This window comes from Cyclospora cayetanensis, unplaced genomic scaffold (assembly GCF_002999335.1).
Source record: "Cyclospora cayetanensis isolate NF1_C8 unplaced genomic scaffold, CcayRef3 CcayRef3_contig_2, whole genome shotgun sequence".
NCBI lineage: Eukaryota > Apicomplexa > Conoidasida > Eucoccidiorida > Eimeriidae > Cyclospora > Cyclospora cayetanensis.
The window spans coordinates 295874-361278 of record NW_020312147.1 but is presented as its reverse complement, the minus strand read 5'-3'; the positions used below and the strand labels follow the sequence as shown (position 1 = coordinate 361278).

The window sequence follows — 65405 nt, the reverse complement described above, 5'->3', positions numbered from 1 at the left end:
CCTGGATCATTTGGCCCAATTTTATTAAAATAGAAGCAAATGCGGTGTTGGAGGGTTGTTTAGGGCTGAATTCGAGAGCGAATTTGCTCTATTTTGTCAAGCAGAACTTGGATTATGAATAGGGCTTGGTTGTCAAAGCGCCGAAATTCATAGGTTCTATGTCCCGATCTAAGCTCTCCTCAGGCGAAGCCGCACGGGCTGCGCGTACTTGCTCCTGAAACCTCAATAGTTCTTCACTTCAGAGAGCCCCACCGGTCGATTGCTTGATTGCTCTTTTTTGCAGCCCACCATGATATCATAAGTCATGACATTTTTAGGAGACGAGTAGTAAACCATGATTTAACAGCTCTTTGTCTACATAATGACTTATGCAAGCCAAAGTGTCATTTCTCAAGGTTCTGACCGAATTACGGCGTCCCATGCTTAAGCAGGCTCAGTCCTCTCAAGGCGTGGAAGGGCCTTTCTAAGGCATCACTCGATGCCTTGATTCAGCATTCTGGCGTGGTTTGGGATTGATGGCCTCCATATAGAAATCTTGGTGGTAATGCATGAAGAGGCTTTGGTCCTAGCTGGCCACCCGGGGCACATCAACTTGCTTACCCCAGTCTACTCTGGCACTGGCTATTCACCCAGTTCGCACTGCTGGCTTGAGGAAAGCGCGAGTAGGCGATATCGAGATTGCCCAAAACAGCCGATTGCGCGGGGACAGCGTTTTCAGCGGCTCTTTGTACAACTGCACCGGCGTTGGGCACCTAGAAGGGCTACCGTCCGACACTGTACTCCGCAGTTGTCCTCAGCTAGCTACCTGGCTCGCGCTACTCACATGCCATGACGATAGAGGCAGGTGGCCACTCACACTGGTGTCCCCCAGTTGCGGAATTCGTAGCTTCTACCTGCGGCTACGCAATACTCCGTTCTCTTCTACGGCAGTCTATCAGAGGCTGTTTTCGTGCATTGCACTGCCACGTGACACGAAAACATTCACTCTGGCCACCATGCGAAGCTACCAGGAGAATAAGTGCACGGCTTTAAGCCATGCATCCGCAATAGACTGATCTATATATTCAGATAGATGAACAACCCTTGTTGCCCCGAGACCCCGATCCACCAATGATGGATTTATTTGTAGATGATGCAACTAGAACCGTTTTAGTCCAGAAGGGCCACTGTCGGCCTTAGTTCGCTCTCAGCATAGCGGGGTGCCTGGCTCTCTGTACGGCCCAATTAGCTACGCCTCACCACGTCTGTTGAGTCTATCGCAACAGTAGTGCACAAACTATCAAACCCACTTGGAATATAAACAACCATAAGAATCATACTGAGCTGTTATGACACACCAGTCACCCAGTCCAGATACATCCCTGCCTAGAAGACTAATCCCTGACCCCCAATGGACCTTGTAGGGGCCCAACACACTCCCCGGGAGACACGTTCTGCAAAAGCACCTCGGAACCTCTAGGCTCCTTGACAGAAAGAACTGCCAAAATCTTATATTCGCCACTTGAAGGCGAGGCTCTCCAGTGAGCCACTTTCCACCGGGTAATCCTCGCTATCGGCGCCCTTAGGGGCGCCTCGATGGCCCTCAGCTCCTTTTTTGACGCACAGCCTCACTAGCTAGAGTTGCACCCAGTCCCATATCGGAGCAGAATAAAGAATAGTCCTTTCGCTAGCGAGCCTGACTAATTTTTCGAGTTGTGCCACTCCTTAATCAGAGCTGAATAGAAGACATCTCCATTCGCTAGCGCGAATTCGATTACTGGGATGACGCCGTTGTTCTTGCAGCAGCAGCAACAACTGGTGGCGTCGGTGCTACTGCTGTAGGGATCGAAGGCAGCAGCAAACCAACCTTCCTGCAGCTCCGGCGCCTCTGGAATGATAAACGTTTCCTCTGTAGGGGCCTCGTCCTCAAAACTTGAAGTGTTCCCGCTGCTATCGTGGCTTTGTGGCAGATCGGGAGGGGGCGTTGAAGGAACCTCCTCTTCTTCTCCAGGGGGCGTCCAGTCCACCGGCACTTTATTCGTTCGGTATTCCTCCACCGCAGCAAGAAAGCCCTTAACTATGGCTGATGCTACGCCCATCGGGTCGGCATTCCCTAGGAACGCTCCTCCAGACACTAAAGGCATCCGCAGTTGCTGCAGGGGTAGGCCTTCAGGGATTTGCACTTCCTTCGTATTGTAGAGAATAATGAGCCGCAGCAAATTGCGAGAGAGAACAAATACTGCACAGGAAAACACACACATGGTGCAACGACGCCCTGCGAACAGCGCAGGTAATACCGTGGACGGCCGCACCCCGAGCAAAAACTGTTGCTACACCCGGGTGCAGGAAGGCCCCTCCTGCAGAAACGACGCCTCTACAAAAAACCGTAACATCAGCCTCCACACCACCAACAGCGGCGCCGGTACGCACAAGTGTGGTAGAAGTCCTTCTCAGAGTACTCCCACGCTTTGGGACCGACGACGTATGCCATGGCGACGTTCTTGTCGTCTCGAGGTCTCAGCTCATCTCTAAGGAAGTCTAGGAAAACGTATGCATCGCCTTTCTTCAGCTTGAGTGCTGCTGCCTCCTTTGTTGATGGCGTCATCGCGTAGATGGCCTTAAAGGGTGTCCTCCAAAGGCCTTCTTTCCCCGCAGGGCCGTCGCACCGCAAGGCAGCAACTTTAAAAGGGGATCCTCTCGCAATTTCCATAGCGGCGTTGTGGACTCTTTCCATTCTAGTGCCCCAATCCACGGCGAGATCTCTTCGGGGGTCCCATCGAGAGTGCTGGCGAGATGCGGCCTCGCCTTCACGATCGGCCGCTGCTTTCGCATCAGAGGGGCCTTGTAGTTCGTCTATTTTCGACTGGACCCAGTCATTGATGGCAGTGCTGAAAGCTTGATTGATTGTGCCGCCGCCTACGTACAGTTTGGGATTCCCTGCGTTTACAGAAACGAGGTTCCGTTGAGAGTTGCTATCAAACACGGGCGTGAAGCGCTGGCCACAAGGAGAATGGGGGGCCTTCCGTGATCGAGGCTCCTTCGATTCTCTCTCATGAGCTTCCCGGCAACAGTTACACCTGGTAGTGCCCGACGAGCCACCAGACGCAAACGAAGTGCGCTGGCGGTGCGAAAGTGGGTGCTCGTGTTGCAGTTTTCCTTCGGCAGCAGAGGCGACACGAAGTCTCTTATTCCTTTCAAAAGGGCCCTCCGCTTCAGTTCCTATATCGCCTGCTTCGCTATCGTGTGGCTGCTCCTGCAGCTGCTCTTCACGCTGCTGCAAGCAGCATGCGGGGATAGTGTTCTCCGGGGGTGCGGGGGCTCCCTCGCTCACGTGCAGCAGAAACTGGATGTCACTAAGCAGCATACATCTGCGGTTGTGCATAGTACAACAACATCGAGCATCCACCTGTTTCGAGGTCTCTTTTTGCATCCCGGAAGCTCCTACCGAAGCTACCACACTTGCAATAACAGCACCATATAGCAGATTAACCATGGTAGAAAACAGGTAGAGCCCTTTAAAAAAACCTTTTCGACTCTGGGGGCCCGCGAACAGTTCACGCTTGGTTTAAGGGACCCCTGTAGCCAATGAACTCGGGTTGAATTTGACAATCACTGAGAAGAGTGACCGCAAGCCAACACGGCGTCGTTCTGTATTTTATCCAGAAAAAGACAGTCAAGACACGTGTGTACGAAAACATATTGCAGATTGGCGGCTAAAACTGGGGAGAACGTTTGTCTTTGGCCTTCTGTAGGATACGCTTGTGTGGGGCTGGCCGCTACTGGGTGGTACCGGTGTTCTAGCGTTTAGCAGACTGTATTGCACCACTGTCTAAAAATTCTTCGTATGACTTATGAGAAAAGGACTCTCTAGTTGGCAGAGAGCTGGGGCGTGTTGCCAGCGTGTTCCTAACAGCCACCCTCTTAACCGCATCTCAGGTGTCTGTCTGTGTACCAATCCTCGCTTCCCTTTTGCATGACTCCATTAGAAAAGTAGGCAGCACACGGAGACGACGAAAATAACTTGTAGCGCGACAATTCATATTCCCGGGACGCCACTGAATCTCTGCTCCTTCTGGTGCTTTGACCACCAAAACTGGCCTGCGGCTATGCATAAGCCCTAACCTCCAAACCGCAAGCCGCAAGCCACTACTGCTAAGCCCTTCCCCGTATATTTCGTTGCAACAGGGCCACCAAGGCAGCAGTGCAATAGGGCGCTCTACCCGCCCGCCTGATACAAACACATCATCTTCAGGAGCAACAAGCACAGCTACCTCGCTGCATCTACATCGTCTGCAACACCAGCAACACCAGCAAAATGGAGGTTGACGGCAGTGATTCTGTGCCCTCCTGGGCCTCTTCTTTGCTGGAGACCCCAAGGCAGCCCTTCGAAGCTGAGCTACAAGAGGAACGGCAGCGAAACAGCAATGGCGCCGTGGCTCTGGATCATATTCAGAGTCTGCACGCGCGCAAGTCAGTCCAGAAGATCACGGTTTGGGGTTTGCCATGTATATTATGGAATATAAGGACCTGAGATGCAGCTTGTGAAGGAGAAGTGGCAGGCAGACGAGCTATTTTGTATCTATGTTGATTTTACACATCACCACGCTGAGGTGAGGCGCTCCGAAAAGTCCTTTCCTTTTGACACTGCTGTTATTGCTTGCCTTCAGGCTCTACCATGAGCTGACGGATGCGTTTGCCGCATATTTGAATACGGATGCGTCTTGCGATTCCTCTGCCGCCGTGGTCGATCGGGAGGGTGCCCCTTCAGAAGGCGGCCAGCAGGGGCCGCAGTCCCCTCAGGCGCAGCTGCAGTTTCTATGGAGTGTTGTAGCAGGGGTCCAAAAGCACTTGGATTCCATCCGGCTCCTCAAAATATGCAGCGGAGTTCTGGAAAATATTCGTGCGCTGTTGATTTCTTCACGGGTTGTTTCTCGTCTTCTTGCTGGCCGCTGCTTGAGTTCCTCGCAGCGCGACTGCCTGCTGTTGGCTGTTGGTTTCTTCACGTGTAGCTGCTCCTGCTACTGTTAGGGAGTTGTCGGTGGCATGCCTGCCTGCAGTTTTGTGTGTGGCTGGCTCCAAAATCTTGAGTGGTTTGAAGCTTCAGTCGTGGTGTGCTAGAGCCTTTTTGCGGCGTCCGATCCATTTGTTGTTTTCGCAGCTCCGCGAACAGCGCTGCTCTTCTTGGATCGGCTGGAGAAGGAGGCGGAAGAGACTAGGCTTGGGGGGGGCCCATCGGGGGCAACGAGAGCTCCAGGGTTTGGCCTGATGGGCGGAACAGGTAGCGCTTTAGCCTCCGGAAATCCTGCTCCGCGAGCCTTTTTGCTGTCGCTGCGAGCTTTCCACTTGGCGTTGGCTGGGGAGCTGACGGAGGCGGAGGAGCTCCTTGAAGATACCAAGAAAGAAATGGAAAAAGTGCTGGGACTAGACCCTGCCGTAAGGGCGGCTGCGCACAGGGCTAGGGCCGAGCTCGCACGGGTAAGAGGCGATACGGAATGCTTTCTGCGCTTGTAGCAGCTCCGAGACTCTTAGCGTCTTTTTGCTGGTTTCCTGGACATGTACAACTCACTCACGCGAGGATATCGGGGGCTTTTCCAGGTGTACATGCACCTGAAAAAGCTTCAGCACACCTAAGTGTGGGAAGGCCAGGGCTTGGGCTTCGTGCCCCACGCACGAGAGTTTTATATTAGGGTTTGGCTAATATCCGTGGCTGTCTGCAGGCACGGAACAAACCGGGGGATGTTTACAGGGAGACCCTATTCTTTCTTGCATACACCTCTGCTGGTAAGCTTCCAGAATGTAGAATTCAGGGCCATGGGAATGTATAGCTGCCTATGCAGACAAAGACGCAGCAAGGAGGGATATCAAGATTTGCACGCGTTCGAATAGATGTGGCCTTGGGTGTATACACAACTCTCCCTTTGTGGATCGTATATGCTCTTGCTTTATACCTGCTCAGGGTCCTTGAAGGAAGAGCTTAGGATAAAGCTTGCTATGGACATGTGTATCGCGGCCCTCATCTCCCCTGAAGTGAATGATTATGGAGAGCTAGTGAGCGCTTGGGCCAAGCTTACATTCAGTCAAGCTTAAACCTGTAGAAGCGCCCTGTGCATCTATCCTTTTAGGTCTTCCGAAGTCTTCATTAAGGCAGATTGAGCTGCTCGGGGGTGTTGCGCAAAGGGGAGCTTACGAACAGAAGTATTGCATTTCATAGCAGCGCTGCCTTCGTAGAGGGCTCTTGGGTCCAGCATGGGTGGTGTTGCCCGGCTGTCACCTTGCTTATTCAATGTTTCGCCATGTCCAACCCCGTTACCTTGCGTGCATACCAATAACCTTTGCCTCTGTTGCTACTGTGCTGCCACAGCTCCAGCAAGGCTTAGTCCGCTCTGCTCTGAACGACGGGGGCGAGAGGCAATGGCTTTACGATCTCTTAGAGGCTTTCAGTAGGGGATCTCTTGATCTCTTTGACGCAACCATGAAGAAACACAAGGACATGGTCTTGCAATCCGTCAGTTTTACCTTCCATTTCTTTCTCTTGCATGAAACATTCACCATTCTTACGGTTTTTATGCTTTCCTCTGCTTTTTTTCTTAGAGGGTGGCCGTATCCCCTGTACTTTTGGTCTTTCCGGCCATCGGTATCTGCGCTACCCCCTACACCCCTCATTCCTGTGCGCTCTTTCGTGTTGTTGTCTGTCATCAGCCCAGTGCGTTGCCGTGTTCGCACTTTGTGATTTTGCATCCGTGCAAAACAAAGATTGTGCTGCCTGTCTCACCACCGCATCTCACTACCGCAATGCGTCCTTGATTCTGGGCGTTTTCTGTCTCCAGGAGCTAGGCTCGCACTTAAAGGTGCTGGAGAAAAAGGCGGCAACGGCTGCGCTGCTTAGACTGGCATTTGCTAGTAGTGCTGCAGGCGCGGCGTTGCAGCAGGAAATTCAGGGGTCTCCTCTATCATCGGGGGACGGCAGCAGCAATGGCCAATCTGTGGGTGTATCTCTAGGATCACAGGCATCAAGGGCCCTCTCTTTCGCTGCAATCGCCACCGCATGCAGGATCGAACAAGAGGACGTAGAGAGGCTGGTCATGTCTTCCATGGCTCAGAAGCTTCTCAAAGGAAGCATCAACCAAATAAGCAAAACAGTTCATTTGCACTGGGTCAGGCCCGCACTGCTCACGGATGATACGAGGTGGGCAAGCGAAAAGTGGTCTCGATGAAAACGAGACAGGCTGCTTATAGCAGACACTTATGGGCGCATCGCAGGAAGGGGCTGATGTACTAGGTTACAGATTCCCAGGCACCGTGTATAGTCCGCATGCTTGCACGTCTCTAGAATATTGCTCTTTTTGCTTTGGAGGTTTCCAAGTCTTCTTCAGTGGGTACACATTCAGAAAGTATTTCTTGTGGTCCTCTCCTTGATCGAATTTCCCGGCACTTTCTTATCTTGCCGTTGTGCGTTGCGTCTGTTCCCGTGCGTAGTTTACGGGTGTTGCAGGACCGTCTTTGCCGCTGGGCCTCTGCTGCAGAGGAGCTGCACAGGACGCTACAAGTCCAAACAGCTGAACTCCTAGGTGCCTGATGCATGAAGGAAATCAGTCCTTTTTCCGCATGGATGGACTTGCATTGGTCGAGTATGGGTGAAATCGCTGCCGAAGCCTCGACTGTACACGAGGACTGAGCGTGAACTGCAGAGACTGCTTTCTACAGCCGCATATTACAATGCGGTATTTCGATGACCTTTTCAATAAAATCCCTACTGAACATGCTTCGTTGTGTTCTTTCAACTAGCTAAAGACTGCGGCTAGACGCTAAGGCAGAGAAGACGAGAATCGCAATGCGCAGTCAGATGTGGACAAAGAATGTAAAACACAGAAATTACAGAGGTCGGAGTCATTTAAGGGCAATGAGTTTTTGGCATCCCAGATGAGACGCGGTGGCGTAGATGGTATCCTCTAGTATTCCAATAAGCTAATCTAGTATCATTTGTTAGTGCCATCCCCTTCGCTATGAGCCCGACAATTGCCCTTCATTTTATCGCGCCCTGTCAGCCTCCCTCTCACAGATACTTGAAAGGAAGCAAGCAGGAGTGAGTGGATTTGGCATAACGAGTAATCGGCAAAGTAAACCACCGACACGGAAAAGAGATTAAACCTAACCTAACCCATTTCAATGACATAATGTTGAAATATCTTGTAAACTGGCAGCTTCCAAGAGGGCTACAAAAAGAGGGTAGGTTCAGAGTAGGTGACCGTAACAGACGCGCCCTTAACATAGAGCCAACTATTTTTCTTGGCGGTGCTCCCCATATATGTGAACCTCAGTCCACTTCTGCATCCCTCCACTTCTGCCCGTCCCCAACCCCTTTCCCTCCCCCTCCCTCCCGCACGCATCAAGACATATGTTTATGCAAAAGTAAAAGTGTCTATACGTGGACATGCAATACACTTAGCTTTTGGCGGTTTCATCACCCGTCTTCTAAAAACTGGGAATCGGTGGGATGGGAGCAACAAAGGCAAGAAGAAATCGGGTACAGAAAGTGCTCTTTACCCGGGAAATGCTTTGCATCCTCGTTTAAGTTTGCTAGCTCGAGCAAATCACAACTAAATGCAAAAGTATAGTTTAAAATGAAATGTAGCCAAGTGTGGTGTGCAGGAGGAGTAGACGGCCTCCTGAGAACCGATGAACAGATGCCCTCTCCAGTGTCCCCTCTGTTTGCTTATTATCATATCCGTTCCTGCCACAGACCTCATTTGCCACCCCAAAAATGAATAGACATGAAAAAATCAAACTGAAGAGGGCCCGCTCTGTGCGGTTGGCAATGGCACGCCTCCCAATTCGGTTCGTGATTTCCCGAATACCATTTCCAGCCATTGAAGCACACAAAAACAGAAACACATGAGTAATACGCATTCCTATTTCGCTACCGCTAGCAATCCATAATATCTTCCTAGGAGGGTGCAAAAGTATGGAGGAAAATTCGCGAGCACTACTATTCTTCCTTATTGAGGACTGGGAAAGAGTAACATAAGTGTCATCTCCCCAAGACCGGAGGAACAATGTTCGTCGCTGGATTAGCCATTTGTGCATTTTTCTAGGAATAGTAGTGTTTCAATCAATAATCAGAGTTTGCGGTCTACGGCTGCCACTGGAGCACAGGGCTTAGCAGGGTATTTCTACAGCGGTGGGTCTGACGAGGATTTCCGGGAGGCTCTGCAGTGAACCAACGACAGCTTGTGGCTCTCGTCCCTCAGCGATTGCTGCGGCGCTTTTCAGCATCAGCAGCCCACTAGATATCGTGTCCTGACTGAGGAGAAGGCACGAAGGGCGCATTGAAACACAAGGAAGCAGATGTGACACGTGTGGGCAATAAGTGCACAATACTGAGAGAGTAGGTCCGAAAGCAAATGATAAAACACATAGCTAATAAAGGGTTTTTAAAGTAAAAAAGCATGCGAGATATGGATGCAAGGGTAGAAGCCAGAAAAGACCGTTATCCCAGATCGGGGAAATCGATCAGAACATGAAGACGTGGAAACAAAGTCAATGTAAGGAGGGTCATGGGGTTTTGATTCGTTCGCTATCATCTCGTGGTCCTTAGCTCCCTATCAAGGCAAATCTAGGCTGAAGAGAGCAAGCAAACGAAGATGAAGAGGACAGCTTCGAATAGAGCGATCTTATCTCTACCTCCCTTGTTGGCCCTCTAACAGCCCCACGTTATGCACTCTAAGGCCAAACATGAAGAATGTAGAGAAGTTTTACCTCAGGGATTTGGGATACGGAACGATACCGACGAAAAGGAACTGCGAAATAAATCAGAATATATATGCCGACCCGAGGGGTAAGCACAAGACAAGTAAAACTACCAGCTCAAAGAGCCAACTTTACTGGAGACACGGAATTGTGGAGAAACTTACAGCGCTGGCAATGTTCATAGACGCATGCATGCTGGCTTGCAGGAAACCAACAAATTGAGACACTAGCTACCAAGGCAAGATACAAGTTATACAAGGAGACCAACAGCAGCAGACGCACGGCCGCCGCTATTCTGGGCTGCGATTTGCCAGTCCAGTTCAGTTGCGATGATATGCAGTTGCCGCAATATTGGGGAGTGGTACAAGGGATGTTTTCCTGTTGCATCCACTATCAGCAGGATGTAGTGCCTAAAGGGAAAACGAAAAGAAAGACCCAAAGGGCGCACGCGCTAAATGAAAAGCAGAAGATGCAACCAAGAAAAGGATGAACAGGAGAAGCATGGCGGCGCTCGTGGGAGAAAGGCTCTAAGACAAATGGAATTATCAAGGGAAACCAATTCCTTAAGTCTATACAAATACATTAATAAATAGACGGCAAACCAGGGCATTGGTTCCAAAGAGATACACTACTTGAAGTTCGGAAAAAAAGAGAGCGTGTGTCATGTGTTTCACTATCGGTCAATTATTCTGAGTAGAAAGTGCGCACTCGATGTCTGTTGATGTGGTTGGTGCTAAGAGACATTGGAAGGTAACACAACAAGCTTGGCAGCAGCGCAAAGGCGGAGATCCTGTCCTTCCAGCTCCTCAAGAGAGCAACACAATACAGCGCGACAGAACAAAATGCAGTAGTGGGAGAAGCGAGGAGACGGGGAAGCACGGAGGGAGGCAGCACAGTGCAAAATGACAGTAACTGGCACACAAGACGGCATGTAGACAAGATGCGGAAGGATAAATAGAAGGAGATTTGAAGTACACAAGAGAATACATACCAGTTAGAGAGCAAAGAGGCCTAACAAACTAGCCAAAGCCAAAGAAGGCATGGAATTTCCAAGGAAAGATTACCGAAGGTCGGCTGGCCAGGAAATCTCTTTTGCCTTACTCAGCCACACTACCAAATAGAGGGAGCGTCCAAGTAAAAACAAAGTACGGTAAGGGCAAGCGAATATAGGGCTTAGTCGGACGTGGCCTATACCAAAATTCGTTTCTCCTTCAGCATCCTTCAGTGCGCGGATCTACCAGGTAGCGATAAAGCAGTCCGGTGTTCTGAAAAGGCACAACAAGGGAAGGAAATGAAGAGTGCGAAAGAGATCTCGAGAAGTGCCAACGCGCTGCAGATAATAGCACAGCCAGATGGCCATCCGATTTCTCCTCTGCTGTGTGGCCTGTGCCATTAAGGTTTAGACCTTTTAACAGTATTAAGCCAAGTTCTTCTGTACTCCCCAGCCCTTTGAATAATGCATTGCTGCGGCAGCATATGCAACAAAAACAGTCATTCCAATAATCGAATGACGAAAATGATCACACTACTGAAAAGAGACATAGAAGTGAAATTGACGTAAGAAAACACATACACAAAGTAAGGGAACACTGTTTCTGTGTTGATGGCGAAGCACCACGGTCAAATATGAAGTAAACAGATGAACAATCAGGCAGACAAGGGAAAATGAGAGAAAACCACAAAAGGAGAACCCACCCGCAGGGATGTCAAATAATGCTCAACTAAAGACTCGTCCATACTATAATCCAGCCTGAACCACGTGAAATGGGATCTAAAGAAGCACGCAGGTAACAGGGAACAGCAACGAAGGCGTTGTTTGTCAATGAAAATGAGAGAGAAATCTATTGGGCGATAAAGAGAACGGAGGTCAATAGGCCATTGGATAGAGGCACTGAAGAATGGGAAACCGTGAAGCAAGGAAGACGCTTCAACTGGCACCCTTCCATACATTTGATCCATTGCCAATCCCTTGTTTCTGAGAGTTGTTTGGCCTTCAGTGATAACGGCATGCCCAGCCGATTCAAACACACACTCACATTAAATACCGGATGTTGCATTCAATAAAATTTGACCAAGTCAGGCTAGAATGCCAAAATGGGTAGCAGAGAAGCAATTTGAAATGCTAAAGTCTGGCTACCACCCATGGTCTATATGCAAAATCTCAAAGAGAAAATATGGCGGTGCAACAGTTGATTATAAGGCCTTGGGGCTTTGAGATATGCATTGAAGACAACAAGCTACAGCTCAGTGAATGGAAAAAGGGTATGATAACTCTACAATAAAATACAGCGAATGATACAGAAAGGTGCATGAGCTGTCCGTACCAGGTCTAGCCGGCAGCTACAGTCGCCCCAGCAGCAACTGCTTTAGCGTGGGAGACTGCAGCAAGTATACGAGACCTTCGATGGGTAACGAGGCGTGCGAAGACCCTGGATTCGGAGTGCATGAACGCCGAGCAGAGACGAGCGCACGGTGAAGCTCTAGAGCCTGGGAATTCGGAAAGGGAATACCTGATCTACGGGCTTCCAATACATTGAAAAAAAAGGCTAATGATGAAAAATATCGCCGTCGCGCTAACATATACAGCAGGACACCACCGCTCTTGCCTAATCCCTTTACGCGCAATCACTGGCCTTTACAGGACTTTTCGACTGTTAGAGGATGAAGCTGGTGATAAGCCTTCTGCTTTTACATGACGTCGGCGGAATAGAGCTTCTCCTGACCCCAAAAAACAGTCTGAGGAGAGAGAGCGGTAGGCGGTCTCATGCCTCTGTACCTTCCATGGCAAGCTTACTTGGCGTTCTTCCAATGAAGGACGCCCCTGCTCCTTTACTGTATCATTGGAAGATAAGGCCAAGAGCGAAAGTAGCAATGATGACAGAAAAAACACAGCACATGGACGAGAAGTAATAGTGTATGACTTCTGTGGCCGGAGAATCATATTGAACGATAAAGGCAGAAGTAGTGGCATCGGGGAGACCACTAGAAGGAGGAATAAGTCGTTACGGGAGGATGGAAGTACTGATGTCCTTCCTCTTCGTGCTGTCGTAATGCTGGTGCTGCAATGTCGCTTGTTGCTGCCCTGTATGTTCGCGTTGCCGTGAGGTTCATGCATTCGATGTAAGAAAGAAGCATCTTAATCTCCCTAGCTCTATTTGTAGAGCAGGAAGCTCGCAATATGTTCCCCTTTTGCCGCGCCTTACATTCCGCAGTTTCGGTGGTGTCGAAGCTTGATCGAAAGCTTGAAGAAGGCAGAAGCAGAATGCACAGGGGGGGCTGATTCCATGAGAATCAAGTGCCTACAGAGAGGAGAAGGAAGGGAAAACAGGCGACAAAAGGGGGATTTCAGGCACAGTGTCAACATGGAACCGATAGAGGTAGAGAGCCTGGATGGCTAGTCCTTTCCTGGGAGGACGAAGAACAAACGAAAGCCAGAAAGCATAAGCAACAATTTATCAAGGCAACTGTAACTCTTGAAAAGGACAAGTATACATTTGGATATCTGCTGCTGCTTGCGGTAAGGTTCCGCTCGTGTAGGGTGCTGTGACCCGCGTTGGGGTTTTCTCCTATTATTCCCGCGCACCAATATGTCAATGATAATAAATCATTTAACAGAACTCCTTTGTTATGATGCAACTATGGAGGATGATCCAGCCCATGAGTGCACGTTCCCGGAAGCAGCCCGTTCACTTGGAGATGCTTCTTCTCTAAGTTATTGGAAGGGAGTTCTTTTAAATGTCTTCTTTGGTTTGGTAGCTTCAAAGCATACCTACGTAATCATGCGTTTAGCCTCGACCAGGAATGCAGAACAGTTCGATGAGACGTGCTACAAACAGTTTTGCAGAAGCCGACGTATGCACGAAAGCCATACAGTGTATATAGAAGATGCAACGTGTAAGAAAAACTGCTGGGGAAGAATACGTCCTGCGACGCTTCAATGCCTCTGCAACCCACCCGCCTTCGAGAGAGACACGACCTTTATGGAAGAATGCTACCTTAATAGCAGCTACTGTAGCAATGCACAAATTTCCCCTTCTCTACAGCACCAGATGCACTGCACGGGTTCCCGACGCAAATCATAACTACAGGTTTTATTCAATAACCCCTGTACAAAGTAGCACTTGGGCCAAAGGTTCGTCCACGAGGCTCGCTCTCCCTTTGCCCCTCCTCTTCACTCCACCCAAAAGTCGTGCAAGCGACCAGCCCCCACTTATGCGATATCTCTAGGGGTAGGCTACCTAAGAGGCCTTGTGGTAGGGGACTCCGGTGTAAAGTCACCTCATAGAGGCCTTTTGAGGTTCCCCTCAAGTTTCTGCGATATAAGTGTTACCGAGAACGCATTGCAACGCACTATTTAAAATAGGTGACCCGCATACTTCTGCCGAGGACGACGGGCCTTTAGGGTAGGTCGTGACCGTGGGTGTCGATATCCAGTTTCGGAGAAGAGGGGAGCCGCTTGGTCAAGATTTCCACCCCCTCTTCCGTGCAAAGGAGCGTATGCTCGAACTGGGCTGACAGAGAGCCGTCAAGCGTCACTGCCGTCCAATTATCGGGCCAAAGCACATCGGCTGGTTTCCCCAGATTCAACATGGGCTCGATGGTGAAAACGTGACCAGGCTTTAAGATGCCTACCTGCGAGCGCACCACTCCAAGCAGGCAGCGACTCAGAAAAGAGAGAAGAGCAACAGCAGTATCAGCCATAAGCCAACCGCCATGAAGAGAAAGTGGAGGCCGGTGCATCGGAGCACCATTAACAGCAGTCATAAAACGATCCATGAAGCCGCCAGAAACAACATGCGGAACAAGAGGATAAGGTTGAGAAGACGAGGTGAAACGCTTTGAAGCTCTTCCCATCTCATTGCCCGACGCAGCAGGGTCGCGCAAGTAAGACTAATGGCTTTTATAGCGCACCGCCTTGTTGTTTCTGTAATGAGGAATACTGGGAGCAGTGTGGAAGAGTTCCCCAATACCGTGTCCACAATAAGAACGAACGACAGACAGCCTGTGGGCACAACAACACCTAGGGCAAGGCATCCGCTGGCTCCATAAACTGCACAGAGATCAGACTTGGGATTTCGAGCTCAGGCAAAGGGTGTAGTGTTAGGGCTTCCTAGTTTCTCGATAAGGTTTGAGTAACTACCCGTGTTGGTCAGCCACTGAAGAGACAATGCGGCCGATATCACGATACATCATTCCCGGCTTGCACTGTGCACAGTACACAAGCGCCCACGTCCCAAACACACGACCAGCAAAAGGCCTCAATTAAAGCTCGCAAAGCTTACTGAACTCGCACATGAAAAAAGACAGCACAGGACCAATGACAGGGGCCAGAACAACAGCAGTCATTGCATCAGTTGCGCGTTCCACATTGCTGCGGCTCACAGCCTTCACTGCCTCCATTAGGGAAAGGTAGGCGCCCTGCAAGAGCCTTCTGCTGTCCTCTGAAGCGGATGAGGATGAAGAAGGCGGGGAAGCAGCAGCGGACGGAACAGAAGATGTAGAAGAAGCGGGAGAGGAACCAGTGCATATATACGTTTCATTGAGGTCCCCATGCATCCCTTGATAAAAAACCGTGATGTCCACATTGACAACGTCTCCTTCCTGCAAAGGCCTGTATAACAAAGCCAGACCACGCACCCCCAGAGCTATGAAGAGATACAGGCTCACATTAAGGAATTTGATTGCATGACTTCTGGGCCGTGAGCAACGCTCCCGTTCGCCGGCCTGATAGGGGATGTGGCGGTTGTACATACACTTTATCCTACATGGAAATCCCGTGGGAGACTACCTCACCACGGCAAGGACCCCCAAATATAGAATTTTGCTGGATATCTAATCTAAATCTACCTGTGGTCAGGAATTCCGTGGCAGATGACCTCATTGACGCTGATGCAGCAAGATTTAGGAAACCCTTGGTAATTTAGGGGAGAAGGATAGGCGCCTCTAGAGCAAATAAACTCATGGACTGCCTTGTCAATTTCTTCTGCTGTAACCCCTGGTCGGATCAACGAATGCGCCAAGTCCAATGCTTCTCGTCCCAGCAAGCATGAAGCCCTTAACCGCTACAGAGGACCAACAATAGCGCAGAGTCGGACGACATTCAGATTGCAACCTGAAAAGTATCCATTATTTAGGGGAAAAAAGACGAATTTCGGGGTTCGTGAGCAGCTCGCTTCAAATACCTCGATCTCCTCAGGCGTATGAACCCGAATGGCATTGGACCTCATAGCCTGCTCGCCTAAAGGAACCCCAGTGGCGGCATAATCCGGCAACGGCACGCAAGAAGGAACAGTGCGACGCGGCGATATAGGCCACGGACGAAGGGGGCCGGTGAACTTGTAGGAGATGAATGCGCTGCAGAGAGGTCGAGCAGGCACAAACCGAAAGGAAGCCTCGGATTCCCCCCTTTCACCGAGCTCCTTTACGCCAGGTTCAGTCTTTCGAATCCTTACCGTAAGTGTGGGTCCCTTTTCCACGGAATTTGGTCGTGTGGATCGTAATTACTTGGACTGAGATGACTGAGGTTGCCTTCTTTATCCCTCTCTCTTTCAGCGAGCAGCAGCCTCATCACCTCATGAATTCTTTTGTGGCTCGACCAGTTCGCTTTGAAACACTCTTGGGAGCAAAAGACATTAGGCGAAATATTGAGATCTACACATTTTGGGCAGCTCAAAAAACGCGATCCTTCACCAGCAGATACGCCGCAACCCTGACATCTTTGAGCGGCTGCGCATGCCGCTGAACAGACCTCAGTTGAAGAGGCGCCGGAGGCCCCAGAGGAGGAGGAAGAGGCCTCTTGGGTGGAGGGCGATGGCGCAGACTGCATCTTGGTAAGCAGGATACGAATCGAATAAGATTGAGAGGTAAGGTGCCGTCTAGGGGCCCTGACTAAGGCGCCCAGTGGGACCTCTGGGGTCCGTTGGCGCTCGCAGTATTGATGAGCCAAGTCAAGACTGCGTGGAAAGGCGTTCGCTACAGATTTCGTGGCCTTCAGAAATGGGAAACCCGCGCGCGCAAATGCCAGCAGGCGACGATGAAAAAGAAGGCAGAGGGTTGAACCTTTATTATAAGTACAGCTAGAGCTTTTTTTTGCATCATATGAACCCGTAATGAGAATGTGGGAAAGGTTGAATTCAAAGACAGACGTTGAGAAAACGCCTCTTTCCTCTTTAGCAGTCCTGGCATCGCGCGGGTTCCAGGTTGAGGGCCCACGACTCTCAGGGCCCCTCCTCTTCTACCTTGGATATTCTATGCACTTTTCTTCATGGGCTTCTCTTGATATGCATTTTCAATCCTTTTATATTGAATTCGACGCAGAAGAGGCCTTTTTTGCTGCTGCTGCACCAGGCAGATTGTAGTTGGACCACGGCTCCTGCCCCACACTCGTTAACCCCCTTTTCGCTTTCAGCGCTTCTCAGTTTTTTTCTTGTATTAAACCTTGTAAGTACTGCAGAGAGCCTTGACCTTCATAACGCGCGTCGCTTGATGTTTTGCCATTACTTTTACTTTTAACGAAGCATCACGCACAGAATCCAGGCACAGGGGCAACGGGCTGTACCGATCCAGGAAGATCCCTGATTGCGTAGCAGCTTACTTGCAATAAAGAAGAAAACGAGGCAGCAGCAACAAAGAGCGAAGGCGTAAACAGGCAGTGCAAGAAGGCTTTCTTCCTTGCATTTTCCTGGGCCAGCTGGCGCCCTCGCCTTTCTGCACGCTGCGTGCTCACGGGCAATACCGGTGCCGATCCGCTTCGCCCTTCGCACATTTCGTGTGATTCCTGCACGACCACTCGCGCGGGCCAGGCTTTTAATTCCAACCGCGAGAATGGTGGCGACGGAGAGAACCCGCAAACGGCGCGAGCCCTCCGCAAATGCCGTTATGGACGCGCCTGCAGACATGGAGGAGGCCCTCCGAACAACCGCCAAAGGGAACAAGGAGGACGAAAAACGAAAGTCCACTGCAACCAAGTGCATCAAGGCAGACGGAAATCAAGACCCAGAAGAAGGAGGAAATGAGGAATTCGCGCGAGGACAGTTTGACCGCTTTCCTATCTGCAAGGTCACCCTAGATCAACTGAAGACTCTCGGCTTCCAACGCCTTCTCCCCGTGCAATTCCTCTCCTTTCATTTGGTCCATCAAGGTCCGTGTCAGCTCCAAAACATCCGCCTCTGGGCGCCCCTAGCAGTTCGGTACACAGTCTTGAGGTTCCTTGTATCCCACTTGGAAGCCCTGCACGTCTATGGGGAAACACCCTCTACCTCTATCGCCTTCTGTGTGTGCAAGGCTCCTGAGCTGCGCTTTTCTTGCTCTTTGCGGCTTTTTCTGCCGGCTCGCTCCCAAAGCACCCACTCCTAGCCTCTTCGCCAATAATGCGATCGATCACGCCCGCCTCTTAGGCTTTCGGCTGCATGAGGCCGTAACCCCCCTTTTCAATGTTCGCCGTGTTGCGTGTTGCTTTCCTCTACAGGCAAAGACGTTGTATGCAAGGCTCGTACAGGCACTGGCAAGACGTTGGCCTTTGCTCTCCCCCTGATTGAACGCTTCTTTTCTAATTTGGCGAAGGACTCTTTCAAGCCGAAGCCGCCCTTACGGGGGCTTGTCAAGAAGCAGCCCGGAACGCCGGAGCTCAAGGTCCGTCAAGAAAGCGAACTTACACTGACAGAGAGTTTTACTGATATACATTAACAAGTGGAGACTCTAAACTGGCTCCCCAAAACCGTCCAGAGATACAGTCCTCCTGGGGATCCCCTCGCTGGTCTTTTTTCATCGTGTTTTATGCGCCAACCTAAAACCGTAAGCCTGGACGTTAAACGCAACATACTGCGAAAAACTACGTCTGTGCGTTCTGTGTTCAGGTGGTAGCCGTTCTGCCCACCCGCGAGCTGGCGCAACAGGTGCACGCGGATTTCCAGCGCTTAGCGGTTGGGCGTTTTTCTTCGATTTGCATCTTTGGGGGTGCCCCCGAGGGTCCTCAGATAACTTCGATTCGGTCGGGTTGCAACGTGCTGGTGGCCACACCGGGGAGGCTTTTGGACTTCCTTGGCAGAGGCATTCTGACGTTGGAGGGCACGGAGGCGGTTGTCTTGGACGAAGCAGATAAGCTCTTGGAAATGGGATTCAGGGAAGATATTGAGCAGCTACTTAAGCTCTTGGGAGAACAGAAAAAAGGGAAGGACGGCGACAGCAAGCGAGGCACGGCGGTAGACGAGAGCGAAGACGATCGCAAGAAAGGCAGTCACCAATTGTTGCTGTTTACTGCCACCTTTCCCAAGTGGGCTAAGGGTATTGCCGAGGCTTTCATGAGGCACGATCGAGCCTTTGTAGACGGGACTGCCTATCAGCAGCAACAGGAAGGAAAGGAATCTGGCGTGACTAAGCATATGCCCGGAGGTTCGGGTTCAGGATCAGGTCTTATTAGGCACCTGGCCCTGCAGTGTCACTGGAAGGGTCGTGTGGACGCCTTGCCTCTGCTTCTATCCCTTTACTGCCAAGATGAGGCGTCTTCTGCTGGCGCTGGAGAAGGGGCCGGTAACGCGCCGGCAGGGCCGCAGGGGGTGGCGGCACCCGTTTCTTCGTTGTGTGCCATCTTCTGCGAGACAAAGCAGGAAGTCAATGAAGTCGCTCTGAATTCGTGCATCAGCGGTTCTGCTTGTGCGCTGCATGGTGACATTCCACAGCAACAGCGCGAAGCGACGCTGAAATCGTTCAGACAGGGCAAATTTAAATGTCTTGTTGCCACAGATGTCGCCGCCCGAGGCCTCGACATCGCAGGTATTCGTCTGGTGGTACAGATGAGTCCACCGAAGGATATCGACACGTATGTGCACCGTGCGGGCCGGACGGGGAGAGCTGGCAGAAGAGGAACGGCGCTGCTCTTCTACGGCAAGGGCGATACAGACTTTCTTGCCCAGATCGAGATAGAGGGTGCCTTTCAGTTCATGCGCGTCGGATTTCCGCAAGGAGAAGCGCTGAAGAGGCAGCGCTTCCTAGCCACCGCCCAATCTCTTTTCCCCTCACTCAAAGTCGGATCTCTTTCTGGAGAAGGAGAGAGAATGGGGGAGGAGGAATTGTTGCAGAAGCTTTCTAAAAAGGTCTTGAAGAAAACCGCACCCGAGGACGCCATCGCTCAACTGTTGGGAAGGCTCCTACAGGATGAAGCTGCAGCGGGGGCGGCCACCACACCCCAGGTGTCCCCTTTAACGGGCCGCCAAGAATTTGTGTCTTTTCACCTCGTCTTCGATCCCGCTCCGTCGCCGCCTCTTCAAGGTTCTTGCGCGTACGTCTGGCGTGCCTTGAAGAACCGCTTCACGGAAGAAAAAGCGACCTCTCTGATAGAGAAGATCGAGTACATGACGCTTACCGCCGATGGATGTGGGGCTGTCTTCGATCTCCCAGCAGCAGAAGAGGAGCTATGGGAAGCCCTTGTCCTAAGGCCTCTGCCCACCATGCTCGACAGCAGAGGAAGGAAAGCAGGTTTCACTATCAAGAGTATGATTGAACTTCCGCCACTGCAAGACGGCCTCTACCTTGCGCGGCAAAGCGCGGCACAACAGTCACAAGGAGGTGCCCGAGCTACGCAAGCAGCACGCTATAATCCGAACCACGTATCTAGCCGTAGGGGGGGCAGGGGTGGAGCGCCTGGAGGCAATCGGTTCGACAGGCCTGGCACTCACGGGGGCAGGCCAAGTACCCATGCAAGAGGAGGATTGAGAGCACCGGGCCATAGGGGGACAAACATGAGCAGGGGTGGAGGAAGGTTGGGCGGACACGGACCTGCCAAACGGCAGCGTGTCGTATAGGGCAGACGGGTGATAGAAACCGATGATGAAACTTGGCGAGATAGCTCAAACATCTGTGTGGCACTATTTTCACTTCCCACCATTCCGTTGCTGGGTCCCTTTCTAAGTCCGTGACGTGTCTTGTCGCCATTTCTTTTTGTTTTGCCTGCTTCCCCCTCCATGCAATTCGTTTACTTTTCTGTATCGCATGTTTCTGCAAAGGAGGCAGGTTTTCAATCTCTGTATCTTTTCAGAAGAAGCAGAGAGGAGGGACATAGGGGCTGGCATAGGTCAGCACCTGGAAGACAGGAGAGGGAAACGGGGGAGGGCGTGTGCCGCCTCGCCTTCGCTTTTTTCTCAGTCTTCTCTGGTCTCACGCCGGTTTGGCGTTGCTTTGATTTTCGGTGAAACCTTTGGTGGGGGCTTTGTAATGGATTGTGAGCCCCTTGGATGCTGCCATCCGCATCTATTCTTTCTTTTCTCTGTTTTCCTCGCATTGTACATGCACTACGCACTACATAGGTTTTTTCTTTGCCTCTATCTCCAAAAGCCCTAGGGTGTTCGCAGTTATCTGTGATGCCCACGCTGTACATCATAGCCAGCTACCCCCATCAATAGTTCCGTTATGTCAAGAGCCGGCGAGGAGCTTGCACTACTGGTTCGATAGCCATTTGGGTATGCACTTGGAAAGGAAAAAGTGAGAAACCGGAAGTACGGAAATATCAAAGCAACTTAAATGACATGGGCTTTTGCAGGGTTATTCTTTATGATAGCGGACTGTGCAAAGGCTTCGCCTAGAGCAAAATGTGGCAAGTTACCCGAGCACGTGCCTGCAACTCCTTGGCGGTTTGCTTGCTGCTATCGGCTTTAAAGGATTTTTGCCTTGCTGGACGGCCGATATCCAATTTTCTGGGCACGGAAAGGCAGACATATATCAGATAGCTCAAGTCCTACATCGCAACGTGTAATGAATACTGTCAAGGAGTAACAGTGCACCTGTAATTCACGCAGGTGTAGCTGCGGGGTCACCCGAGGGGCGTAATGAACAATCTGCAGTCTCATCTGTCTGTCGCTGTTATCTACGGAGAGCGCCGTGCTACTGTGTCGCCACCGGATTGAAGTATTTCAACGCTATTCTCTAAACGCTGTAAAGGCTAAGCATGAGTATCCACGACTAGAAAACCTTGGGACCGAGGTGGGGGAGTGAATGCATTTTAAAATCTGCAGGCGAAATTAGAAGAACTCTGTTTTTAAGGAAGTACCAAAGTTCTTGGATAGTAAAATCACATTTTGCACAGTGCTTAGATCAACTGCATCCGTCAGACGGGTTTTTCTTCCACGCCTAAACTAGACTTCCAGGATAATGCTTCGTCACTGTCTGGCTTACTGTGCAGTAGGAATTGCTTAAAGGAGTCGTGATAGATACAACAAGAGCTATGGGGCACAAATAAACATGGATTTTCCTATGTGCCACGTCATTTTGCGTTCAACAACTTCGTCCTGCCAACAGCTGTGTGGTTTGTGAACAACGTAGACCTTTTCCAGGTTTGCACATTAAAAGAATGTCACTAAGATGCAATATTCTACAGCAGGATTAACGAAGAAATTTCACGTGTAAGCGGCATTCTTGTCCGTTTAATCTGCTGGAGAAACCATGTTGAGTTTCGCATCGAGCTGCCGCAGTCGGAAATCGCATTCCCCCTGACACTTCAGCTGCGGAACGGCGCATTTTCCACTCAATTGGAGATCATTTTTTGCCATTCTATATGATTTAGTAAAGCTAATTAGCCGTCTGGAATCAGAGTTCGAAAAACTCTTTCCTTTTGCCTCTTTCCTTTTGTCTAGACCTTGAAATTCAGCACCGCGTCCACTACAGCATACCTGCCTGCTGACTAGTAGTTGGTCTTCTACTGCTTATTCGAGATTTACAAAAACCCTATTCACTAAAATGAAAATAACAGTAGAAGCAACAGATATAAGGGATGACAAAAAGTACTACGCCACTGTCGAGTCATGGGAAACACTCGAGACTGTCCGGTCCATTGTAAGGCTCCCCAAACCTCGATTTTTCGCCTCCTTTTGGGTGCACCCCTATTTGCTGTGATTCCTGTTATAACACAAGGCTTTGGACGCAGGTATGATGGACATGATGATGCAATGCTTTCGTGTAGCCGTCTTACTCCGGTATTCTCGAGTACGTAACGCGTTGCTGTTCTCAGCTTCAAGAAAAGGTTCCAAATGCAACAACAACAAACCAGCAGTTTTACGTTCAAGATGAATTCATCAATCCAACCATCCCCGCCGATCAACTACGGAAGAAATCGAGGGCAGCGGGCATGCTGGACGATAACGGTGCGAACTTTCCAACCCAAGACTCCGTGAAGAGCTGGCGCAGAATATTGGCATACACACCCTACATTACTCTATGAAACCATCGAGCCATATATCCCTTGAGCTAGGACGTAACCTGAGAGCGAAAAACACGCCCATCCTTGTATATCTTACCAGCTGCAAGTCCGCATCACCAAAAACTCCACCGAAAACCGTATCTCCAGACAACTACGGGTTCAACGGCCTTGGTGAAGCATATGCGGCCGTGGCTGTGTTTGACGCTCTCTGCTTTACAAGTTTCTTTGGTGCCGGTACACCGATTCTGGTGTTGTTGTTCACTGCGTACGTTCAGAAGATGAAGGAGAACCCAAACTCGCCCGTTGTTTTCTGTATATCAGCCCTACCCCGCTTGACTTCGGTAACATGATGCTAGACGGTAAATGGCAGAAACACCAAGAGGAAAATTACCAGAAGGGGGAGGCTACACTAATTTAGACCATCAATTCCTTGTATGACCTCTACAGGAAAGGGACCTTTTTCTGTGCTTTCGGTCCCACGGTGCCACCTGCTGCCTTCACCCAGTATGTATATTGGTTTTGTTTTCTTTGTGGTGCCTCCATGCAATGCCGCATCATGAGTTCCACATACTTCCTTCTGCACACCGCTTTCTTTGTGTTGCCCTCTCCGCCCATGATGCGTAACGGCGTGCTGCTTTGCATTTGAGGCATGTCTGTGTGTTCGCCCCAGATCTCATCCAAAAATTGAGGGGCAAGAGGAAAGGAGAAGTCAAACAAATTATTTTTCGTATGCAAGTGGCAGGGAGTGAGAACAAATTTTGCATCAACGTCGACTCGGCTTCAGTCACGGTTAGTCCAGTAACTGATTCAAAGTTGTAGGTTGTGTTTTGGCCCCGGTGATATCGACCGTAATGCCATAGCTACATGACTTGGAGTTCAGATTTCGCGGGAATGGTTTACTACGCTACATAATTAGGTGAATGACTTCAAGGCGAGTTTGTTGAAAACGCTGGGGCCGCCTTCGATAACGGGGTTTACGCAAGACAATATCCTGCTCTACGAAAGGGAAAGACAACAAGGAAGGCCGCTACAAGTGAGCAGATCCACGCCCTCAAATCTAGAAACCGCATAAGGGCAGAGCATTGTCTCCAGTGAAGGAGTTTCGCCAGCCTAACCGGCTTGCTCGTAAATACCGCAATGCAGGGAGTTGCGCATCAGCATGTATTATATTAAGCCATGCGCATCTTCGTTCGTACTAATATATGGAGCATACATCTCTTTACGCATACATAGGTGGGATTTGGGGTGTGTTGGATGTGTGTTCACAATACCTAAATGTGCCGATACACGTAGAAATATCGCCGTGTATGAAATAGATCAATGGCAAGGGAGTAGATTCGCTTAGGGACGCACCGATAAAAGCCTGTTTGAATGTATTGCCATACATTTCTAAGCATACGGACGTCCGCTTTATATACATGGAAGTTGATTTCCTTCTTCTGAACGCGTGTCACGTAATCAGGCTGCAGTCAGTGCCCACGGGAGCGCTCAGCATGCAGGTTTTCAAATATCCTACAATGGGCTTGATACTCTTCAGTATCTGTCTCTGCTGAGCTTTTCTTCAGGGAAAAGAGATCCAGCCTCTTTTTGGGACAAGAATAAAAATCGACATCGATGGGTATTTGATGCACGAACCTGTAATCCTGCGCATCGCTGTCAAGAAGTGTGAGCCATCAGAAGAGGGAGTCACGGAGTCGCCAAGAGGGCAGCGTGCAGTTTCCAGTGCCGAGATGCTAGCCGCGCGATTGCGTTAGACCACACTGAGTCGTTCAAATTGGACGGCTGCCATGCAGGCTGCCCCAAAACAGGGGGTACCTAGCTGCTCGGTTATGTGTATGGCCGCTCTTTTTCTTTTTGGTGACTGTTGGGGTGCAGGCATGGGGTTGGCAACGATAGAGAAGTACGACATATCGATGCTCGATCACCTGGTCGTGGCAGATTTGAAGGGTCGTGTGTGCAGCGCTATGAAAAGCTCTTCCAACGCGGCGGTCGCGCAAGCCCCCGTGAATCCCCACAATATTCGCCTCAAAATAAACGTGAGAGGGGGCTCTGTTTTTGTCGGCAGGCCTTTCGCTTGCACTGACGCAAGTATCGTGAATTGGCCCCCTGTTTCATTCTGCTGCTCTTCTCAGCAATATGCTTGACGAGCGCAGGTGTGCGTACACCCCCGCTTCCTCTACAGCGTGTTGTTCGTAAGACGAACATGTTTAGTGCGGTCTTGTGGGACTTGTGAACTGCCTCAGGGCTATTCCGTGTACAAGAATGGTGTAAAGCGCCTCGTGAAGAAATTCGGCATTCCCCCTGATGAGCTCTGGCTGAGGGCATTTAAAGTGAAGAACTACTCGCCAGTGAACGTTTATATCTAGATGTAAAATGTAGCAAGAAGAATTCATTGCATAAACAGAGCTGAGGCACGGTGAGCAGTCCACTGTCTGCCGTATTTCTGCCCTTTCTGCTCCGTCAAGACCGGACAGCACCGCAAACGCAGCTGAGATCCTCCCTCTCTCTCACACCCGTGTAACGGTATCTCATGGATAGGCTAGGTAATGCCCAGTAGTCAGAAATGCAAGAGCTGCTAAGCCATCTGGTTGGCTGGTCTAGCACCCCTGCAGTACCTAGCTAGCTAGCCCCCACCGTCCCCCCCCTTCCCGCACAGGCGCACTTGTGCCCTTTAGCCGCAGAAAAGGCCCTCGATTTGGGGCAACTACCGGCAGCAACACAATTCGAGCCCAAGGGCTCAACCCTCTGGTTTCCTTATTCGAGGCGATGAGGAGACGGAGAACACAGGCAGCCGTTAGTCATCGAGATTGCGGATCGAGACCATGGACTCGTACTGGGGAAGCATCCCAGGCACCTGAGCAAGAGCAGCCCATGAATATAATGGCCTTGTGAAACGACAAAAAGTGGCACTCTTTCACGGGAACGCGCAAAGCATGTGCTGTAGGGTGAACTGCACAACGGCGGTAATGGGATACCCTAAACTGCACAGACACGGGCAAAGAGAGCCCTAGAGAGCCGTGCTACTACGAAGCGCGCATGCAGTGCGTAGACGCAAACACTTCGCCAGTCCAGAGCCGAGTTACTTGCTAGCCAAGCGACGGCGCACAAAGGGAATAGACACATCAAGGGGGAGGAACGCAGTGTGGAGTACCTGGCCTTGTTTCTGCCTCTCCAGTTCTCGAGCTCTCGCTAGGGCCTCCTCCCTTTCCGCCTCGAAGAGCGCATCATTGTCACCAGCGAATTCCTAAGCAGCACACCTCACAAGACGACAGACACGCACAGCCGCTTTTGCGTGGATCTGGCATCTGGCGCAAAGCCTTTACCTTGCACCAAAGCCCTTGGCAGTACGGCTGGTGCACCGCCCCTACTGCCTCAATTACCTTCAAGGAAATAAGGAAGTCACGCATGTGCTGCTGAAAGCGTGCGGGGTTCGCGTCTCTGCAGAAGTTGAATAGGTCAACGACGAAGGCCTCTACTTGCTTCTGGTTTACGGTCTGGAAGCTCCTCCCGAGGAGGTCGATCAGGCTCTTCCTGCATGCCACATACAGGCAGCAGCGGCAGTAAAGTCCAGGCCACAATCGGGGAAGGAGGGGAAATGGAGGGGAGGAGGAAGGGGGAACGGCAGCAAAAATGCTGCAGCGGCTACTGCCGCCTCAAGAGTCATGAGCATCGAACATGTCCCAACACACAGCTTTGTGCGTGGAGGCGCCAAGCGCCGTTGCACAAAAGCACGAAAAGGGGAATACAGCCATCCGGAGGGTCCATAGATGTAAAAGTCAACAAATCAGGCACTGTGATTTAAAATGAGCTTTTCCCAAGCAGCCACCGCTGTACTGCTTCGCGGAGGTGCGAGAGCACACAGTCTCTTCATCCCCTTGCCTACGGGTACAGCTGCGCATGCGCCTACTACTGCCGCAGGCCTCGCTTGCTTTCCACACAGCTCTCGCCTGCTGTTCACAAGCGACAGTGTGGCCAGAACGGCGGTGCTTACGTGACGTTGTCTTGCGTCAAGCCATTTGCCTCGTCGTGCACCAAATCAAAAGCGACAATGCGGAGCAGCGTCATGAATATGAGGGTCTGGTATCTGAACCCTGAGCGGTGCAGCCGGTCCGTCAGGACCATCAGGATTTCCTTCATCAGGCTGAAGTAGTAGGTGCTGCAAAAGTCATTCAGCACCTGAGCAGACCAAACGCATTCCAAAGGCACACGGGCGAAAGGGTGTGGGAGGCCTGAAGGGTCGGTCTTCAGCGCAGAGCGGTGGAAAACGCATCCGCGAAGGCTCAATATTCGCACGAAGGTGGAGAGGAACGAAGCTGGCTGAAGCGGAGGGCAGCATCTAGGCCGCTCAGGCAGCCGTTCGTGTGTCTACACCACGCATTCCTCTGCCCTCAGCAAAGCACACTGCACGCCAGAGTAAGGGCAAACGAAAGAGGACTTGCCTCCCTCTTGCCATCTATCAGCTTCTGCAAAAACTCGTACGTCACTTGCAGCCCCTCCTCCGCGAGACAAGGATGCTCGTGCTTAAAGGCCCAAACTAAAACCACAAACCAAGGCGCAGCACGCCAATAACGAGTTCCTTGAAATTTTTAAAAGGCTTGGCATATAAGCGGCTGGATGGCGGAAAGAAACACGCAAAAGGGGTCATCCACACTGCACGAGGAAGTGCGTGCAGACGAGAACGAAGACAATGGTGGGGGAACGACTGAGGGATGCTTAGAGAGGTGTGAGTAGAGAAGACACAAAGAGAGACAGAGACACAGATAGAGAGACAGAGACACAGATAGAGAGACAGAGACACAGATAGAGAGACAGACAGAATAAGTTTAAGAGAGGGGGAGACAAACATCGAAACAGACAGACATGCACATGCATACATTATGGGCTCGTAACAGCGAGCCGCATGCGTAGAACAGAGAAGGCGATGCAGACGAAAGCGTCCCCGACTAACCTAAGGATTCTACATAGGCTTTGAGCTGAGAAGAGGGGAGCGCAAACAGGCCATCAAAGCAGTGTTGGTTCGACGCCTTCAAGAGTGCGTAAAAACGTTCCCGATGATCAGGATAGCTGAACAAATCGAGCACAGCACCGATACACACGCATACACCCGAAACTTCTACACTGAGGCTTTCAGTCTATGTGCCCTGCAATCTGAAGCCAACAGACCCTAAGGCCTGAACCGCAGACCGTCACAAGCGCACCTCTGGAAATCGGATTTTATCATTTGCAACGTCGAGTCAAAGATATACTCGAATATTACAGGTAGGACCTGCACACAGAGACGCCGATCTGTGTTCCTGTAATGAACCCCCCTGGATGATTTCAGCTCCTAAAGACGACATGAGAGCCAAGATTTCTCTACACTTTCGACGCTGCGAGGCTTCAGCAACCCCGCCTCTAGTCCTCTGCCCTACCGAGGAAATGTGAGTATCCAGTCTGGACATGAGAACGGCTAGAAGGGTCAGCACTTCGCAGTCTCTCGTGTCGGGTGTATTGTCTCTGCAGTTCAAAAGGGCAAATCCGCAGCCGCTGCTGCTGCTCAAAGTGACTCCGACAGGTATGGGTGTATTGCGCCGCGTGTCGCTCTGGCGGGATGTCTGAGGGAGGCTTTAACACAAATTACCCCCGTGCCCTTATCCCCGAAAAGCGGGCCGCTTCCGGTGGAGGTGTCTCCTCCTACCTGTAATCTTGAAGAATCGGCTGAAGAACCTGCCCGACCATCTCCTTGACGATTTCTTTCCTGCCCTGAGAACCTCCGTCTTGCGCTGCCTTGTCCACATAAATCTCGAGGAGGTGCAGCGTCTCCCTCTTGAAAACATGGAGGCACTTTAAATCGGCATGCTTGATTCTGGACGGCCCGCTTCGCTGAACCTCCTGGAGGATGCGCTGTCCATACATTCCGTACAACTGCATCATTTCGGGGTATAAGCGCATGAGCTGAGGCGTGAAGGCGGTACCAGTCGACCTGAGAAGGCGACAGGCACAGAGAGAGAGGCCAAGAAAGGCCGCCATCAAAATGAGAAAAGTGCAACACCGACTGTCTGTACGCGCGACGCGAAAGACGCACACAGGGGAGCCTCTCCAGCGAAGGGGAGGGTTCTGCTATGTGCGAACAAAGCAACTGCGTGAACAAGGCGGGGGGATATCGAGAGACGCAAAGAGAAAGAGAGAGCTAGCTATCTAGCTAGCTAGCTTGCTGTGTCTCTCGGTCTGTCGGGCTTCACACTCAGCTGCTCTGAACAAAAGGCCTTTGGCTCTACTAGCCTTCCGCTCACTTCGCAACTCTTTGATTGATCCTCAGAATATGCACAAGTCGCCTCGCTGCCGTCGGGTCGAAGAGAGCTTCTGCAAAGGACTGTGCTGCCTGTACAGTCTGACTCCAAACTCGCGAGCAGTTCGCCATCAAACCGCTGATGCATTCGCTCTTGGCAGAATCGGCTAAGGCGCAAGCCACGCAACGCACCACACGCCATCAGCCGCAACGATCAGCCTCCAAAGCGAACGGGAAGAGGACCGCACCGAGAACGCATGCACGAGTTTGAGAGACTCAAACATATACATATATACACATACACACATATGGATGCATGCACCTACAAGAACAAAACTGAAATGTAGTGCGTCTGTCTGTCTCTCTCTCTCTGTCTGTCAAGGTTTTGGACGCAACAGAGGCTTCGGGAGAGCTTACGGGTAGCAGAAATTATGTGCCCCACAGCCTCAAAAAAGAGGAGCTGCTGCTTTTCATCCAGCGCATCGGTCTGTTGTGTGTGTCCCTCAATAACGCTAATCACAAAGCTTCGCTGATCCTCTAAAACCCCAACACACATGCACATGTATAGCCACACCATGCACCGCCCTAAGACCACCCCACACTCCAGTAGCACACTACACGCCTCCTAGCCTCAGCAAATCGCCAAAATAATGCTTTACACCGAAAAGAAACAGCTCTGTTTTACCTGGGTGAGTGGCCGCAATAGTGTTCTTGCACTTTTGCGCGACTTTCAGGAATGTTTCACAAGCCATGTCTTGGACCCCCGGAAACGTCTCGTGCATAAACTCAAAAAGCTTGGCGATAACTGTCTTGAGGAACTTCCAATGAGCCTTTAAAAAGCGCGGATATTGGCCGACAACGTACATGATGTTGCTCGCAACAATCTAGAAGCAGACAAGCCCACACCGCAAACACCAAAATATTTCTTTCGACGATATGCGCGCGTTCCTCGGAAGCATTCATGGCCACTCCCTTGATAGAGGGCACCGCCCTCTAGCTAGAGAGTCAGATATGCAAACCCCTCACAGAGTGTGGGCACTGCAGTCTCAAGCTATTCGTCAGACTGTCCGTTAAGAATCTCAGCTGCCCCAACAACCCATGACGACTACAGTCCTGTCGAACGCCCCAGAGCTTCAATATGTATGCAAAAAACCATAGGGGGCAGCACGTTCCGCCAGCCTCACATCACGAGCATGCAGATTGAGACGCACACGTGCACCCCCTCCCTATCTACTACGCTGCTCCTCCCTCCCCCCGCGTGGTGCTGCGCATTTGAAACCCTGCGTGAAACTTACGGCCTTGTTTCCCTTCCCCCGCATCGATTCGCAGAGATTAAGCAGGCTGCGAATGACTTCCACGATGAAGGGCCTCTCGATCGTTTCGCTCATAGCCCCACTAATAGATCCGATGCTATAACAGAGCCTGTTAAGAGACGTGGAGTTCCAACAGTCTCCCTGCACCGGCGCCTGCAAGCACTGCACATGGACGCCACCACACCCGAACCCAAAGCGCAAACAAACATCTCTATGCGCATCTTTTGTAAGGGCCCTTGCTAGCTAGCTCCCGCTACCTAACACGATAGTATGGCTGGCTGGCCCCTGGCGACGCTTAGGAGGACTCTCAGCAAGAAGCAAAAGGGATCTAACCTCGGCATTCAGAATTGTCAGCATGATTCGCTGCATATCAACTTGTCCCAAGTTCGTCAAAAGCACTTGGGTGCACCTCATGGTGTTGTACAAAGACACCTCAGCTGCGCCCCGGCAGCAACAGGAAAGCGCACATCATAAAAACCACAGCGAAAAACAAAGGTGTATTTGGATGTGCGCGCAGCCAGTGTGTTATCACGGGGTCCACATTCCCTATGAGAATGTATCCGCTTCGCTTTGTTTTTGTTTCTGCTACGCATGTGCATCTATAGGTGTTTTTTTCTCTGCCTCTGTTTCTGTTTCTGCCAATGGGTGTATCTTCGCTCGCAGACCCATTGTTCTGCAGTGCCCCACCAATAGATGGATGCAACCGTTCACCCTGTGCTGCCTGTGCCTTTCTCGCCTGGAAAGCGCGCTCACCCGTGTCCACCTCATAGTCTCTCGTCACTTCACCAGTCTCCTGATCAAACTGAATATAAATCTCTTGAGGCTTCGCCATCCTCCGAATAAGCACAGCCCTGACTTCGTTCAATATCCCCTCGTAGTGGCGCACGCGCCATGACAACTCCGCGGGGGTCAGTCCTCCCGGGCTCACCGGCAACCCTAAAAAAACGAACAAAAAAGTGCAAAAAGAAGCATTAAACACCCAAGCGATGCATCATTGCTCGCCTGCAGACGTCAGGTGGTATCAGACGCGAGAAGCAGACCGCCTGCACAACTTATAACAGAGCTTGCAGGTTGAGAAGGGAGGCTCACCTTCACTGCCGGTGCCAAGAAGAAGAGGCGCGTCGGTGCTTCTGGCCTGTGCATTGTTCTGCAAGCACACACTTGCCTTCAGATCCAGGAAATGTATATCACACACGCACACACACGCAAGCCGTAGCCGTACAGTTTCTCCCGCATTTAGGGGCCTCGCCTCAGGGTGTCTGCCACACCTTTGCCTGCTGATTCGCCTCGTGGAGGAGTTTTTCGGCGAACGAAAACCAAAAGTCCAAGCAAATCTGAAAGGTCTCCTCGTGACTTATGTTGCTCATTTCCACCAAGAGCTGCAGAGTAGACACGCAGCTGTTCCTGTTCGTCTCCTTGTCCAAGGGCTCCACGACAGTCTCGCGATGATTTCGTAAGAAGGCTGCACGCCGACACCCAGCGCAACCACCGCAACGAAACACACTGAGACAGCTGAGACGGCCATGAGACGAAAAGACGCCTCTTTGCACCCCCCACCACGTGCTGTCTCTTCCCAGAGCATTTCCTTGCGACCCTTTGAAGCCTCATGCCTTACGCCCCTGCCCCTCCCTTTTTTGTTGCCTCTGGTGTCAGTGCCCTTCAAGAAAACTGCCGTCCCCCCAAGCCTAAGAATTTCGGGAGGACACAGCGCTTCACCACTCTTCTGACCTGTAAGGCAGAGGGCTAGCTGGCAATAAGTCGTCTCCCAGAAAAGCCGCATTTGCGGCGGCACTTTCGCAGAGTCTTCGTATTGCAGCGTCTGCCTTGGTAAACAGACAGCCCTCGCGGTCAGCTCAACCCAAAGGGCAGCTAGACGATGCTTAAACGCCGCGGCCTCCTCCGGAGACAGTTGAAGCGAAGCCATTTCAGTAACGCAGCGGATACACTCCGGGCGATACTGAACGGGTTCCCAGAAGTTCTGGAGGAGGGTTTCTACCAAATCCGTTTCAAAGAGAAATCCCAAAGGAACCCACTTGAGGAAGTGGGACAGACATTTCAGCGTTTGCTGGACCAAGGATTCACGCATACCCGAGGGAGAGGCGATGTAGCTCCTCAGGACAAACATGCATGTGTCATAAACCTCCTGAAACTGAGCTGTCAGTTGATCCATGAGTTTGTCGACTCGCTTAGAGACCATTTCATTGCGACCAAAGTCAAAAACCTCTTCAGATAACATATTCAACAGTCGCATGTTGTTCTCGCACAGAGACTGACTTGAACGGGATGACTGGCACACCTCCGTTATGAATGTCGGCCAGCGTTCAGGCCACTCTCTCTTCACAATCTGCGTATACACCCCAAAATGCATGAAGAATAGAGCGTGAAAACGCGTTTTACTCATGGCGTGCATACAGCGCCCAACAACCCCCATATCCTACGTGGCACACACCCCACCGCTTGCGAAACGCCTTCATCAAACCCAAAACAACAAAACGCAGGCCATACCTGAATAAGGTTTTCGTTCACCTTGTTGATAAAATGTTTTTCTGTATGATACTGCTGCGCATCACTAGCCAACTGAATTGCTAGCGATGTCACGAACGCCTTTATACCGTTCCTCTCTGACTCTGGCAGAATGTTCCATCGAGTCTGCAACAGCGCGCGCCCAATCCCAGCACTCCGACGGCAGCCGAAAGGTAATAATCCTTGCTGCTGTTATGCAGTCTGCTGACCAGACAGAGCCTGGACTCTGTGACACGTGGTGTATACACTAAATCTACGATACACAGGGCTTCTTTGAGATACATAACAATATAGGGCATAGAGCACAGCCAAGATGCTCAAAGTCTTACTGTAATCGCAGATTCGAGAATTTGTAGAGCGAAAAATTTGGTATTTGCATCCTGAGAGACGTTCAGAATGACCGCTACGTGCGTCCACGCATTGGGGAGATTCTTGAATTCACCCAAAACGCGATGAGCCACATCCCTCTGCAGAGGCACCACAAAGCGAGAACTCTGGGGCGTGAGGCGTGAAGGACTGGGCATAAGAGACCTCTCGGAGGAGAAACATCACCAGGTAATAGGAGGACAGTGCAAAAGCGAGTAAGATCACGGAGGGCGAAGTGTGCAGCAAGCTGGAAAAGGGGAGAAGACACTAGAGGTGGCAGAGGAATACGGGGGTTTGGCTGACCGAGTGCTGATCTGTCGAACCGAACATGGCGGCAACAACCCTATCGAGCAGATGGACTGAAGCCTCATTGAAAGGAAGGCTACTGTCTAAGAGAGCCCGTGGATCAGAGAGGGGCTCCATTGCTGCTGTTTCTGCTGCTGCTCTGCCTACTGGTGATACGACTGCTACAGTGCGTTCTGTTGCTTGAAAGCATCTACGATGCAGCTGGACACAGATCCCACTGGTCGTATCGCCTCTCGCATGCACAGAGATGGGCGCAGAGACGATGGGGGAGGTCAGAAGCAACCCCGAAAGGCTGGGGCGGCCAAATACCACCCGCTGGAATTGTAGGCACAGTCTCAGAAGCCTCCGAGGACGTAGAAGGAGGGACTGAGAGAGGCTGCTGCACAGGCGGTGAATCACAGTTGAGGAAATGGGGCTTTACAACTTGGCAGACACACTGTACCTTGAGCACAGAGCCGAAGGGCCCCTAGAAAACTACAGCGTGAGGAGAGGTATACCAGAAAGAGAAGAGGGCTTGGTCGAGGTGTCTGAACACCTCAGCGCCTTCGAGGGATATTCAGGAAGAGCCCGTGTGCAAAGAACTCCAGAGGCTAGGTACTAGTGTCTAGTGTTTAGGGTTTAGGGTTTGCATGCCAGCCGTCGGGGCTGGCTGGGGTTGTTGGGGCCGGAGTTAATGCTCTGTGTGTGCGCCTATTAAGTCATTAGTCTTTGCAGGGTTTGAAATAATACGTTGATCTAGTTGAAGTTGATTCGCTCCTCGGAAACTAGTCTCTTGCGCAGTCGTATGAAGTATATGCGCCCCTCCCCGAAGCCCTATCCCGAAAACATTCACACCCTTAGGGCTGAGTCTGGTTTGGTGGTCTTGGAGCTCGTCGCTGTGCTTGGGGTACAGGTTCTTTATGCTGCCTCTTCTCTCTACTTTGCGATGTTTGTGTTCATATAGAGCCCTCTTAGTTATACTATTTAAGGCCACATTTTTCTGCGCCTGCGGCTAAGGCTATGCTGCAAACCCTGGACTGAGGGAAGCAGCACCCAATTTACACACCCTTCCTCATATTACTTGTCACCTCTGCTGCCTCCCAGTAAAGTACATCTCTAAAGGGTCCTCGGAGGGCTTTTCTGCGCGGTGGTTTATTTCCGAATGTTCGCGAAGCGAGGTCTCCCGACAGGCGTAAGAAAACGCCACAATGCGCAAGATACAGAAGGCGAGGCGCCCTCTGAACGGGCCGTTAGGTTCTCTGACGGGAGTGACGAGGAACACGCAAAGATTGTGAAGAAGAAAACAGGAAGCCGCCTGCCGTGCAAGCATTTCCTAATGGGTCGGGTGAGCAGATGGCGTCTGTTTAATTAGGAGGGGTTTCTGGTGTTCCCAAGGAAACGCAAATATTGAGCCCTAGGGGACTAACACCTGGATGCAGTTAAGCGTGGCTAGGATTTTTTCAAGGGGGGAAAGCGACGGTTGCTGCTGCGGTGAGCACTATAATAGATGTGTGTTGTTTGCGCTATGGGAACAAGCGAGGGGGCAGGAGGCTTGCATGTTTTGCGCCCCGACATATACAGATATAGGTACATATGAATACTCTGGATTTTATCTGGAGGGTTGAGTTGGCTTTTGATCTTGGAACGATTTGACGGCTGAACTTGATGCGCCATGTTGTTTGGGGTGTACAGACAAGCGATGATTCCGTACGAAAAATGAAAGCTACAGAGGCCCTCGCTCAGCAAAGCAATCGACAGTTGGTGCGCTTACGATCATTCCTCTGCTAGCGTATCTTGCCCATCCTTGATCCTCTCTCTTGCGCATTCGGTTGAAATGGACTCCAGCAGCAGTCGACGGTTTGTCTTTTATATGCACACACCGTGACTACTTTTTGCTGTTGGCTGGAAATCCGCGTGGTTGACGTGTATGTCAGGTGTAAGTGCTTTGGGTGTGGTGTTGGTTCGTTCCATCCGAGTGTTTATAGCCGTTGATATTCTTGAGTGTTCATCAGTTTGAGTCCTGTGGTGTTTTGTGCCTGTGTGTGTCTGTGTATGATTATGTGTGTATGTGTCTGGACGTGTGTGTGTAGCTATGTATGCATGCTCCTGTGTATGTGTATATGCATGCACGTATAAATACATGTTTTTTTGTGGATGTATCTGTGTAGGTATGTGTGTATGTGTGTGCACATGTGTGTCTGTATTTTGTGCATATGTATGCGTGCTCTGTAGAATTTGGAGGATGACGGTCGGGCGACTGCAGTTTTGGACGTGGACCCAGACAAGTCAACGGATCACCGCGCGATTTTGGAAAGAAATTTCAAGATTGGGGAGATGATAGAAAAGGGGGAGCTGGAAAGCGGCATCTACAGAGGTATGGGGGCGTACAGACACTACGTGAAGCCCAGCGAGGGAGCCCTCTCCCGGGCAAAAAGCACAGGTCTCTACGGCCCAGTCCGGGGGTCTAACAATGTGCGCTTGACGATGTATGTGGACTATAAACCGGAGATATGTAAAGACTATAAGGAAACCGGGTACTGCGGATATGGCGACTGCTGCAAGTTTCTGCACGATAGGACGGACTATAAGGAGGGATGGCAGGTCGAAAAAGAATGGGAGGAGCTGCAAAAGAAGAGATTGGTAGGGCACGCCTACGCAGGAAAAAAATAAAGAGAGGTGGTGGAAGGGGCAGACTAAGTGGGGGAAGGGGGGGCGGGGGACTAAGGGATGGCAGCATAATCGTCCTCCTTGTGGTAGGCGCCACATCGGCGGCATTTGTGCCATTCCGTGTTGTCTTCCGCTGCTTCTCTTCTTGTGATTTCAAAATATGAGCGGTGGTATACATATATATATATGTATACATGTATATGAATTTATGCCGAATGCATAGTGCGTGGCTTTTTCCTGCTGGGCTGTTAGCCCCTCGCCATATTGTATGACCCGAAAGGATACTGTGTGCGAATTTAGGAAAAGCTGCGCCGCCAAGCAGAGGGTAAGGAGGTGGAAAGTTCGTCTTCCTCGTCAAGCAGCAGCGAGGAGAGTGAAGACGAGGACGGGCTTCCTTTCGCCTGTTTGAAGTGCAGGGAGAGGTGGAGGCTTGACATGGCCCCCGTAGTAACTCGCTGTGGGCACTATTACTGTGAGAAGTGCGCTGTGGAAGAATACAAGACGACCAGCAAATGTAGTCAGTGCGGCAAAGAAACTCACGGCATTCTGAATATCGCAACCCGGATTATCGACAAATTGGAGCGTAGGCAGAAGGAAGAAGAAAACAAAGAGGCTGAGGGCGCTGAGGAGGAACAGAACGCGTCTCTTACGAAACAACTTACCGCGAAAGCAGAGAGCAGCGAGGAGGAAGAGGGGGAGGACGAGGAAGAGGAAGAGGAAGAGGAAGAGGAAGAGGCAAAGCATGGGGAGTCGTAGACGCGACTTCTAATTGCATAACAAAAAGTTCTGATTATTCCTAAAGGATTGCTCATAGCTAGCCCTCCTGCTTCTAATTTGCAAGGCCATCTCAACGGAGGGATGCGCAATCCACTGCAGCAAGAAAAAAGTGTCCACCACGTTGTATGCGTAGAGGATTTCCTGTGTAACCTGTTAAGGGCAGGGAAGCAGCTGCTTTGCCTGGCTTCTCTGCTTCTACTTTTAGCCATAAACTTTTCTGTTTTATTAAATGCATAGACGGCTAGTTGCCCGAGATCCGTATCAGCTTGTCGCGTACTCTTCCAGCGGTTACATAAATCTGGCGAGTGATAAACTCGAGCTTAAGAGCTTTGTTATTGCATTGAAGAGGACGGCCACTGAGCTAGGACACTCGGTGAAATGGCTTCCTCAGCTGGGTGCTTGCAGGAGATTTAGGCAAGCGAGTTTGCTGATGCCTTGTTACAAGAGTGTGGGTACGATAGGTAATTTGTATGCATATTCATGAATTCTACTGAGGCTTATATCAAAGTTTTCAGCTTTTGTATACTTCACTCCTTGAGCTAGATTGAGTGATCGGCGCATATGTGTTGAGGACACGTTCTCAAGTGACCTTCGCAGCAATACGCCTACTCCGCGTGTAAAACCGTAGATGTAAAACAATTTCGATATTAAATAAGGCATTGTGTCGATAGGAAATAATCTAATATGTGCGTTGGCTTTTCTCTTTTCTTGACTGTTCCCTCATACCCGTGCCTCCACATGCTGTGCATACCACTTCCAGGAGGAGTGAGAGTACTCTTCTCACATTAAGCGTTGCAAAGAGCCTGATTAAAATTGTTCTAATGATGCTATGTACCGTATGGAAAGGTGAATATGGCATTCTATGCTCTCCAGGAGGCGGTGAAATCGGGAAGGAGGGACCTGGTGCTCTACCAGCTCCTGAAAGCGCCTGCAGCAGCTAAGGAAGCTGACTGCAACGGAACAACATGTGTTATTTTGGCGGCCAAATTAAACAATGAGGCAATTCTTAGAGAACTGCTTTCACACGGCGGAGACCCTGAAGCGGCTGAAGCCTTCCAAATTGGGGCAAACACTGCATTGCACTTTGCTGCGCGAAACAAAAATGAGTGAGTGACAAAACAAATGGATACAGATTCCAGAATAAGTGCACTAATAAGCCGCAATACGGATGCAGAAGGACACTAGGGTGCACTTATATAATTTTATGCCTGCAAGCTCCTGCTCGTTCATAATGCATTTTGAACCAGATGCAATAAGACTTCCCTCCTCTCTGTCTGTTTTCCCAAAACACGTGACGCTTTAGTCATGTATACGGATGAAGTTAGCGCACATTTTTGACTCAGGGAAATGATTGCGTGCCTCTTGTCCTTCGGGGCGTCTCCCAACCGACAAAACGCAGTTGGACAAACCCCTCTACATATTGCGGCTCGGTTCGGGTGCAAAGGAGCAGTTGAACAGATGATGGCTGTGGGAGCCAATCCAGAAATTCTCGACCAGGGTGGTAAGGCTTGCGATTCTAAACCATAGAGGCGACTCTTTGTTTCTCGTAATGAATGAAAAAAAGAGGGAATTCATGGAGCTTGGAAGCATAAGAGGCAGCTAATCACGCGGACAGGATATGTTTCAAGTACTTGCATTGACTTCAAACTAGAGAGCACGTAGCAAAAATTGTATGCGTCTCTGTCCCTAGTATCAGTTGTTTTAGAAACTTTTTTGCCACCTACCTCCATCGAGCCACCTTTCTGGCTCTTTTGTATCATGATATTCGTTGATCGCACTCCATGGTGTAGTAAACTCACAACAACCCTTATTTAAAAGCATGAGCCAGGCGCCTTCACCACTTTGCATATTTCTAAAAGCTTGATGCAAAGAATTCAGAGCCTTTGCCAATCAGCTCGCAACCCTGTTTCTACCGATACAGGATTGGATGCGGCATACTGGGCAGAACACGGGAAATACAGCGACCTCGCACAATTGCTACCACCATCCAAAAGTTTGTCAAGTAAGGAATTGGCAATATTTCAGCTGCTGTGCATGGAACAACTTAACCTCACCATGAAGATGCCCCCAAAGAAAAAAGCCAAGGGAAAAGGAAAGAGGCGCTGTAAGTGGCACACAAATATGGGGATACGTTTCACATGAAGTCTAAAGTAAGTAGATCCAATTTTTTATTGCTTTCCAGCTGTTAAAGGATCCTTCTGTATTTGTTTTTCTGAAGGCCACAAAAAGGTGGAGAGCATTAACTCGTTAGTACACCTCACGCGTTTCTATCAATTGCTGCAGATATCTGCATGTTTTCTCTATAAAGTTTCATGTTCGCTTTTGTCATTTTGAGCAGAAACCACGGAGATATTCTGGAACGACGCACAAAATGCTTTTTAAAATAAGGAAAAGGCGATTGATCTCTTCCTGCGTCCTTTTTTCTTTGTTTGCCCCTTCACATGCGGCATTGGAGCTTTCAAGTTTCGGTACGGAATCTCTGAAGCAAAAAAACAGCTACAGTGTAACAGCCATGGAATCCGGAGGTGTGATTTTAGACTTTGGTGCTTCCAGCTGCTCCAGTGAGGACAAAAAGAGCTCGCTTCCGGATAAAAACTTTGGCGCGGCATGCGGCGACAGAAACTTGACCCCCGAGGTGTCATGGACCAGTCAGTGTGATTAAAGTGAAAACAATCATTGGTTATCAAATCAATCATTTAATGTTCCACCATAGGCGCCCCATATGAAACTGGTTCTTTTATCCTTACGATCACCGATGTTTCACGCGAAGATGGTGTGGTGAGTCGCGCCAGCACCAAACTCTTATGACCGTGTAGCACATGCTTCATGAATCCCGTCCAAACTCATGAATAAAACGGCTCAGCACCCTCATTTGCTTGTCTGGGACATACCAGAAAACGTCAGCAAGGTGAGTTTAACATACTTCATCGTCTTCAAAACGACTTACTCAGGAAAACAACAGCTGAGTTCCTCTATGGACTGGAGGGCCATTGGGGCCCAACTGGGAAGCACAGGTCCCTATTCTGGACCTTGCCCCACCTCACAGGAGGCTTGCATTCGCCTTTCACTCTATGCCATAGGTATAGTATTCTTGACTCACGTACAAGTGCACCATGAGGCGTGACATGAACAGCGCAGCTGACAGGAGCCTTGGGCTACCTGAAGGTGCAACGTACGAAGTGCTGCACCGAAAGCTAGAAGAAATAGCTGAAGTTAACGGTAGGTCTCTTGACTCTATGTGGCCTTTGAGATGCATGACATTCTGACGTAACCACCACCCCCCCTCCCACACAAAAAAATCTCAGGAGTGCTGGATGCCGCAGTGCTTTATGCGGTCGCCATGCCACACCAACCCGATAAACTCAGGACTGGTTCATAAGAGCCTCCTTCCATCAATGAATTGAATGACGGATTTATCATCCTTGAACTGGTGTACACACTCTCCATCGAATGATGCAGTTCACCTTGATACTGATTCAAAAATCAAACTCAGCTGATACAACGAGCTACGCAAAAAAGCAGACATACACGAAGCAAAGCGAATGAAGCCCTTCGTGTTTCTCAAAGGAATTGAGGCGCCTCGTGGCCTATGATGCTTCCCTGTTTTTCGTACATCATGAAAATCGATCAATGAGATTCTGCACGTCTGTGTGCCTAAGGAGATATGCAAAACACCTGTATTTCCAAATAAAACAGAACCATTTCCTGTCCCTCCTCTTCGCCCGCCGGCTTCTTCCTTGGTGCCAGAGAGCGTGGCACTATGCCACAGATGATGCATACGCTTTTATGTAGATGGTTTCAAGTGAAAGCATCAGATTCATTCGCGAAAGTGTTTTTCCTTGTAATAAAAAGCCATCAGCGGCTTAGCAAGCGCCAGTGTGTGCATTTGGCCCTAGGCCTTCGCATGCTGAGAGAGAGAGCCCTGGTTTGACTCCCGTCCCTGGGAAGCCGTCTGCCCCCGTGCTCTATCCATTAAACCACTATTTGTGCAATATGTTTTGTCTTGTTTCTGACCTTTCCGACATTGCTTTCCTGTCCGTTCCTTTTTATCGTCATGAGAACTCCATGCGCGGGTCGGCTCCCGTGGCGCTGCCTTTCGTTTTCCGCTGTGTAGAAGAAGCAGCAGCAGCTGCAGTGTACCTGCATTTGTGGCGGCAGCTCTGAATGAAGCATCGTGACACGAAGTACAGAAGGCAATGTCGAGACCTCACACACACAGCGCAGACATTGCCCCTGAAGACCTACCGCGGGTTAAAGGGGGCTCCTGGCTCTCTTCCGGAAATCCCGTCAGGCGCTCTAAGAGCTCCAAGTTTTCACTCCAAGGCAGCCAAGGGCCTGGCCCCCCCCGCGCTCCAAAGGGCACTGCCCTGCAATCCTCTGTGGGAGCTGAGGAACGCGTGCGCGCTCACTGCGACGGCAGCCGATCCTCGAGTCGGCAAGCCACAGCATCCGACGCTCTCCGGGCTGCTGCTTCTCTTTGGGAAACTTCCTGTGAGGAACTCTCCTTTCGCCTTTCTCAGGAGGCACTCGACTGCCTGTCCCTCCCTCTGGCCTCGGACTGGACCGTCAGTCGGGTTGTCTCCCATTGCTTGAGTTTTGCTGAATTCCTCAGGAGGGGCTTGGACGCCTCCTGCGTGGCTCCTGGCGAGCACCGCCAGCCGCTGTATGCGTCTCTTGCGCACTGGCTGCACTTCAATGCGACTCTCGCCGCGGCCCCCTCCAGTGCTCCCCCCCCCGTTCCGCGGAGCAGCGCCAGTCCCCAGCTGCAACAGAAGCCTCAAGGAATTCCAGCCTTGAAAGAGGCAGAGGCTGTTGCTCTCTGGGGTGTTGCAGCGGCTCTGGCTTCCTTGCATACCAGGAGACATGCTCGGTGGATGAACTGGCCTCCAAGGCAGCAGCCTCAGCGTCCGTGCCCGCGAGAACACAGTGCCAATCTAGAAGACTTCCCTTCTCTGTATTACTGCTCTGCCGCTGAAGCTGCTGCCTCTGCAGCGGGCAGCATAGCGATACTCCCTAGCGCTAAGGGCGTTTCGGGGAAGTCTTTCCAGTCCCCAGACGCAGCACTCGCTGGAGCTGGCGCCTTGCTGGATGCGCAGAAAGAAGTTGTGGAAATACGGACTCTCTCGCTGCTGCTGCTTCTCTACGCTGCGAGGCACCAGCAGCGGCAGCAACCCCTTTCCCTACCCGAAGACCACTGGCACGCGCCAGGCACTCATTCTCCCAGGCGAAGCAGCTGGGCAGGGGGAGCAGGGGCCCCCTCCTGCAACGAGGAGGCCACGCGTGGTGTTTCCCTGCCCCTTTCAGGCAGACAGCACTCTGGCAGCAGGTGGGCGAATAAAACCTTCTTTTCCCGCATGCGTTTGCCGTTGTGTGGCGGCGTTCATGTGCGGGATCCTGAGTCTTCAAAAAATCCCCCCTTGCTCGTGTTATTTTGCTGCTGCCGTTGCTGCCGTTGCTGTGGCAGCAGGAGTGGCCTCGTGGACTCCTCAAAGGCGCGCTCGTACCTGTTGCAGCACTTGCCGCAGCTGCTGCAGCTGCTGCGCTGCGAGGTTCGTCCTCCCGCGGGGGAGCAGCTGCCCCAGGCAGAAGGGAACGGATGTCTCGAGGCGTGGGAGGTGCAAGCTCTCGAGGCCTTTTTAGAGTAAGTGGACAGTAAACCTGATGCTGCTGCTGAGAGTTGAACCTGATGCTGCTGCTGAGGGTTAAACCTGATGCTGCTGCTGAGAGTTGAACCTGATGCTGCTGCTGAGAGTTAAACCTGATGCTGCTGCTGAGAGTTAAACCTGATGCTGCTGCTGAGAGTTAAACCTGATGCTGCTGCTGAGGGATGCTGCTGCCCTTCAGATGCATCTTTCTGGATAGTTTGTGTGGTTGTATAGACCGATTTTATAGACACTATCGCCGCGATAAAACGCACACAGCTCCTGAGGCCTCTAAACCTCCTCCAGGAGCTGTGCTTACCTCTAGGGTGTTGCTGAATAGAGGCCTCTGCGGCTGCTGCCTGAGAGCTGTTTTGCGGCTGCAGTGTCATCCCCGGGAGCCTTGCGCTTGCGCTCGCGAAGAACGCTGCCTTGCAGCTGTCTCCCCACAGTCCGCTGCCGCACGAAGCTCTTCGAGTGAGCGCAAACTAGAGAGCGACTGTGGGAATGTGGAAGGAAGCGTTCCAAAGAGCCATGCTGGCGCTCACGGCGGGGCCTTTGGGAGGCGGACGCAGCAGTTCCCGCAGAAATGCGGGAACTGCTGAAGGGGTAATGGGGGGGAGAAAAAGGAAGAAGAAGGAGGCTGTTCTTTGCGTCTTCCCTCGAAAGTGTCTGCCGATCAGCAGTCGAGGATTTTTTAAAAATGCATTTGTGGGTGTCTGTCCGCCAATGTTTGCGCAGCACTTCTTGGATTGTTCAGAATTCGCCGGGAGCGACAGCGCATCGGAACGCTCGGAGGCGCAGCAGCATGCAGTGGCGGTAGGGTGCAGAGGCCGTTCGCCACGTCTGGGGGGGCTTAATAGGGCTGCAGGGAAAGGCGATGGTTTTTGAGGCTTTGGGTGGGGATGGGAGGCCGCGTATTGGAGGAAGGAGAATGTTTAAGGAAGGCTCGAGGGCCTCCGTGTATGGTTATGTGTGTGTATGGGGGTGTATGGTTATGTGTGTGTACGGGGGTGTATGGTTATGTGTGTGTGCGGGGGTGTATGGTTATGTGTGTGTACGGGGGTGTATGGTTATGTGTGTGTATGGGGGTGTATGGTTATGTGTGTGTACGGGGGTGTATGGTTATTTGTGTGTATGGGGGTGTGTGATGTCTTGGGTGTATGCGCATGTGTGTGCGCATAAATGGTTGTGTGTATTTGTGTGTGTGTATGTATGTATGCATGTGTATGGGCAGCGAGACTTCCACAGGCCTCCACGCGAGTGCTGCCTAATTAGGGGCCTGAGGGGGGCTCTGCGGTGTGTAAACTCGGTGAGCGCATGGATTCAGGAGCACTAAGGACGGGCGGCAGTCAGTGAACGCGTGGGGACGGCTGCAACCTCCCGTCGAACGCTTATGGAGGCATGCAGTGTGTGGTGGACTTAGGTATTGGCGGCTGTTAGGGGGGGCTGGTTGGAATTTGGGTGTGCGCCTCGCTCAGGCTACACTGGATCAAGCAAGCATCCTGAGGCTCTCCTCTTGCAGCAAGTCGGATATTGTGATATCGGCACCGTAAGAAGGGCTTTATTAGAGTCGGGAGCGATCGAGATGCGTAGTATTCTTGTTTGTTTGTGAATGCATGCAACAAGCATTCCCTCGTCTTCTTAGTCCTCTCATATTCGGACTCACTTTGCCGTTTGGGGCCTTTTCATATTTTTTGGAAACGTGCGCAGTTAATCGGGTTGAATGTTGGCGTCTCTGTCAGGCCGATTCTTTTCTGAGGCGCTGCAGTTTGAGGTCCAGGATATATGGAGATCTATGAATACGTGTATATATGTATGTATGGTTGTTGTTTGCGCAGCGTGGAGAATCTCTTCCTGGATCGCCTCTCGGGATGCACAGTCGTGGCACCTGCAGTCTTAGGAACGCTTTTAATTCGCGGCTGCTCCCGGCTGGTGATGCATGCGAGAGCTAAGCGCATTTTGTGAGCAGCTGTGTTCGGCTGACAGGGGGGAGGGAGGGGAGGGGTGGGATTCGGCATAGCTTTTGGAGGTTTGCCCTTTCTCTCTCGCTTTTTCTTTGCCAGGGGAGGGTGCTAGTACGCACAACCTGCACGCATACAAATATCCTCACCTTGCACGCGGCGAGGGTTGGGCGAGTTTCTTGGAGGGGGAGGTGTGCTTTTTGCAGCGTGGACAACACCTTGGAGGCAGATATCTTTGTGGCTTCTTGCTTCCCGCCTATCATACTCGGAGACAGTAGGGCTCTGTCTCTGGGTCCTTACAACGTCATTTCGCGGCCCTTACAGCAACAAAGGCAGCAGCAGCAGCAGCAGCAACAGCAGCAGCAGCAGCAGCAGCAACAGCAGCAGCAGCAGCAGCAACAGCAGCAGCAGCAGCAACAGCAGCAGCAGCAGCAGCAACAGCAGCAGCAGCAGCAACAGCAGGACGCAACAGAAGAGGCGGCACCGACCGATGCCCTCTTTAACGTCGGTAACATCGCTTCCCAGCACGACCCCACGAAGGGCATGCCGTAAGAAGCGAAGTGCTTGTGATTAAACACTACAGACAAAGTGTTTTCTTTAGTGCCTAAGCCGCATGAGCCATCAAGAAGGCCGAATGCTGGCTCGTGCCTGAAGAGAAGCGCAGGAGCAACATTTTTTCCCCTGCTTATATGCACTTGCACCTGTTTGCTTTAGCGCTTATACGCATTTGCACTTGTTTGCTTTAGCGCTTATATGCACTTGCACCTGTTTGCTTTACCGCTTATACGCATTTGCACTTGTTTGCTTTAGCGCTTATATGCATTTGCACTTGTTTGCTTTACCGCTTATATGCATTTGCACTTGTTTGCTTTAGCGCTTATATGCACTTGCACCTGTTTGCTTTACCGCTTGCGCGCACCCTTTACCAGTAGAAGAATGACGTCTGGACCGTGGAGCAACGCTGGTGTGCTGCTTGCAGGGCTTTGCCTTTGATCATTTCCTCGTTCGCGTATCCCATCTGCCTCTGCGCAACTCCGGGAGAAGGCGAGGGTCCTGAAGATTCGCTTCTTTCCCGTTTAGCCTTTCGGCTGGTTCATCCTAGCCGCGTGCACGTGCGTGGGGATCCGTGGCTGTTTGCTAGGCTGCGGAGAAAGTGCAGCAGCGTCGGGGGCATTCCGAGGGCGGGGGGAAAAAAAAGACACGGCTCGGCAGCGACAGAGACTGAGGAAAAACGCCTCCTTCGGGGTGGGGTTGTTTGCGTTCAGATGGTCCCTACTGTCTTCGAAGAGGAAGGCCACAACAACAAGGATTTGGGGTTCTTGGGCTGGAGGGCTTTGCCCTTACCCCAGCAGTATCATGAGGCCGTTCAGAGGCTCACCACGAAGGTACAGAAAAAAGCGGATGCAGCGACGGGAGAAGACGCTGTGGGATTGGGGCACAGGCAACACAGAGACTCGTTCGAAGGAGGTTCGAGAAATGGGTTTTCTAATGCGGGGGGAGAAGACGAGGCTTCGGAGACGCGGCCTCTTTTTGCGTCGTTGCGAGAGAGAGAGGGTCGAGGAAGGGGAAGCAGGCTCCTACGAATGAGAAAAGGGGCAGGGGGAGGGAGGGCGCGCGTCTACAATCTATCTGTCCATTCAATTACCCATCCTAGGGTCTGGTGAAGGCCTTGTTCTCCGAAGGGAATTTTGTCGCATATGGCATTCCATCTCCTTGCGTTGCGCGTGTTGTTGCCGCCTCGTGGCTGCAGGTTTGCTCAGCCAGGCAGATGCTGCAGCAGAGTGTGGGGGTGGCTAAGCACCAGCACGCTGTATCTCATTTGCTGTGTCTCATGCTGCTGTAAGCGAGCCGCTGCCGCCTCTTTCCCCCCCGTTACCCTAAAACCATGCGTGTAGAGTAATGCACATACATATAGATAAATGCACATGTATGAATGTGCAGTCCGTAAGCCTTCCTTGCTCGCATCTTAGAGCGCATGCATATCGATACTTTTCGGCTGCTCCAACGTGTGCACACAGTGATTTCTGCCGGCGACACTCTCCCAAGACCCGTCGCTTCTTGCAGCATCTGAGCAAGCGCACAACAGAGGATGCGGTGAGGACTAACTTTAGCTTTGCCATGGCGGTCCTACAAAGCGCAATGCACTTGCTCTTGGCTGCTCTGTGTCACTCTTTCTCTCTTAGCCTTTAGCTCTTTCCCTGTCTCTTTCAGCTCTCTCTGTCTCTCTTTGTCTCTCTCTGTCTCTCTCTCTATCTGTCTCCTTCGCTCGATCTCGCTCTCTAGGCTACCCACTTCATATGCGCAAAGGTTTTTAGCTCTGCTGCGACTGACTGTGTGGTCGGTGCTGTTGCAGGACGTAGCGGCGCTCAAAGAGCATCCGCAGTAACGCGCTTCTAAAGCTCGGTGTTTAATGCGGCCCTTGTTTGTGTTGGGCTGCGTTTGCCTCGCACTTTTTTCCGTTCGGGCTGACTACTCCCTAAGTTACAAGAACACGTGTATGTTCGCTTGAGGCTGTAGTTGGCAGAGCCACAAAAAGCAGTATGCCGCCTTTAAGATTGCAGAACTAAAACTAGCTTTTTTGTTTTAAACCCTCGTCAGAGGCTCGAACTTGCGAGCAGGCGTGAGAGGGTCGCGTATGTGGCCGCTAAAGGGGGCCCCTCCGCGTAGTATACACCGTGACTGTAGATGGTGTCGAGGGCGTAACCCCCTCAAAGAGCGAGATTGGCTAACAGCACATCCTGAGCCTTTGATATCTCTCACCCTTCAAAGGCCCTTTGCTGCTAGATTGGTGAATTGCAAGGCACGCATTGTGCTTGTGCAGCGCTGCCTTGCTTCGGGTTGCCCCCCCTTCGCGAGCCACCTCAGCAGCACTTACCTCCCGCAGCAGCAGCTGCTGCTGCGGGAGGTAAGTCTAGTTCTGCCATACTTCCTGCACGGTCCTAGGAAATCGCGTTATCACTTTAAAAGGCCCGGCATACTGCTCTGTCTCCTAGGAGGCTGCAGCGCTCCAGCACTCTTCAAAAAGTACACAAAAATGTGACGGCCATGCGAGGGCTGCCAGAAAGCTGTACGCACACTCCGCACACAGAGAAAGAGAGAGAGAATAGCAACTTGATTCTTCCTTGCTGGTACTGTCCTGTCGCGTGTGGCCGTCTCGGCTGCAGCCGAGACGGCAACAGCAACAAGGGCACGAAGCATGACATAGCGAAAATGACAGACGAGCTGAACCTCCGCACTTTTTCGAATGCAAGCAGGGCGCGTTCACCAAACCGCATAAAAGCATCTCGCTCTCAAAAGAAGCACGACGATTCCCCGTTCGCCACCCTTTACCCTGTCCTACGATACTTTTATCACGTTGCCCATGGAGTAATTCGTGTGCTCGCAAGCACGGCTCGCTTTAAAAGGAACAGGGCTGAGGGGATGATAGGGAAAAACGACTTACGGATATACCGGTGAAGGGTTTCCTCCTTCGTCACTTCGTCTCCCTCCCTCTTTCCCTCCTCTGTCCGCCTCGGGGGCAGTCTCCCCTGAAGGCTTTTTGCCTAGGGCCCCCTGCTAGAGAGGGCCCCCCTTCGAAGGAGCCCCCCGGCCCCACTTGACGTCCCCTTTGAAGGGGGCCCCTTCACCGGCTGCTACTCGCCTACGGTCCACCTCCTTTCACGTCGTGTCAAATGCCCTTCAGAGTATGCAGTGAGGCCCCCCTTTCCCCCACCCCCGCCCCCGCTTGGCGTTAGACTGGCTTGGGAGGTTCCTGTCTTTGTCGAAGTGTTCCGCGTATCCCGGAGACACCCCCCCGCCCGGAGAGCGCTTCCCATAGGAGAAAGAGGGGGCCCCCTCGTGATCTCTGCTGACTTCAGCAGGGGAAAGAGGCACGTAGGCCCCCTGAATCGGCTTCCTCACAATCCAGCCCTCAAGGCAATATCGAGAGGGCCGTGCCGTGTCGATACAGAAGCTGATGCCGCCGCATCTACTGCTGGTGACGCACGTGGGTGGTTCAACGCCTCTCCTCCGCGAGGATAAGGGCCCCCTTATCCGCTGGGGGCCCCTGCACACAACTGCCATCCTTGGAAGGACCCTCCTCCTTTCCGGGCCTGCCACACGGAAGATCCCTCGCTCGCGTACCTGCGTCTTTTTCAACATTTAGCTGCCTAGCTCTGGAGCACGCAATGCGCTAACTCCTGCTGCTGCTTACCTCGTCTGACGGGCAATGGAAAACTCCGATGTCTGTTTCGCTGCCTGGAAAAGTTCAGACTTCACGGCAGGAGCCAGCCTCCTTACAGGCCTGAGGAGGACGATATCGTGAACTATCGAATTGCGGATGCAAAGTCACATCCGGGCAGGAGCCTGAAGCTCTGTCCTCCTGCGCCACGTTTTTCTGCTGCCGCTCGTAGTGCTGCTCCGACTTCTGCTGCTGTGCAGCGGATAAGGCATCGCTGCATGCGGACAGTCGCCGCCCCTGCGGAAAACCCTTGTTGAATTCCAGTCTTGATTGAGCTTCTCGCCTGGGAGACCTCACCGTGCTCAACAGGCCAAGAAGAGCCTCCCAGTGAGGGTTTTTTTCCCTTTTGTGGAACGCGCAGGAGTCGCGAGCGCCTCACTCCACAAGTGCACTCAATCGTGTGCGGCTCTCGCATCGACAGATCCCGCGGAGGGCCCCTGCTGCTCATTGACTCGAAAAAAACGCCCCCGCAGCCGTCGAAGTGGAGGGGGAGAAGAGGGAATGGCAGAAAGCCCCTGCACCCCGTCTCCGGCAGTATTATTTCCCGCATGACACGGCCCCTTTTGCTCCTCCTGCCGTGCATCCTTCTCCCCAGCTGGGCGTCTCTCAGCTGGCGGCAGAAAAGAAGACGATCTTTCGGCATCCTGTTCCGCCTCTGCAGCAGCAACAGTAGGTGGTGCTGCCTCTCTCGACGCAGCCTTGCTAATGTGTGTTCGACGCTTTGACGTTTGTTGCCATGAGGGATGCAGGAGAGCCTGCGCCCGGCAGGGTAAAGTGGAATGTATCGGCTAGCGCTGTTGCGGTCGTTGCATGGGTGCTGCATTCGCTGCCTCTGTGTAGCTCTTTGCGTCTCTCCCTTGCCCACAGCCACTGCAACTGCGCCTCATCCTGCTGCTGCTGCTGCCTTGTGCAGCGGGCCGCGAAGCACGCTCTTCAAAGCCTCTTCGCAAAGCCTCTTCGCAAAGCCTCTTCGCAGAACCTCTTCGCAAAGCCTCTTTGCAAAGCCTCTTCGCAAAGCCTCTTCGCAAAGCATCTTCGCCTCGTCACGAGACAGAGAAAGCTGCTGCCTCCAGCAGCAGCTCAACGAGGAGGCCCCTCAAGGAGTGCTGCCTTTCTTCGAGTCCCACAGCCTTCCTTCGTGGCTCAGGCCTTGCAACTTCCCCTCTTCTTCTTCATGCCTTTCCCTGTAAGATGCATCATGCTGATTCTGCTTCTCCTGAGGTTACTGCTGCTGCCCCCGTTGCTGCTCGTGCTTCCGGTCCTCTTGCTCTTGCTCCTAACGCTGATGCTGCTTCTAATGCAGATGCTGCTCCTAGCGCTGATGCTGCTCCTAATGCTGATGCTGCTCCTAATGCTGATACTGCTCCTAATGCTGCTGATAATGATAATGATGATCATGACACCCCTCCTCCTCGCGTTGCAGCAGCTCGTGGTGCAGCTTAGCAAGATCCTGGCGCCGTTGCCGCTGCCGGAGGCATCGACATGCATGCGAGGTGCTGGGGGAAGGAGCCTTTTGCAGGTTGAGGCAGCGGCCTTTGCGATTTGCCTCTTGAAGACTTCCTCGTTCTCAGCAGCATCCGCAAGGCCGTGTCTGCTTTCATCGCTGCACTCCACTGCCAATCCAGCAGTCCCCACCATCACTTGCCCTGAGGCTCGCGCAGACGCATGCAGGCAGCACTGCAAGGGCCGTAAGGACGCCGAAGATACAGCGTCTTCCGAGGCAGAGGATATTCGACAGGCTCGACAGCCAGCTGCAGGTAAGTTCACCCCGCCGCTGCTGCTCCTCCTCATACTCCCCCCTCTCCTGTGGCAGATTTCTGCATCGCGAGGGGCCTCCGCGTCGAGCGCTTGATGCCAGGAACGGCGTCCTAAGACTCAATTTCCCGATGTGACTGCTGTCTCTCCTGCCCGCATCACGCCCATTAACTCAGGTGTCCAAATTCGCATGCACCTTTCCAGAACGTGAATACGCCTTACATGCGTGCCGTCCCAAGACTTCCATCGGAAGCAGGCAGCTGCGACACGAAGTTTCAAGGCCTGCTGCTTCGCAGCCTCGACAGCCTGCAGCGCAGCGCACCACACCCCCGCAGACATCCACAAGCGCTGGGGCAGAAAGAAGGCTCGCTACGAGAAACAAATGGCCACGCGTCCTTCCAGAGCTGGTGGCAGCCTGAGCAACGCTTCTCGAAGAGAGCATCTGAGCAACCGAAGCAGATCCTATTGGCGGGAGAAGCTCTGACGTGATCGGAGACGGCGCTGCAGCGAGTATCCCTCCAAGCAGCAGGGGCCCCCTGGGGGATCCGGAGAGTGCAGGGCCGCATCTTTGCATGTCTCTGCCCACCTCTGTTGTTGCCGCTGCCGTGAGAAAAAGGGGGGAAGAAGAAAAAAAGGCACCCGCCGTCTTCTTGGATCCACGCGATTTCCTAGAACAGCCTCGCCTTCTCAATTACCGCGCCGCTGCTGCAATATTTCCGCCGCTGCAACGGCTTGGTGAGAGCGAGAGCAGCTGCTGCTGCTGCTCTCACCAAGCCTCGGATCCCCAAAAGAACAAACAAGAAGAATTTCCTCCCTACAGGCGAACCAACACACACGCCTCATAGTCATCCTCTGTCCAGAGGGAGGTAGGAGTGCATGTGCGTTTCTGCTGGAATGCCGCATTGTCCTCTGCCGTCAACTCCTTCACTTAAAAACATCGCAGCACGTTCTGAGGGTAATGCTGCTGCTGCTGCTATTACTGCTGCTGCTGCTGCTGCTGCTGCTGCTTCCGCTGTTGGCCCCAAAGCCGCCGATGCGGCACCTTTTGCACGCGTAAAGCGGCAGCTGCACCCTCATCAGAACACACTTTGTGTATGTCGCATGCTGCAACAGCATACCCACACCTGAAGGACCTGATGCGGCCGCATCCTCCACTTCTGAAGGCTTCCCTGCAGCTGTCAACGTGGAAAGTGCTGTTGCTACTTCGGAAGCGCGAGGTGATATGGCAGCCGCAGGGACTGCAGCCTCAGGAGCTGCAGTATCAGCCTTCAGAGATGTGAGCATCGCGAGGAAAAAGACAGACCAAAGGGTCGCAAACAAGAAGCCTTGCCCTGTACGTGGCAGAGCAACGGCATGCGTCTGTTACAGTAGCGCTCGATAATGGAGGTAATGCCATTTGTGACTCTTCATCACAAACGGCCCCAGCTTCAGCCGTGAACAAACATCAGTGCCTGCAGCACTCTGCGGTCTGGGGGGAGACGCTTTAGACTGTGGGCCTTAAGAAGAAGAGCGTGCGATGTTGAATGCTGTAACCGTGTTTCCTGCCACAGCGGCGCATGCACAAGAGATAGAAGAAGTATTTTCACCAGACGCCACTACGGGGGGAGCAGAGGAAGGGGGGCGGGTGAGGGGGGAAATTGTTCGGTTATGGTGAAATCGCCATGACCGATAGCTGCAGCACTGCTGAGGACGTCTCGGAACGCCTTGCTGCTCTCGAAGCCTCAGTTGTGCATGACTCTTCTGAAGGGGCCCCGCCGCCTTCGGGGCCCCCTGCAGGCTTTTGACGCTGTTGTTGGAGGTGCTTCAGTTGACAGCCTTCCACATTCTGCGAAGATACAGGCATCTGGATCGGTATCTGCTGCTGTATCTGTATCTGCTGTATCTGCTGCATCTGTATCTGCTGTATCTGCTGTATCTGTATCTGCATCTTGCCATTCGAGGCTCCGGGCAAAACGGCGTGTGGTCTTTTGCTGCTGCTGCTGATGCTCCAAGACTCGTTGGAACTGCCCTTCTATTGTGGAATGCTCTCTTGTTTGCGGGAGGGGGGGACGCCTTCGGTTGCTGGAGTTGTTTCTGCTGTTTTTGGTGGAGAAGGTAGGCGGCTTCCGGCTTGTTGAGCGTCTTTAAGGACAAGCCGAGGAAGGGAACTTGCTGGGGGCCCCTTTAGAGGAAACCGACTTCTGGATTCCTCCGCCTAGGGGGCCCCCAGGTGTGGGTGTGACGGCGCATGGAGGGACTCTCTTTAAGGACCCTTGGGGGGGCCCCCCGGGGGGCCCCGGTCTGCCGGGGGGCTCTTCCACCGCAGCTGCGAAAACGCCAGTTCATCGCCGGTTGGTCGAGCGGCGTCCAAGGGGCCCTCTTTTGCAGAGGGCAAGGGGGGGCCCCCTGCTGCCTCGCCAACGGGCCGTCCCCCATCACTCCCCCCGGCAACACCCCCCTTGAGGGGGCATCGTGGACGGCTGACTGAACGCTTTGGGGCCCTCCAGGGGGTTGTCTTCGAGAGTATGCGTTTCGAGGTTGGTTTACAAATCCTCCCCCGATGGTGGCCATGAAGTGGGAGGGAGGAAACTCCCGCACGTTGCCTCTCCTCGACGACACGAAGGCTGCCCCCAACAGCCGTAGGGGCCGGAAGGGAAGCCTTTGAAGGTCTTATTATGACCATCACAGCCTAACACGCCCTAAAACGCAAACGCTAATCCCGGGATACGAGGCCCCCCTGTGAGAGGCAGAAGAAGGGTGCTGAGCCACACGCGCGGGGGGTACCTGCGGTCAATCGATTCTGAATGTATGGCTACTGGTGCGCCGCTGGCATGCCTTCTGCCACTGCTTCTGCAGGGACTGCAAGTCTAGCATGAGTAGCTGCGGTGGGATCGGACGGCGCTGCCCGTCGGTCTAGCGTTGAGAGGGCCCCGGGAATACTTGAACTATTCAGTCGCGATTCTCAGGGGGAAAAGCCACAGGAAGCACCCCCTCCCCATCCCCCATACACCTCCCGTCCGAAAAAAAGAGCTTCGAGGGGCTGTTCACGGTGCAAAGTTAATTGGAGGACCACCTTTGCCCTCGAGCTGCCTCACCTGCCGTCGGCTGCGCACAGCTAAAAAACAAGAAGGCACGGTACTTGCCGCCCTAGGACCCCTAAAAGGACTCCTGAAATGACAGCGATTTCTTTGCTTGCTTACGCGCTGCTTGCGGTGGAAACTCAGAAGTAAGAGAAGACTTGGGCAGAATGGGCGTGGGGGGACTCCCGGATGCACGGGGGGTCGAGCAGCGACAGCCAGCAGCAGCACCATCTGCTCTACCGAAGCCTTTAGCTCTTCAAAGAGGCATTAATTTTGTCTCGTGCTGCATTTTACGCCCGAAAGACCCCCGAACATCGCCTGTTTCCGGGATATATGCGTTCATCAGCTCATCACGTCGAGCTTTGGACTTCCTAGCGCGTATGGGAATGCGCGAGGAAATGAGCATACTCATACTTAGGCTGCTCCCATTTGTCGTGACTGCTAGCCTTTGCTTTGCCTGGGAAAGCCGTGTCGGCGGCTGCTCACCAATTAGCGCAGAGGCGCTTCCTGACGCTCTAGGGAGTCGCAGATCTGCATGACCCTCTAGTGGGCTGTGTGAAAGCCCCCACCGAGGGCCTACATACGGAGAGCCTCTAGCAGCTCCAATCCGCCAAGCGTAGTTGAAAGCAAATAAAGGAAACGCGGTATCGTCTTAAAGAGCTCTCCCCCTCGCTGTGCCATCCGCATCCTTTATAGCTCCGATGTAACGGGCTATGCTACTTTTTGGTACCTTCCACCATACTACTTGATAGGAATTTGAAGGCTCTAACAAATGGGGCTGCCTGTCATTGCGAAGTCCTCGTATTTCTGCACAAAAAGACGCGATGCGCTGTGGATGCGCGCTCCATGCTGTTTGTGCTAGTACCTGGGTATACTTAAAGTGCTTCAGGGGTGCAGCAGCTATGTGCACATTAGCTTTCCCTCTCCCCTCATGTCACGAACTCTAAGGGACGCGGACAGAAGTAAGCGGCACTACCTTCAGGATGCAACATTCTATATTTTATGGTGCCTGGCACCAAGTGTCTCTGTACGAAGACCTAAAATAGAGGGTTACCGTTGTTTGCACTGCAAGGTTTGTTGCTGCGATTCTCCGCTCCCCCATCGGCTCTAAGCCCAAAGCGCTGTGCAATTTACATATGACAAGTGTCTAATTCCAATAATGTTACTTGTTAATTCAAGAATTGAAGCTATTTTTGGCAGCAGTCTACAAAACGCACCCTCTGGAGTGGGTTTAGTGGCACATCGCCTCTGCAGGAGGGCGGCAGAAGCCAGCGTGCAACCTTATGTGAATGCAGTAGCTTCACGACTGGTAGAAACGCGTGATATGCGATAGCGTTAAGGGTGGCCGGCCAGCGCTCGAAGAAGTCATCAGCCATTTAGAAGGGTACCTCGGTATGTAGCCCGAGATAAAGAAAAACCGGTGCTCCCTATGGCGTGTTTAGTGGAAAGAGAGCATTTCAGTATTGGCTGTATTCAGCCTTCAGGGATTACTACAGTTCCTGGCCTACATGCAAGCCTGACCCTTCGGTCTATGCCGAGATCAGCTCAGTGGTACGCGCTAAGAGGATTGAGAAGCATTCTGCACAGGATACTGTTAACAGGTCGGTTTATCGCAAAATAGGACGCTGAAGCGATAGCGCAGGCAAGGGGATGCTTTATCAGTGGGTTATCTGAGATCTATCCGTCGCGCTACTTGGACGCAGGATAAGTGGCAACCCAGCGGTTTATAGTCGGCCAACATGTTGGGCTTTTACAATTGGACTACTTTTATTTTTAAAGATAAAGAGCGCAACTCCTGCGTCTGGGTATGAATAGTGAGGTCAGGATTTGGAAACTACGTATGTTGGGTGCATGTCATCCGGTCGTAGCCTCTAGTCGAAAGTGAACGAAAGAAAAACAGGACAGATTTGCACATCGTCGCAGCCCCAGACAACCCCCCAAAATCGGTTACTTGCCTCAATTGTGAGAAATTAAGTCATTTTATCCCGAAGTGCAAGCGAACACAGAAGCGGAAGTTCCTAATGCCTCATATTAAGGAATCACTTGCACTAGGTGGATCAGCACTCTACTCGACATTAGAATTCACAGACAGTTTCTTCCGATCCCCGAATTCGCTCTGATTGCAACCGCAAAACAACGCTCGGCATTCCCACTCGCAAGCTTGGGTGCGGTTATGTGCCGTTTAAGCTTGTTAATATTCTAGCTGAGAGGCAACGGCAAGCGTATGGGGACTTTTATGATCCCATCCAGGTGGGCTGGATGCCTAACTACATGGACGACGTCATATTCTTCAACAGCAACTTTGAAGAGCAGTACGACACCTATGACATGCGCTTCAGCTGGTACGGGATAAGCAGTGGTCTGCGAAGATATGCAAGTGTTCGGTTTACAAAAGAACAACTGCGTTTCCGGAAGCCCATCTTTCGGCTACAGACATGCAGCCAAACTCAGCAAAAACTGAAGCAGTCAAGTAGTGGTCTTAACCTGTTCGCGCTCCGAGGGCGGCTGCAAAGTTCAAAGGGCTTGCACTCTATACCGATAATTCATTCCTGGATTGGCTCCTCCGTTCGTCAATTCTTTGACTGACGGCCTTCAAAAAGCCTAGTGTGTGAACTAGACAGAGGATGCTGGTGCAGAAGCAATACGCTTAGCGCGCGCCTTAAAAATTACCCGTTACTTGTGCTGTCCACCTATGCATGTCATATCCTCCTTATAAGCGATGCTAATGGCGTGGCGGTGGGTATTCGTGTCAGTAAACACGCTGCGCACCTCCCCAAGCACCAAATTATTCCTAGTTATCCTCGTCTCTTCGCCGTCAACGAGTAGCGGTATCCAGTTAGGGAGGAAGGTTTATGATTGTACAGCGTGAAATTCGCCGTCAGTAATGCTTCGTGCTCCATTTTACTGCCAGCACCGTGTTTCAGTCTTAAAAATACCTAGCAAAGAGCTTTCAGGCCTGTGGAAATCCAAGAGATATTCTGGCTTGGGCCCCCCATACAGGATTACTTGGCAGTGGAGCTTGATAAAAGTAGTAAGACTAGCGGGATCGCGTGCGCGCTCTCGAGCCGCCCCACCAGGTCACTAATGTACAGTGTGGTCGCTCTTGGTCGTGGTGAGGAGCGACTATTTCTATCGACGTTGGACGAGCGTTGTTGAGACTCATGTATTTGGTATCATGAAAGAATCCAGAATGGCAAGTAAGTGAAACTCCATGACGTTCAGGATATTTCGCTGTCATTCTAATTAAAGCGGGCGCTCCGTCGCTTGTTCATCTTGCCTACCTTCCGCAGTTCCATGTTGCGCAGTGTACAAGATCATCCACTCTTCGGCCATGCTGCAATTTGCGCTACAGTAGAGAGGCTTTTGCGATCTTTGCTGTGGCATGAAATATACCCGACGGCAAAGTTTATTCACGGTCATGCGCAGATTGACAAAGGTGTAGAATTCTCCTAAAGTTGGCTCTTTGCAAAGGCTTCCAGTCCCTAAAAGGCTTGGACATTTCTGAGTATGGACATCACTGTGGTACTACAGGAGGCTGGGAGTCGAAAGTAGCAGCTACGTTGCTATCAACAGACTCAAAAAATGTGCCCCCCTCATGCCTTGTTGCGGCCCTCTTGCGGCTCGGGATGTCGCTCAATTATTTGCTCATGCTTGGAAGCTCCACGAGCGCCTGATGTATTACCTCATAGAAAGGCATCCCCGATCCATTAGTGCGTTGTGGCATGCCATATTCAAGTGCCTTACACTTGAAGCAAATACGACCACTGTGAATTACTCGTCGGTAGGTAAATAATTCCACCCGCCGTAGTCTTCTTCAACATATGCGATGTTATGCTCGGGAACATCCAATTGCTTGGATCGAGATACTTCCAGATGATGAGTCTTCATGGAACGAATGCACAAGGCTCTACGCCTTGCTCCCCCGCATCCCTGTGGAGCCCCTCTTTGATCCGGGCCCGCACCTGGTAATCCGGGATCAAAGGCCAGACTTTGCGATGAAAGACTCTGGAGCAAGGCTGGATAGTGCAGGCGATGATTTGCGTAATTCTCACGGAAGACAAGCAGGTGGCTAGGGCCATTTGCAATTTTCCCACAAAATAATGTATTTCGTAGTGCATTTACTTCCCTTCAGTTTATGACGCCACAGAATTATCGCTGTGGGTATCCCAGGGAAGCTTTCGAAGGACCAATTATTTGTAGGCTTCGCCGCGCAGTCCAATTAACTGTAAGAATGCGGAGGATCCACAGGGAGCCGTAGAAGTGCTTAATTTGAGGACTGTTGCGCATTGAGGACACACCAGACGGGAGTTTCCAATAAAAGGAAGTGACCACTGCCATCCTCACTGACTGACCGACGAGTAGGGGCGGGCTTCTTTGTTCTTGCAGAAGAAGTTGAGACTCTGCTCAACGACGCTAGCCGTCAAGGACGGGGTTTCTTAGAACTTGTCCTTCTACGCTGCTTGTTCTACAAAAAGTGCTCCCTTTACATGTGTGTATTGCCTGGAAAGTTCTTGCTAATTACTTTGAAGACGATATCTACACTCAGATTTTATGGGTAGGCACTCTCAGGTATGCAGTCCCTACATTCTTCCTTCTGCGTCTTTTGGGGCTGGAAAGTTAGCTAGACTGCTTGCATCGTCTGTATTTGCATGCATGTAATGCTTATTGAGGAGTGGATGCACTGCTGAAGTCATTTTTTCTACTGTTCGATGCACACACATGCTTTTCCTCATCTGCGCGGCGTTCACGCTTCTACCTGCCTGGAAAGTGGCGACAGGGCGCGAACTCCTCGGTCGCCGTGCATGCTGTTGGTATGAATGCACAGGTGCGGGATACGAGGGCGTCTTTGAAGTGAGGGGGAAGGCGTGGAGGGCTATGCTACACTGGAACGCTTCATACTGCACTAGTTTATATTTATCCACAAATTCGTGAAGGATTGCATGATAAATTTGCGTGTTTAAGATTCCTTTTTCAGGCCGAGTATTAGGGCCTCGTTACAAAGTCAAGTAATGCAGTGCGCATGTGCGCTAGATGCTATCTGCATCTAACGTTGAACTCTCGGAGTCCTTCGAAGGTGCAGCGCAGCTACGCGCAACTGGGCTCTCCCTCTCTCCTCCTGTTGAGAACTCATAAATGGCGCGAACGGAAGAAGGCAGTATTTTTTAGGATAAACGCTATCACTCTCCATTACGTTGGTATTAAATTTGTAGTTAGGTGTCTCCTAACGGAGACACCTTGGATAAAACTTTGCATTGGAAATGAAAGGAGAGAGAGAGAGAGAGACAGAGAGCGGCACATGCCAAGGGTGCGCAGGCGCTACAGCACTGGCCACAGGTGTTTCGCTCCAACCAGCGATGCACCGCTGGTTGCAGCGAAGAGCTAGCTCTAGAGCAAGGCACACATTTTTCATTATTATCGACCAGAGCTACTTGACTCTACCATGCAAACAAAAAATTATTCTGCAAGCGCTCACTGTCAAACTCAACTGGTCAGGTAGAAAGTGCCCAAGCGTAGCTTTAGACTGCTTCATTGTACCTCCTTAAAATGCTCAAACCGCGAGACCCAGTACTCTAATTGTATGCAAATGGACCCCTGTGTATAGAGCGTCAGAGCAGATACTTGCGGGCTCTTAAGGGCGTAACCCTGACAGGAGTTCTTTATAGCCAATGCGCCAGAGAAAAAACAGTTAGCCATCCGAACAACGTGCCCAGTATTCTGCTGTGTTTAGCATACACTTTCACGTCTTGAATCATTTAGACACGTGCACTCCAATACACACACACACACTTCTCACGATAAAGCATCCATTGTCTCGCATGTAAGAGCCTCTATTTCTGAGCTGCCGTTCATGCTAGATCGATAGCCCTGTTGGCTGTACGCACCACTCTTTGCCTCGAAAAGGAAATCCTTACCTTCAAAGTCCTATAATCAAACTGGAAGCATGGTCGTCCTCCCTTTCCCCATGGCACCGGCCAGAGGAGACCGGGGTGCGTGGGTTGGAGTGCGAAGAGTGGCTGCCTCCCCAGGTTCCTTCAGAGTATTTTTACACCCATGTACACAGTAATGGAGAGCACCGATATGCAGCAAGTGTTTTCACCGCCTGTTCGCCTCCTCTGCTTCCGAATAAATGCAGTGTACGACAGGCCGAATTACGCAAACAGGATTACGCACGCAACGCTTGTAACAAAGGAGTAGGGTGATGAAAAAGATGCTCACGTGTTTCACAGCCGGACGCGAAGAAGGTCGCTGTCATTCATCGAAATTCCGATCGTCGAAAGGGATACGTTAAACGGCTCACGCTGCACAAGGATTCCATTGAAGCCCCTTGGAACCTCACGACCTCCACACGGGGGGTGAGAGCAGCTGAGGGAAGTGAATTCTAGAGGGTTAACTTGCCTCCGCCAAACACTCTTCTCCGCCCATCAAGTCCTCAATTCTGCAAAACCAACAGGTTTTTCTGTGAACTGGCAGGGGTGGTGCGAAAGCCCTCTCCTAGCTCTAAGGATGGTTTTCTGCTTTCTCCCCACTGCGGAACGAGCGGCTACGAGTGACGAGGCAGGTCTGTTTTCAACGCTGTATGAGGGGGGTGTGCCGTGTGAGCCTCCAACACACTTTCCCAGAGCGCCGAGCCAAAGCTGCCCCAGACCCCATTCAAGCAGCGCTCATGCCTCCTATCCAGCACACTGCCACATCCCGCAGAGAGGTAGGATAATCCCCCTTGCTGGCACCTCCACTCCGCCGTATTTTGCCGTTAGCAGCATGCTAGAAGCCGCGGCTCAGCAGAGAGGTGCGTTCACGCCAACGGATTCCGTATTGTCACGCTGTGCCCCCGCGAGCCCTCCAGACGCTTCTCTTTTCGAGGTGCCACTCCTTCCAAGCGCGATTCTCTAGCCGTTTCGACGCTTTTCTGGATGGTGCTGCTTAGACGTGCCAACCTCAACGGACAGAAGGCGCATGCTGGGGTCGTGGAAAAGCCCAGTCAGGCAAAGAGCACGGTGAGACTTAGCGGAAAATTGCGCCATGCAAAGGGCTCGATTGAAGCAGACGGACCCTGCACCGCCAGTCGCCCTCCAAGATCTCGACTCTTAAAGGGTTCTACATGCGCGGGGTGGCCAACTGCCCGTAGCCTGCTTCCCCAAACCAGGTGCACCATCCCCAAACTCCCTCCCTGGTCGCAAAGCTGCAGCTGCGTTGCGTTGCGTTGGCTGTTTTGTGGAGAGCCCTAGATGCGAAATAGTGAAGCAAATGTGGCAACCGTAGTGCCACCATGCTAGAGGCTTTCTGATTGAGGGGCCCAGGGATGCTGGGAGGTGTGGGTGCACTCTAGAGTTCCAAACAGTTAACAATTTCCAGCTGCCTGCTGCCAGTGTTCACCCCCAAACGGCGCCGGCTACCCCTTGCCCCCATATATGTTTTCAGCTCTACCGCAGCTAGAGGCTGGACACGTGGCTTGAGCACAGGGCGCTATCCCCCTGATTTTGCTTCGCTTGGTGCCCATTTGAATATGGGTGGAGTGAAGGCCACACGCAGCCCATATATATGAGGGCTCATGACGCCATCGCGGAACTCATTTTTCATTTGCGTTCCCCTTGTCACCGCGAGAATCCTTCGTCAGACCCGTCCCCACTAGCGCACGCACGGCTGTAAATAGAAATGCGAGGGCTCTAAGAACCTGCATACCATGGCAGATCTGAAGGCTGTATTCTTGCTGTGCCTCCGACACGTTTTCCCGACCAGTGCCAAAAGGAAAGGGGCGCACTGGCAGCACACATCTCACAAAGGAAGGAAGACGCCGCGCTGCCCTGGAGACTAAGTGTTGCTGAAGATGCTATGAAAGATTAGGTTGCATTTGTTTTAGCAAACATATTGCCGCTCCTGCACACCTATATGTCTGTAAATACCAAATATAGCTAGCCGGCTAGCCAGCTAGCCAGCGAGCTAGCTGCCTCAGTGTACGCTGCTGCGTCTGCTGCCTCCACAGGAAAAAAAGCAAGCCACAAGCTCTTTCTCTAGAGATGCAGCAGCACCTACCTTGCCACAAGATGGCTAAGAGGGGGGGACGCTGTGGGGGCGGGGGGGAGGGGGCTTTTTGGGCGAAGAGGGCTTGAGGCATGCCAGTTTTACGAGAGGAGAGTAAAGACAGAAAGCATGCGAATTCGGAGTGCCGGTGCAAGCTCACGAAAGTCGCAGCACCTTGCGCGTAGAACCACCCTCCCACCACTGTGTGGTGGAGCAGCTGCAGACTCGCCTGTCCACGGTGCCTCAGGACGTCTCACTCGGCGAGAAACGGATGCATCAAAGCCTCCTCACAGCTCATCCTGCGCTGCTTAGGAGCGAGCAGGCCTAACACGAATTCACGTGCCTCCGTGCCTCCCGCCAGAGACCCCCTGATGGCCTCTGCGTCATCACTCGAGGGCTGAGATTCCTCGGAGTCGAAGGAAATCTCGATTCTAGTGATGCGTCTGCGAAGCAAGTGCCGCACCAGCCGAGCTGGGAGCTTGGTCGCTTTTTCTCTACTAAGAGTCGGGTGGGCCCCACTACGCGGAGCGTCCAGTATTGCACGCGCCTTCTCCCGTGCTTACTGTTTGATTTCTTGAGGTGTTTTTCCCGTGAAGGGAAGACGGCCGCTCGTGAGGAGTTCGAAGGCAAGAACTCCGAGGCTCCAGAGATCGGCGGAGTAGTCATAGGAATCTCCCAAGACGACCTATGAAAAAATGCGCGCACGTAGCGCGAAGCGTCAGCAAGGCAATGGAGGTGGAAGGGGAGGGGGGGAGCGGGGTTTAGGACCTGGGTTTAGGATTTGCTCGCCGCAGGCTGCGTCTCTGAAGCGCCGCTGAGGGGCTGCTGACAGCCTCTGTCTTTCTGCCAACGATCGTCTCCCTCGTTGTTCAACGGGAGCCAGAGGAACAGCGCAGGAGTAGGGGGTGGCGAGCAGAGAGGAGCTCGGAAGGGAGACAGCCAAGCGCGCCGCAGAGTGGGAGGAAATGGAGGAAGAGAGGACGTTCAAGCATAGAGAAGCGTCACGAGAATTCGCAGTGTCGAGAATGCAGCAGCAAACGCAAAACGGCCACAGAAAAAGCTGCACACCTCGGGAGCTGCGTATGCCAACGTTCCCGTGACTTCAGTTGTACCGCAGTTAGGGCCTGCGAAGTAAAATGCGCAGGAAAAAGGCTTTGCTAACAAGGGGGGCAGGCAGGCAGCAGACGAGGGGGCAAATGCTTGCGAAAGGAGCAAAGCAACAGAAGCACACGCGGCAGAGGTAGGCCCCAGTATGCATGCGTCGCTGGCTAAGTAGGAGTGGAAGATCTCTCTTGGAGGCAGGAGTCTAAGAAACAGGCGGCACAGGATTCGGCGTGGCAGGCTCGATCAAAGCAGGCGGTAAAGAAGCAAGCCTTAGGAGAAGGCCGGCAATCGCTTTTCCTGGCTCGAGAGATAGAGAGAGGGCACGAGAGAAGAAAGTTCAAGCACGGGCGGAAAGTGAGCAAATGCGATCCGCTGGCGGGAGCCTCAAGGCTCGCTCAAAGCAGAAGGCGGAAAGGCAGGCAACAGGCAGGCAACAGGCAGGCAACAGGCAGGCAGGCAGTCTCAAACGAGATGCAATGGAGAGAGCGCCTTAGCGATTTCTCGCTCGCTCGCTTGCTCGCTCATAAGGTGTGCGCAAGCAGAGGGCAGACACTAAGGGGCAGGTGCCCGAACACGTGGAAGGCGAGAAAAGGAGCGAATGTGGCGACTGGTTCTGCGCGGTGGGAGAAAAAATAACCGATGCGCCTAACACGACTAAAAAGCAGACAGTTGTCAGCGCAGCAAGCAAAGCTCTACCTAAGAACCTGGCTAGGCCGAAATCCGCGATCTTTACGCCTTGAAGGCTTTTGCATGCGCATGTGAAGACGTGCTGCATATCCAGAGCTTCTGCAGCGGCTGCACCTGTCCCTGTGCCTGCTGGAGCTGGAGCTGAAGCGGCTGCACTGGCGGCAGCCTCGGCAGCCGTGCCGAGCGCTGTTGCTGTTGCTCGTGAAGATGTTGCCTCGGTGGCTGTCGCATCATTCTGTGCAACCGGAGCCTCGGGCAGAGCATTCCAGGAGTCTCCGCGTGAAGGCGGGAGCGGGTCCGACCAGGGAAGCCGCGAACTACCAGTGCGTGCATCTTCTTCTTGCTGGGCGCCTTCTTCCCGCTGCTGCTGCTGAGGAGGAACCTCCTGCCGCTGCTGGTGACAAGGACGAATGCACGCAACAACCTTCTGGGAAGGAGAGAATACTTGGATTTGAGGGGCTGCACGCAGCGGCGGCAACACAGGCAGAAGAAGGCCTTTTCAGCTCTGCGCAGATCCTGCTTGGTGCCCTTCCGTGGCTGCTACATGCATATGCATGAATATGTGCATGTGTACGTATGCATACATGCACATACGTGCAGGGGAAGCAGTACAGAGAGAGGAAGAAACCACACTAAGCCGCTGCAGCAAAATGCAAAAACGGTTGTGGCTTGGGCTAGAAGCGGATTTGACTTACTGATGAGGACAGACGCTTGAGCCTGGGGAAGCTTGGCATTTCGTTTTCGGCTACCCCTGCTATTCTTGCTGCTCTCACTATGGCAGCTGCACCCGTCGCTGCTGCTTCTGCCGCTGCTGCTCTTGCTGCTGCTGCTCTTGCTGCTGTTGCTCTTGCTGCTGTTGCCATGCTGAGTGTCGATGCAGACGCTGCCATGGACCCCTCCACTCGGTCGACGCCTCACCCTGCCAGCACTGCCGTTGGCATTCGCAGTCGCATTGGCATGAGCAGCAGAGCCTTGTCTCCCCGTCGCTCCTGCCGAAGAGAAGAGCGCTTGAGAAGCGTTCTGAGGCTTTGGCCTTCTGCCTCCCTTCGCTTTCAGCAGTGGGGGAGTCTGAGGCTGCAGCAGCTGCGGTTGCTGCTGCTGCTGCTCAAAACACAACAAGAGGTTGCTCGGCTTTATGTCTCTATGGACCACACCTTTTGCATGGATGTGCTGCAGCCCGAGCAGAACGGAGCGCAGTATGCGCTTGGTGGTGTCTACAGGAATCAACGCTTGCTGCTCCTGCTGCTGCTGCTCCTGCTGCTGCTGCTCCTGCTGCTGCTGCTCTTGCTGCTGCTCTCGCTGCTGCTGCTCCTGCTGCTGCTGCTCTTGCTGCTGCTGCTCTTCCTTGCGCTTACCAAAGGGAGAAGGGGGGCTTCTTGTAGAAGCCAAGGCTGCCACAAAGGCAGCCGCGGCACTCCAAAGCTTCCTGCCCTCCCCATGCTGCTGCGAGTAGAGGGGCTCATGCTGCCGCTGCTGCTGCTCTTGTTGCGACTTTTCGCCCTGGAGACGCTGCTGCTGCACCATAATTGAGAGGTCGATGAGGCCCCTAAGATCTCCGCGCTCCTTGAACTCTGTTACCAAATAAAAGTACTCGGGTGTTTCGTGGGAACCAAAGAATGACACTACAAAGGGGCTATCCAAGAGAGAGAGGATCTGCAACTCCGTGCGTAGAGCATCCCTAAAACAAGGCCCGCATGCCACATCGTCGCAAACGCAGCCAGCTTTGAAAAGAAGGCAAGCGACCCTTTTGAGCAGGCTGCCGACACCTCCCTTGAGCATCCAGCAAGCCTCCTGTGCTCCCCCTCCCCCCGTGAGAGGTGTTTTTGCTTCTGGGCGCGGCCCTTTTAG

General features: G+C 52.1%; 11 protein-coding genes across 11 annotated transcripts in view; 7 read left to right on the top strand and 4 right to left on the bottom strand.

The window, feature by feature from the left end:
- Positions 1 to 3472, bottom strand: part of LOC34618830 — a 6902-nt gene extending 3430 nt beyond the window's left edge. Inside the window, exons 1-3 of the mRNA XM_026337746.1 lie at positions 3252 to 3472; positions 2410 to 3161; positions 1847 to 2218 (exon numbers count right to left, since the gene is read on the bottom strand). Of these exons, the coding sequence (XP_026193531.1) occupies positions 1847 to 2218; positions 2410 to 3161; positions 3252 to 3472 (1345 nt within the window). The remainder of the gene's footprint in view (positions 1 to 1846; positions 2219 to 2409; positions 3162 to 3251) is intronic.
- Positions 3473 to 5244: 1772 nt separating this feature from the next.
- LOC34618829 (26S proteasome non-ATPase regulatory subunit 13 homolog A) lies at positions 5245 to 7555 on the top strand. Its single transcript, XM_026337745.1, has 7 exons — positions 5245 to 5454; positions 5697 to 5760; positions 5936 to 6027; positions 6341 to 6445; positions 6571 to 6682; positions 6814 to 7165; positions 7456 to 7555. Exons 1-7 carry the CDS (start codon positions 5245 to 5247, stop codon positions 7553 to 7555), a joined length of 1035 nt encoding a protein of 344 aa, XP_026193530.1.
- Positions 7556 to 13821: 6266 nt separating this feature from the next.
- Positions 13822 to 16552, bottom strand: LOC34618828 (methionine aminopeptidase 1). Its single transcript, XM_026337744.1, has 8 exons — positions 16179 to 16552; positions 15909 to 16080; positions 15574 to 15788; positions 15109 to 15337; positions 14867 to 14931; positions 14638 to 14728; positions 14142 to 14358; positions 13822 to 13964 (listed from the first exon to the last, which is right to left on the bottom strand). The coding sequence occupies exons 1-8, from the start codon at positions 16550 to 16552 to the stop codon at positions 13822 to 13824; spliced, it is 1506 nt and encodes a 501-aa protein (XP_026193529.1).
- Positions 16553 to 17550: 998 nt separating this feature from the next.
- LOC34618826 (ATP-dependent RNA helicase DDX50) lies at positions 17551 to 20525 on the top strand. Its single transcript, XM_022732144.2, has 3 exons — positions 17551 to 17866; positions 18194 to 18357; positions 18582 to 20525. The coding sequence occupies exons 1-3, from the start codon at positions 17551 to 17553 to the stop codon at positions 20523 to 20525; spliced, it is 2424 nt and encodes an 807-aa protein (XP_022587029.1).
- A 1927-nt stretch (positions 20526 to 22452) lies between these two features.
- On the top strand, positions 22453 to 23330 carry LOC34618825. Its single transcript, XM_026337743.1, has 3 exons — positions 22453 to 22548; positions 22724 to 22856; positions 23188 to 23330. The coding sequence occupies exons 1-3, from the start codon at positions 22453 to 22455 to the stop codon at positions 23328 to 23330; spliced, it is 372 nt and encodes a 123-aa protein (XP_026193528.1).
- Positions 23331 to 25706: 2376 nt separating this feature from the next.
- On the bottom strand, positions 25707 to 33805 carry LOC34618824 (exportin-1). The gene is made up of 21 exons (XM_026337742.1): positions 33686 to 33805; positions 33346 to 33483; positions 32999 to 33142; positions 32222 to 32837; positions 31757 to 31955; positions 31583 to 31653; positions 31247 to 31429; positions 30827 to 30930; positions 30476 to 30655; positions 29866 to 30064; positions 29598 to 29717; positions 29185 to 29347; positions 28590 to 28874; positions 28324 to 28408; positions 28111 to 28178; positions 27861 to 27976; positions 27352 to 27446; positions 26904 to 27088; positions 26293 to 26443; positions 26064 to 26156; positions 25707 to 25766 (listed from the first exon to the last, which is right to left on the bottom strand). The coding sequence occupies exons 1-21, from the start codon at positions 33803 to 33805 to the stop codon at positions 25707 to 25709; spliced, it is 3375 nt and encodes a 1124-aa protein (XP_026193527.1).
- Positions 33806 to 34829: 1024 nt separating this feature from the next.
- On the top strand, positions 34830 to 37595 carry LOC34618823 (zinc finger CCCH domain-containing protein 15). The gene is made up of 5 exons (XM_026337740.1): positions 34830 to 35012; positions 35360 to 35428; positions 35900 to 36307; positions 36635 to 36975; positions 37349 to 37595. The coding sequence occupies exons 1-5, from the start codon at positions 34830 to 34832 to the stop codon at positions 37593 to 37595; spliced, it is 1248 nt and encodes a 415-aa protein (XP_026193525.1).
- A 368-nt stretch (positions 37596 to 37963) lies between these two features.
- LOC113147381 (ankyrin repeat and LEM domain-containing protein 1-like) lies at positions 37964 to 39253 on the top strand. The gene is made up of 3 exons (XM_026337739.1): positions 37964 to 38217; positions 38455 to 38612; positions 39033 to 39253. The coding sequence occupies exons 1-3, from the start codon at positions 37964 to 37966 to the stop codon at positions 39251 to 39253; spliced, it is 633 nt and encodes a 210-aa protein (XP_026193524.1).
- A 370-nt stretch (positions 39254 to 39623) lies between these two features.
- Positions 39624 to 40377, top strand: LOC113147380 (UPF0098 protein aq_1250-like). The gene is made up of 4 exons (XM_026337738.1): positions 39624 to 39759; positions 39825 to 39889; positions 39975 to 40191; positions 40250 to 40377. The coding sequence occupies exons 1-4, from the start codon at positions 39624 to 39626 to the stop codon at positions 40375 to 40377; spliced, it is 546 nt and encodes a 181-aa protein (XP_026193523.1).
- Positions 40378 to 41307: 930 nt separating this feature from the next.
- On the top strand, positions 41308 to 47111 carry LOC34618822. The gene is made up of 8 exons (XM_026337737.1): positions 41308 to 42752; positions 44002 to 44062; positions 44232 to 44302; positions 44592 to 44714; positions 44921 to 45121; positions 46045 to 46065; positions 46733 to 46808; positions 46998 to 47111. The coding sequence occupies exons 1-8, from the start codon at positions 41308 to 41310 to the stop codon at positions 47109 to 47111; spliced, it is 2112 nt and encodes a 703-aa protein (XP_026193522.1).
- Positions 47112 to 53210: 6099 nt separating this feature from the next.
- Positions 53211 to 64996, bottom strand: LOC34622810. Its single transcript, XM_026337736.1, has 7 exons — positions 64981 to 64996; positions 64834 to 64907; positions 63738 to 63807; positions 63567 to 63665; positions 62833 to 62890; positions 53503 to 53612; positions 53211 to 53356 (listed from the first exon to the last, which is right to left on the bottom strand). Exons 1-7 carry the CDS (start codon positions 64994 to 64996, stop codon positions 53211 to 53213), a joined length of 573 nt encoding a protein of 190 aa, XP_026193521.1.
- Between the last annotated feature and the right edge of the window lie 409 nt (positions 64997 to 65405).

Bases quoted from the DNA above. Each gene is read 5' to 3' on its own strand.
- LOC34618829 (XM_026337745.1), top strand. From the start codon at position 5,245: ATGGGCGGAACAGGTAGCGCTTTAGCCTCCGGAAATCCTGCTCCGCGA. The intron at 5,455-5,696 runs GTAAGAGGCGAT...GGCTGTCTGCAG, and splicing joins CTAGGGCCGAGCTCGCACGG to GCACGGAACAAACCGGGGGA. The intron at 6,683-6,813 runs GTGCGTTGCCGT...TCCAGGAGCTAG, and splicing joins TGTTGTCTGTCATCAGCCCA to GCTCGCACTTAAAGGTGCTG.
- LOC34618828 (XM_026337744.1), bottom strand. From the start codon at position 16,552: ATGCAGTCTGCGCCATCGCCCTCCACCCAAGAGGCCTCTTCCTCCTCC. The intron at 16,081-16,178 runs GTAAGGATTCGA...ACCTCTCTGCAG, and splicing joins AAAAGGGACCCACACTTACG to CGCATTCATCTCCTACAAGT. The intron at 13,965-14,141 runs GTCACGACCTAC...AAGGCCTCTTAG, and splicing joins ACTGGATATCGACACCCACG to GTAGCCTACCCCTAGAGATA.
- LOC34618826 (XM_022732144.2), top strand. From the start codon at position 17,551: ATGGTGGCGACGGAGAGAACCCGCAAACGGCGCGAGCCCTCCGCAAAT. The intron at 17,867-18,193 runs GTCCGTGTCAGC...TTTCCTCTACAG, and splicing joins CTTTCATTTGGTCCATCAAG to GCAAAGACGTTGTATGCAAG. The intron at 18,358-18,581 runs GTCCGTCAAGAA...TTCTGTGTTCAG, and splicing joins CCGGAACGCCGGAGCTCAAG to GTGGTAGCCGTTCTGCCCAC.
- LOC34618825 (XM_026337743.1), top strand. From the start codon at position 22,453: ATGAAAATAACAGTAGAAGCAACAGATATAAGGGATGACAAAAAGTAC. The intron at 22,549-22,723 runs GTAAGGCTCCCC...TGCTGTTCTCAG, and splicing joins TCGAGACTGTCCGGTCCATT to CTTCAAGAAAAGGTTCCAAA. The intron at 22,857-23,187 runs GTGCGAACTTTC...GCGTACGTTCAG, and splicing joins GGGCATGCTGGACGATAACG to AAGATGAAGGAGAACCCAAA.
- LOC34618824 (XM_026337742.1), bottom strand. From the start codon at position 33,805: ATGGAGCCCCTCTCTGATCCACGGGCTCTCTTAGACAGTAGCCTTCCT. The intron at 31,430-31,582 runs GTGAGCCTCCCT...TCGTTTTTTTAG, and splicing joins TCTTGGCACCGGCAGTGAAG to GGTTGCCGGTGAGCCCGGGA. The intron at 27,977-28,110 runs GTGCGCTTGTGA...CGATTTGTTCAG, and splicing joins ATAAAATCCGATTTCCAGAG to CTATCCTGATCATCGGGAAC.
- LOC34618823 (XM_026337740.1), top strand. From the start codon at position 34,830: ATGTTCGCGAAGCGAGGTCTCCCGACAGGCGTAAGAAAACGCCACAAT. The intron at 35,429-35,899 runs GTGCGCTTACGA...CGTGCTCTGTAG, and splicing joins AGCAAAGCAATCGACAGTTG to AATTTGGAGGATGACGGTCG. The intron at 36,976-37,348 runs GTCTCTTACGAA...TTAAATGCATAG, and splicing joins GCTGAGGAGGAACAGAACGC to ACGGCTAGTTGCCCGAGATC.
- LOC113147381 (XM_026337739.1), top strand. From the start codon at position 37,964: ATGGCATTCTATGCTCTCCAGGAGGCGGTGAAATCGGGAAGGAGGGAC. The intron at 38,218-38,454 runs GTGAGTGACAAA...TTTTTGACTCAG, and splicing joins GCTGCGCGAAACAAAAATGA to GGAAATGATTGCGTGCCTCT. The intron at 38,613-39,032 runs GTAAGGCTTGCG...CTACCGATACAG, and splicing joins AGAAATTCTCGACCAGGGTG to GATTGGATGCGGCATACTGG.
- LOC113147380 (XM_026337738.1), top strand. From the start codon at position 39,624: ATGGAATCCGGAGGTGTGATTTTAGACTTTGGTGCTTCCAGCTGCTCC. The intron at 39,760-39,824 runs GTCAGTGTGATT...GTTCCACCATAG, and splicing joins CCCCGAGGTGTCATGGACCA to GCGCCCCATATGAAACTGGT. The intron at 40,192-40,249 runs GTATAGTATTCT...TGAACAGCGCAG, and splicing joins CCTTTCACTCTATGCCATAG to CTGACAGGAGCCTTGGGCTA.
- LOC34618822 (XM_026337737.1), top strand. From the start codon at position 41,308: ATGTCGAGACCTCACACACACAGCGCAGACATTGCCCCTGAAGACCTA. The intron at 44,715-44,920 runs GTGAGCAGCTGT...TGCTTTTTGCAG, and splicing joins GCGAGAGCTAAGCGCATTTT to CGTGGACAACACCTTGGAGG. The intron at 46,066-46,732 runs GTATCATGAGGC...GTGTGCACACAG, and splicing joins GCTTTGCCCTTACCCCAGCA to TGATTTCTGCCGGCGACACT.
- LOC34622810 (XM_026337736.1), bottom strand. The intron at 62,891-63,566 runs GTAGAGCTTTGC...TTTACTTCGCAG, and splicing joins CGGCCTAGCCAGGTTCTTAG to GCCCTAACTGCGGTACAACT. The intron at 53,357-53,502 runs GCATGCCAGCGG...AGGGCGTGTTAG, and splicing joins TGCAGAAGCAGTGGCAGAAG to GCTGTGATGGTCATAATAAG.